Source organism: Brachypodium distachyon, chromosome 3 (assembly GCF_000005505.3).
Source record: "Brachypodium distachyon strain Bd21 chromosome 3, Brachypodium_distachyon_v3.0, whole genome shotgun sequence".
In the NCBI taxonomy this organism is placed as follows: domain Eukaryota; kingdom Viridiplantae; phylum Streptophyta; class Magnoliopsida; order Poales; family Poaceae; genus Brachypodium; species Brachypodium distachyon.
This window is the reverse complement of record NC_016133.3, coordinates 37,675,483-37,743,581: the sequence shown is the minus strand read 5'-3', so window position 1 is coordinate 37,743,581 and position 68,099 is coordinate 37,675,483. Positions and strand designations below refer to the sequence as shown.

The 68,099-nt window shown below is 48.4% G+C and overlaps 9 protein-coding genes across 14 annotated transcripts; 4 read left to right on the top strand and 5 right to left on the bottom strand.

Moving 5' to 3' along the window:
• Positions 1-3,355: 3,355 nt before the first annotated feature.
• LOC112271684 (probable poly(ADP-ribose) glycohydrolase 2) lies at positions 3,356-4,507 on the bottom strand. The gene is made up of 2 exons (XM_024461438.1): positions 4,391-4,507; positions 3,356-4,204 (listed from the first exon to the last, which is right to left on the bottom strand). Exons 1-2 carry the CDS (start codon positions 4,505-4,507, stop codon positions 3,563-3,565), a joined length of 759 nt encoding a protein of 252 aa, XP_024317206.1. The 3' UTR covers positions 3,356-3,562.
• Positions 4,508-11,301: 6,794 nt separating this feature from the next.
• LOC100838501 lies at positions 11,302-13,951 on the top strand. The gene has a single exon (XM_003574424.4). It carries the CDS (start codon positions 11,452-11,454, stop codon positions 13,708-13,710), a length of 2,259 nt encoding a protein of 752 aa, XP_003574472.1. The 5' UTR covers positions 11,302-11,451; the 3' UTR covers positions 13,711-13,951.
• Positions 13,952-14,798: 847 nt separating this feature from the next.
• On the bottom strand, positions 14,799-17,545 carry LOC100846313. The gene has a single exon (XM_014900154.2). It carries the CDS (start codon positions 17,352-17,354, stop codon positions 15,102-15,104), a length of 2,253 nt encoding a protein of 750 aa, XP_014755640.1. The 5' UTR covers positions 17,355-17,545; the 3' UTR covers positions 14,799-15,101.
• Positions 17,546-23,244: 5,699 nt separating this feature from the next.
• LOC100846008 (uncharacterized protein sll0103) lies at positions 23,245-25,272 on the top strand. The gene is made up of 2 exons (XM_010236814.3): positions 23,245-23,434; positions 23,559-25,272. The coding sequence occupies exons 1-2, from the start codon at positions 23,389-23,391 to the stop codon at positions 25,085-25,087; spliced, it is 1,575 nt and encodes a 524-aa protein (XP_010235116.1). The 5' UTR covers positions 23,245-23,388; the 3' UTR covers positions 25,088-25,272.
• Positions 25,273-25,803: 531 nt separating this feature from the next.
• Positions 25,804-28,440, top strand: LOC100838203 (MKI67 FHA domain-interacting nucleolar phosphoprotein). The gene is made up of 9 exons (XM_003574423.4): positions 25,804-25,958; positions 26,066-26,196; positions 26,292-26,409; positions 26,500-26,555; positions 26,641-26,688; positions 26,776-26,873; positions 27,625-27,694; positions 27,765-27,875; positions 28,182-28,440. Exons 2-9 carry the CDS (start codon positions 26,107-26,109, stop codon positions 28,230-28,232), a joined length of 642 nt encoding a protein of 213 aa, XP_003574471.1. The 5' UTR covers positions 25,804-25,958; positions 26,066-26,106; the 3' UTR covers positions 28,233-28,440.
• A 5,554-nt stretch (positions 28,441-33,994) lies between these two features.
• LOC104583710 lies at positions 33,995-36,214 on the bottom strand. The gene has a single exon (XM_010236813.3). The coding sequence runs from the start codon at positions 35,661-35,663 to the stop codon at positions 34,257-34,259; it is 1,407 nt and encodes a 468-aa protein (XP_010235115.1). The 5' UTR covers positions 35,664-36,214; the 3' UTR covers positions 33,995-34,256.
• Positions 36,215-37,502: 1,288 nt separating this feature from the next.
• LOC100837904 (uncharacterized methyltransferase At1g78140, chloroplastic) lies at positions 37,503-41,589 on the top strand. 4 transcript variants are annotated; one of them, XM_014901571.2, is made up of 9 exons: positions 37,503-37,807; positions 38,000-38,094; positions 38,180-38,320; positions 38,726-38,807; positions 39,190-39,380; positions 39,565-39,676; positions 40,064-40,171; positions 40,403-40,558; positions 41,358-41,589. In XM_014901571.2, the coding sequence occupies exons 1-8, from the start codon at positions 37,592-37,594 to the stop codon at positions 40,541-40,543; spliced, it is 1,086 nt and encodes a 361-aa protein (XP_014757057.1). In that variant the 5' UTR covers positions 37,503-37,591; the 3' UTR covers positions 40,544-40,558; positions 41,358-41,589. The 4 variants fall into 4 exon arrangements, with proteins under 4 accessions (XP_014757057.1, XP_014757056.1, XP_003574470.1 ...); XM_014901570.2 differs by having other exon boundaries at positions 41,350-41,589; XM_003574422.4 differs by lacking the exon at positions 41,358-41,589 and adding an exon at positions 40,661-40,852.
• A 2,559-nt stretch (positions 41,590-44,148) lies between these two features.
• LOC104584211 lies at positions 44,149-46,116 on the bottom strand. 3 transcript variants are annotated; one of them, XR_002965347.1, is made up of 6 exons: positions 45,956-46,116; positions 45,776-45,853; positions 45,441-45,606; positions 45,190-45,357; positions 45,047-45,100; positions 44,149-44,959 (listed from the first exon to the last, which is right to left on the bottom strand). XR_002965347.1 is itself a non-coding variant. In XM_024462043.1 (6 exons), the coding sequence occupies exons 4-6, from the start codon at positions 45,059-45,061 to the stop codon at positions 44,201-44,203; spliced, it is 528 nt and encodes a 175-aa protein (XP_024317811.1). In that variant the 5' UTR covers positions 45,062-45,357; positions 45,441-45,606; positions 45,776-45,853; positions 45,956-46,116; the 3' UTR covers positions 44,149-44,200. The 3 variants fall into 3 exon arrangements, 2 of the variants coding, with proteins under 2 accessions (XP_024317811.1, XP_024317812.1); XM_024462043.1 differs by having other exon boundaries at positions 44,149-44,590; positions 44,837-44,959; positions 45,047-45,357; XM_024462044.1 differs by lacking the exons at positions 45,776-45,853; positions 45,956-46,116 and having other exon boundaries at positions 44,149-44,590; positions 44,837-44,959; positions 45,441-45,664.
• Positions 46,117-46,900: 784 nt separating this feature from the next.
• Positions 46,901-47,791, bottom strand: LOC100837592 (probable glutathione S-transferase GSTF1). Its single transcript, XM_003574421.3, has 3 exons — positions 47,645-47,791; positions 47,444-47,492; positions 46,901-47,349 (listed from the first exon to the last, which is right to left on the bottom strand). Exons 1-3 carry the CDS (start codon positions 47,789-47,791, stop codon positions 46,901-46,903), a joined length of 645 nt encoding a protein of 214 aa, XP_003574469.1.
• Positions 47,792-68,099: the final 20,308 nt, after the last annotated feature.

The following is a 68,099-nucleotide window of genomic DNA, read 5'->3' as shown; positions in this document are numbered from 1 at the left end:
TGTAGATCGTGCGCCGGTGACAACAAAAGAGCTCCAGTGGCGGTGAATGACCACCGCCACGGGTGGTAGAGCACCGGTGGCGGTGCTGGTCGTGCGAGTGCTTTCACCGCCACCGGTGTTCTACTAGCAGTGGCGGTGGTTGATCACCACCACTGGTATTCGTTTTGAATTCCTCCAACGACGTCCAGTGACGGTGAATTTTTTGGACCAGCTGTACCGCCACTGGAGCTCGTGCGCCAGTAACCCATTCTGGATGTAGTGTTTATGTAATTATCAAGGTGCATTTTACATGCATAGGTTGATTTTTAATCTAATGGTCGACGAGATTATTTTGTACCCTGATACACATGCACCTACCGGGTACTACATGTGGTTCCGACACTACTGTAGCAGCGGCAAGGAATAAAGTGGCGAGGGGCAGGGTTTAGTGACACCTGGCAGCTAGCCGAGTGGCCCAAGGAAGTCCAGGAAGAGCAACGTACGCGGGGGAGGGGGGCACACCTCATTTTAATTTGTTTACCGTTCCGCATAATTTTTTATGTATTGTAACAAACTGAAATCTCGAGATGGCTGGTGCTCTAGCTAGATACCTTGCGTTTTATAGTACAGAAATTACGTAATATTATACAGAGCCAAAGACGGAGACTCGATTCTTAGCTAGCTCTCTATGCGCTCTGGCTTAATTATCCGGCCGGTGATCACGTGTGCATAATTGCATACAGTATGACAATCTAGAGTGGCTCTATCAAGTTTATTTTCCGGACCGAATTTGTTGGATGCAACAAGAGCGGCTCTATCTAGATCTTGTTTCTTCGGGGGACTGTATCCGTATTGGTTGGACACAACAAGATCGCGCGGCTCTATCCATACGGTATTGGCTGATGGGTACTCCGTACATGATAATTAAGTTTTGCCGAAGTGATCGTGCAGCACGGCACGTACTACAAATTTAGCCGAAGCGCCGGGTCTGGCGGCAAGGTGCACGTGTGTGTGCGTCAGTGTGAACCATCAAGACGAGACACAGCACACGCATATCACGATATCAACATATATGGCTGTTACCAGCCATCAAAGGCGATCCGCACGTCCGCCTTACATGTCCTATCGATACTATCCTATCGTAATTGTACAGGACCATGCATGCACCATCGATGGGCCAGCCTGCCTGCAAGATCTATCCAATCAATATGGTCCATATATACACCTGGTCATGGTTCCCCATATGGCCATATCGATCAGTATCTCCGAGAGTGTGCTTCACGTGGACGAGTAATGCCAGGTTCATCATAACAAGCTGACATGAGACTTGAGAGAGAGATGCGCAGGTGCGTCGACACAATATTAACTGGTGGAGCATGTGCTCCCTCCGTCTCATAATACGAGACACGTACACATATCTAGTTTTTAATTTGATTAATTAAATATGAATGTTTCTTAACAAAAAAGTACATCATTCGATTTGTTATCGAATTTTTTTTAATGACATAATTTTTTAATTTTTTAATTATATTTAGTTTAATGATATAAAAATTTCATTGAAACATAATTAAAAAAATCACATCCTGAAAAAAGAGGTAGAGTGAGCACATCAATTTTAAAAAACAAAAGGACCTAATTAAAAATGGTCAGATTCTTTAGTCACTTCTATTGAGCATGGCTATGTGTGGGAGCACCCTATGGTCGGTAGAACTAGATATCTTCTCCAACATGTGCGACCAATTAAATCCTGCAAGTCCAAGACCCCACCTGTAACGCGATGCTTAATTATACTAGCTGGCGCTTGGGATGAAATTTCCATATATACATCCTATCAGCGTGGACACAAATCCCAGGTTACGGATGGCATGACAGATTCACATGTGGGCAGATAATGGAGCAATCACGCGCGTAGAACTATACCCTGCTTAACTTTGGCTAGATCATAATCAAATATGATGTGACAAAATACACACAAAGAGGAAAAAATTAGTTAACCACACAGAAAAATAGCCAAACTTTGGTTAGAAAAGCTGGATTATCATAATCCACCTTAATGTGCCAAAAACACAACCTAACTGTGATGAGTCTAAAGAAAACCACTCGTGATGGTGGCATGGCGCATATATTCATCTAGTCATTCCGAACCTCACAATATTCTCTCTCTTTCACTTCCTTTTGTCGACTTTGTTCGGCTTTGCTGCCTAACTTTGTCTGGTTTTAATAATATACGGCTATGTGCATCAGTTGATGCAGAGTCCGGGATTATCATTCTTTTTGAAAAGAAGAGATGGCGGGTTCTCCACAGAAGCCCAATTCGATCCCACGGGTTTTATTGTAATTCTTGTGTATTATATCTACACTTAATTTGCTTTAGAAATGACTAGTCCAGTGTCCGTGCGTTGCCACGGTCTCTTAAACATAGACGCCCTACATAAACAAAGTGATCATGAAAACTTCTTGCTAGTTATTATTATGCCCTAATGATTGCATTTCGAAGTATAAAGTAAAGTCAAGATGTTTCCAATGCCTAGATCATCGAACAACCGGTTTGATCGGTAACTATAATATGTACAAAAAACAAAACCGACAGTTTCTTCAAAACAATTTGCCTAATTATTAGATCTCCAAAGTAGGTGGAAGGGGCAACCCGATCATGTATTATACGAATTGCACTGCCTTGTTGGTAAATTAAGTGGAGAAAATATTAAATACCTGCTTAGAAAGCTCCCCTGCCAACACATTTTGGGTTTGTCAAACAACATACGGAGTAGCTTTTCAGTGCACTAAAAATTTCTTACTTAGGAGAGGCCATCCAGATGTCACTTCTGTAGATTAATTTGCTAATCACTCAAAACAACCCCAAACACAAAGAGTAGTCAGCCTGTCACCTTCCTTATCTCAGGGGAGAAATAGAACACACGTGAAACACTGTACTACAAATGACATACATTGCATCAATCTGAACTACCTCCCAGTGTCCATGACGACACGCATGCATTAGTGCAATCTTCATTCATCCATCCATCCATCCAAATAAATGAAACTGTTAGCCAAATGTTTCAACTCAGATAAAGATTGTAGAAAGAAACAAAATGTAACCCATATTCTTCCTATGGGTTATGGTCCAGCACCGAGGAAGAACACTACGAAAGCATATAAAAAGAACTCTAAAAAGAACTCAACGTTTGGTTATCATATCTCCAGAAGATAATAGATCAGCAAAAGAATTAAATCATCAGTTCTTAAATTAGTTTTTCTTGAAACATGACATGAGAGTTACACTCGTTGGATTTCTAACCCATGAAATGATACAAGCTTAGTTTACTCCAGTAAATGAGATTTTTAAGGCAATAGCCACTGCTTTTCACTGATAACCTACACCAAATATAGCACTTCATACTTCATTAGATCGGTCTACATCAATTTATTTGAACAACTCAAGCCTTGGTATGATGTACCGCGAACCTACCAGAATATATGCAGTATGGTGAACAACCGAGAAGATTAAAACAAGCGCAAGAGCTATAGCCAAACAATAAAACCTGCCAGCACAAATCGCCTTCTTCTTCCTCCTTCTGTGGTCTCATGCCTTCTTCTCCCCACGCCCGTCACCTTCTGTGCCCGCCACACGCGATGGCCACCAGGTGGTCGAAAGCGGAGCTGTGGGCGCCACACCGGAGCTCGTAGACGGCCGCACCGGCCAAAATCGATGGCGGAGGGAGCCGATGGCAGCGACATCGGGGGCGCGATTGGGGGCCTCGCCGGCCCGATTCAGCATAGTAATGGGCTCGTGGGCGCCACCGGAGGCGCCTGGCTCTGACCGGCCGTGGGAAACCAGATTGAAAAGCGTGCAGGCGAGCAGCGTGGCAGCGAGCTCTTGCCCAAGGAGCACGAGTCCCATGTCCTGCGGTCCCAGGAGGCGGAGCCCGAGCGCCCGGTCTCCACCACCTCTGGCGCTGGTGTATGGGTCCTTGAGCAGAGCGGGGAGGGGGAAGAGGAGACGGGCGAGGCGGGGGAGCACGTCGGAGAACCAGTCCCGCGCGTGGATCCGCGATAGGCGGTCGTCAAAGAAGAGTGCTAAGCCCTCGACGGCGTGGGCGGGGAGCACCGGGAGGGAGAGGGCTTGCCGGAGGTCGTGGAACGCGTCGGCGAGGACGTCACCGGAGGTGATGCGGCTTACGTCGAGGCCCAACGCCAGCGCCTTCAGTTCCTGCGCCGCCGCCGGCTAGAAGAGGGCTCCGCCCTAGAGCACAACCGGGAGCAGCGGCAGGATCGCCCATCGGGGAGGAGAGGTAGATGGGAAGGGAGAATTGGGGCAGGGGACAGGGGAAGGAGTTCCGACTGTTTTTATTTTATTTTGATCGGGGTTCGAGGGAGGGTGAATCGAGCGAAGAAAGAGAAGAGGAACGACCTGCGACGTACCAAAACCAACGACGAAAACATTACTCCCTTTATTATTAGGGATACCAGTCCTCTCCATTGAAACTTTCCGGATGACGGGCTGTTTGGTTGCTACCCTGAGCATCATGCGTGACAAAATCGAGTGCCTCAGGTGAGCTTGAGATGCTTTGCTTTTTTGCCTGATCAGGCAACCCTTGTTTGGTTTGTGACTAGTGTGCTAAAACATATTAAATAGAAGAAAAAAGGTACAATCTGACATCGTACGGAACTTTCAAAGCTGCTGCCCATTTGCTTCTTAAATTAAATGGGATTAGCATTCCAGACAGCCAAGGCTTTCTTCAGGCCTCCAAATTCCTGGGCCTGAGCCAGGCTAACCACGCTGCCCGAGGACGGAAACCAAACACAGCTCAGGCAAGTGTTAGGGAGGCTTCCGTTTCCGGCCAGACAAATATCTTTCGGGACACCAACAAAACAGGCCCGACATCCGTATTGGTTGGACGCAACGAGATGCAGCGGCTCTATCCATACGGTATTGGTTGGGTGTACATGATAAGTTTTTAGGTCAATTTGGCCGAACTGATCGTCGTGCAGCACGTCACGTACTACAAATCCAGCCGAATCGCCGGGTCTGGCGGCAAGGTGCACGTGCGTGCGTCTGTGTGAACCATCGAGACGAGACACAGCTAGCACACGCATATCACGATTCTCGATAGCAGCATATATATATGGCTGTGACCAACCATCACAGGCGATCTGCACGTCCGCCTTACATGTCCCATCCTATCGTACGTATCGTAATTGTACAGGACCGTGCATGCATCGTCGTCATCGATGGGCCAGCCTGCCTGTCAATATGGTCCATATAGACAGTACTGGTCCTGGTCGTTCCCCATATGGAGTATCCCCGAGTGTGCTTCACGTGGACGAGTAATGCCACGTTCATCCTAACAAGCTGGCATGATCAGACGTGAGAGAGACCTGTGCAGGTGCGACAAAAAAAAACATGTACTTAAGCTAAGATAACGCATACTGCAACTTAAGTACTGCTCCCTCCGTCCTCATTAATTAGTGCCGGGTTTTTTTCAAAGAAATTCCTGCAAATTGGACCGCAGATTTATTTTAGAAATTTACAAGGGTTTTTTTTAAAAAAGGCGGCACCAATTAATTAGGAGGCAGATGGAGTAACTTAGACAAGAGTTGTCTGGGTTTAATTGCACCAATCTATATGAATGGTATTAAGGCCACTCCCACTTAGATGCTTTCTCTTAGCCCACAATAAAAGATAAGAAGTCATATCCCCAATGCATTGTCTTTTAAGGTGATATTTATAGTAGCAATTATTTAATAGCTTTGTGAGAGAGAATTAATGAATTTGTGTTGGTTTGTGTGAAGAGACGGTCGCTAGCATAAGAGACAGTTTCATCATTAAGAAGGTGCCATGTCAGCAAAATGCCTAAAATGACGTGCTAAGAGACTAGCATTGGGAGTGGCCTAAGGAACGGAGGAAGCTATAATGTTGCTCCCTCCTCCAAACTACCCTAGATCGGCACGAACTCCTCCCTCGCCGCCGAGCAAAGCCTACGCTGCGATGGCAGCGGTGGGGCCCTGTCTAGCGAGTGTGTTTAGTGTTGCTCGGCGAGGCGACCTGGATCTCCATGGAGGCGGCGTTTCCCTGGTCGCGGCGTGCCGTTCCGGCGGCTGGCGGCGGTCCTCGGCCCGTGATGCGTGTGGGCGGCAGTGGTCACCTGGATGTGGGTCGTCCCGGTGGCTGGCAGCGGCACTTTCCCTCGTGGGCAGGGCGTCCGCTTGGCTGGCTCGGCTAGGGGCGGCCTGAGGTGGCCTGAAACGGCTTGCCTTGGTCACTGGCCGGCTGCGTGTCGTCCCCCGTCGGCTGGCAGCAGCGTCCCTCGCGTTGGCGGGCATAAGCAGCGGCCCGGCTGGCTTCTTTGTAGGTGCGGTAGCCGGTGGGCTTTCTTCCTCTTTGACAGATCTGGTAGTCGCATCCTTCATCGGCCAAGCGGGATTAGTTGCTGCCGGTTTGTATCGGGGAAACCCTTAGTTAGCTGGTCTGACCACGACGGAGCCGACGTCCTTGGATGTCTCGTCCCTTCATTGAGGCATTGTCGAGGTACTCCACACTACCCCCGCTTTAGATTCTCGGGTGAAAACTCAAAGTCCTCATACTGGACGGTGGTGGTGCTAATGGCGTCGCTCCCCCCTTGGGGGCGCCGTTGGGGGAACACTAGAACTACATGTGTTGGGGTCTTGGTCGGTGGGCAGCAGCTAGGCGCATGCTCGTCCGTGGTTCCGGCTTGCCTCGTCGATGCCAGGTTTGACAAGTTCAATGCTTTGATCACCTTCCTGAAGATGAGTTACCGGAAGACGATGGCTGCAGATACTAGAGCGGGCGCATACGGCACATGCTGAGAATTTGCTTGACCGGTTGTGCCTTCGTGTACTCTCCGGATTTGATTGTTGGACGGTGGTGTGCGGTCAGGATTATAGGTATAGCTTGTTGGTTTTGGGTTGACTGATCGATGTATTCATCTTGTTCGATTTATTAAATAAATCAATAATTTTATTAGTTGCGTGCATCAATTTTTATCCAGTGGCCGGAGATTTTCTATCTCCTTTTCGGAAAAAAAAAGAACGGAGGAAGTGGAAGGACGAATAAGTTTGTGCTAAACTCGGATTTTGAGCAGATGATTACTTGATTCATGCATCCACATGCATGTTGACATCCACAGCGTACGAATTAATTAACTTTTAGAAATCGACACGCTAATAAACAAAAGGGTATTTTCACTCTGTTGAACGTGAGACACCGTAGAAATCGACACGCTAATAAACAAAGGATTTTCACCCTGTTGAACATGAGACAGTGAGACACCTTAGTCGAAAATGTAAAAGGCATATGCACGTTGTCGCCAGCTGCAGCTCCTCATCCACACCAGTATTTTTCCGGCAACTAACGAATAAATTAATTAGCAGATGTTGCCCGACTACCATATCTTCTCATAATCCACGTTGGCAAAAAGAAAAATCTAGGAAGACGACTTTGATAATGACCATATCGTCGATAGACCGCTCGCTGGATAATATATTGGGTGCATTTCGCGTCCTACATCTGCGAGAAGATATATAGCGCTACGTGCTGCTACACAGTGACGTGCCGCTGCACAATCTAGATCGTACAAGCATATGGCAGTTTTGTATTTAGCCCCTTAAGTTTTTTGGAAATGAACCCGCATTCCACTTATCTCTCTAGTCATTTATTCATTTACACCATCGAGCTTTGTAAAAATCATCCCGCATTTTATTGATTTCATTGATATCTCGTCTCATTCATATTTTCATCAACATAGAGTCACCCCATTGATATATCTTTGAATTTCCATTGAAAGACCAAAAATCACACCCATGCAAATGAGGAAGAGTGCGCGTTGATTTCAAAAAACTTTTGGTCCTAATTAAAAAGTTGTCGTGTCTATTGGATTGATATTGGATGGTGCAGATTGCTCTTGAGCATGGCACTGTGTGAAAGCACCCTATATATGCCCCAGTAGCACCGGATATCTTCTCCTACATTTGCGACCAAATCAATCATGCAAGTCCCACCTCTAGTGTGATGCTTAATTATACTACCAGGCGCTTGGGACGAAATTTCCACCCATCCTATCAGCGTGGACACAAATCTCATGTTACAGATGGCATAGAAGCTTCACATGTGGGCCGACAACGGAGCAATCACACACGTCAGGTCTATATTGTGATAAACTTATTTTATAACCTAATGTGAAAAATACACAAATAAACAGAAAAAGTTAGTTGGCCAAACGAACAAATAATCAAAATTTGGTTGAAAGAATAATCCGCCCTAATGCAAAACGCAGCTTAACCGTGACGAGTCTAAAAAAACCAACCATGGTGACGACGCGGGCGCCTATATTCATCTAGGCATTTTCGAATCTCACAATATTCTCTCTTTAAATGAAAACGCATTCTGCATTGGAGATGGCGAGTTCTCCAAAGAAGCTCTACTCGATCCCGCGGGTTTTTGTAAATTTTGTGTATTATATATACACCTCATTTGCTTTAAAAAGATAGCAGTACTCATAAAAATAGGCGCCGCCGGTCCATTGAAGCTTCCCGGGTGACACCCAACATGGTTTGCATAATTAAGCATGCCCGTGTCGCTGATTAATAAATTGTTCGTCCATCCTATAATAATATAAAGCATATAAGTTTTTGTTAACCCAGTTCTTTGACCAATAGTCACTACCAAAAAAACTCCACCAGTGGCGGTTCAAAAATGGGGTTAGTGGCGGGGGGCTGACCCGTCACTAACTCGGCGCCAGTAGTGAGTTTGACCTCCAGTGTCGGGTTTCAGGACCGCCACTGGTGGTGGGAGGGTACAAGTGGCGGTTCAATTACCCGCCAATGGTGAGAGAGGGGGATCAGTGAGGGGGGGGGGGGAGTAGGGGGGAGGGGGGAGGGGAGAGCATCGGTGGTGAGAGAGGGGGACGGGGGAGCTCCCGAGAGAGAGGCGGGCGGCCGGAAGAGCGAGGGGAGAGAGATCAATGGGCGCTCTTGCCGCCTTCGGCTGCCTTGCGCCATGGCCAAAAATTGAAGAAGAAGGAAAAAGAGGAAGAAGATAGAGGCAGAGAAAGAGAGAATTAAGCTCACTACCTGTTTGCCAGTGGTGAGGGAGAGTCGCAGCTGGTCTTAGATACACGCGAGTTCAACTAGCTGAGCCCTCTCACTCTTCTCGATACGGAGAGAAGCTACTAGTGGCTGTTTTCAGGACGAACTACCACTGGTAGCTGTTGGGGGAATCCCCGAACAACACTGCTGGCGGCTAGAAGGGACCACCACTGGCGGTCGAGCACCAGTGGCGGACACGCTTTTGAAATGAGAAGGACCGCCACTGGTGGTGCGCGGGGATGCCCTTGGACGGCCTCCAGTGGCGGTGATGTCTTCTGCCTGACTGAACCGCCACTGAAGGGATTTCTCCGAAGGGGTATTCTAGCGTAGTGAGTTAATGCTTGATAATATATGGTTTACATGACACGAAATTGGTATCTTTAGATTGGTTATCAAAAGTACTTACCCATATAGTTGTGGTTTCATATCTTACAAAGAACATAGTAATAGGGTAAATTTTTTTTGTCAAATTCTTATCTTAACTAAAGCTTATATGCTTGATTTATATCGTGGAACGGATGGAGCATAATTAAGTTCAAGGATGAATAAGGTTTTACCAAACTTGGAGGCCGTGCAAATGGTTCATTGGTTGTTAGGGCATCTCCAATGGTGGTTGATATTAAAAAAATTCTCTTCCTTTTTTAATATGTTTTTTTATTCATATCTTTTTCTTGATGGTCTCACATGTCATCTTCTTTTCTGTCTTGGTATCCGTGTAGTACCTGTTACTTTTTCAAGTAACCACTATTTAGATGTGGTTTTCATCTCTCCTCCCGGCCCATTGGCCATTTTTTTCTTGGTACCCGTGTAGTACCTCTCGTTGAAAATGCTCTTAGTATGTAGTAGCATGGTTACTTGGTCCATGTGGTATGTGGCAGCTACCTCGTACGAACTAATTAACTCTTTGATATATCGAGGATAATTAAAAACTACTCTATTTCAACGTGAGGCATCACTTTTTACCTGATATTAAAATCCCGGCGGGAAAACCCCCAGCTGCACAGCCATCTCTCCGTGAGATGAATGTTTTATAGAACACAAGCTTAACAAAAATAGGTGAGTCACTACAAAAACTACAATTTGTGGAAGTCGTTGAATCAATATGCACCCTCTTGTATCGCGAACATGTTTGAACGCTGGCTTAATGAAATGGAAAAATCTCTTAAATCGCTTATATTTGTTGGTTCTTGTGCGATTTGTTGGTCCATTTGAAATTGTCATAATGATTTGGTGTTTAACAAAAAAATGTTTTCAATTTCTTACAGGTTATTTTTGGGACAACACACTGGCTCCGTACCTGTTCCCTACTGCTTCCGATGGTGGTCAGGAAGTCTATGGAATTTGGGTGCAGCCATGAGGAGATGGTAGCACAGAAATTTTATAGCCAATTTGGGTGGCGCGCATGGTTTAGACTTGAGGCTGGTTGATTCCTTGGTCTCTTGTTTTCTTTTTGAGATGTAACTTTGGATGATGTTATTGTGCTGAACTTTAATAATATGATGGTTGTGTGCATTGATTGATGCAGAGGCTGGGAGGTTTCCCTCTTTTTGAAAAAAAAATGCACCCAGGCTAGAAATACACCGAGGCCATTTCGGCTAGTAATGATCGGTGGGAAACTGGGATAAATGTTGCCACTTTCAGCGTGCCCTGAAATTTCATTGAATTACTTTGTTTTGTTTTTCAAACGATTTACTCATGCGGTATTCTGCTACAATTGTTTTGCAGAAATGTACAGAGGCATCTATGTTTCGGCACACCCTCAGTTGCAGATGACGAAAAATGAGGGAGATTACTGGGCTAACTGTGCCAACTCCATCATCTCAAGTTGGGCCCTCTCAGTTTAACACTAACCACCTCTCATGTCTAGTGTTGCAAATGAGATGTGTGCTTGGTGTTGATGGCACATATCTCACGTCTGTGCTTCTCCAGACTTTAGACACGCGACATAAATTTTGTTTGTCTAAAAAAGTCTTCAAGCTGTACAACTCGGAAAACCTACTTCTGAGGTTTTAAACTCAAGCTCTATTGAACTTACATGAAAATTTCTTTATTTGGAGTTTAAATTGCCAAAATTCCGCAGGATTAAGAAAAAAAAACTGATTCTACTAGAACACTTGAAACAAGACCGGGACGAATCAACTACCCAATCAATTACTCCAGTTCTCGGAGATTAATTGTGGATTAGGGGGGCGGAGGGGAGCACGTAGTACTTGGGTAGACACACTATAAATCTGTCATCTTTCTGTGCTGATTTTCATCCACAGGACAAGAGCTAGCTAGCAGCCCTTGCACAACAGCACAAGTACGTAGTAGTAATCTGAACTCAGTTGCAGCTAATTAGGAGTGGTCGATCAATCGAGACTAATAATGGCAGGGGAGAGCCGCGGCAACATCGCCTTCTTCGCGACATACCGGCCGCCGGTGCCGCTGGACATCTTCTCCAGCCCCGTCCCGCCGTCCTCTTCCCGCGACGAGGTCCACCTCACCGACGGCGTCTCCTACAACTACGACTGCCGCCCCATCCCGGCGTCCGCGCTCAAGGCCCTCCTGAGGCGCCCCAAGCTGGCGGCCGACGGCGGCGCCACGGAGGCGGACGTGGACGCCGGCCGCGTGTCCGGGCTCGTCTTCGTCTCCGAAAGAGACGGCGGCCTCGAGACGCTCCGCATCGCCCTGCGCTTCGACAAGGATAACAAAACCAAGGTGTTCTCCCTGGCCGACGTCTTCGGCTCCGGCGACTTCAGCGGCACGCGGCTGGAGGACAGCGGCTGCTTCGGCGGCGGGTACAAGGTCGGGTCCCGCACCGTGGACCATTCGCTCATCTACGTGTCCACCAAGGAGCCCGTGAAGGACCGCCGCTCCCCGTGGACCGTGGTGTACAAGACCAACCTCAGGACCGGCAAAACAGAGCGCCTGACCCCGAAAGGCGCCTACGACCTGAGCCCGGCCGTGTCGCCGTCGGGGAAGAAGGTGGCCGTGGCGTCTTTCCGGGCGGAGGGGTGGCAGGGCGAGATCGAGAACCTCAAGACGGACATCTTCGTGATGAACGTGGAGAAGCCGCCGCTGGGGCGCAAGCTGCTGGTGAAGGACGGCGGCTGGCCGTCGTGGGGCAGCGAGAACTTCGTCTTCTTCCACCGCGGGTCCGACAAGACGCTCCCCTCGGGCATGATCGAGACGTCGTGGGCCGTGTTCCGTCTCGACGTCGCCACGGGGGAGACCGTCCGGGTCACGCCGGAGGGGCTCGACGCGTTTACTCCTGCGGCCATCAGCGAGACCAAGGTGGCCGTGGCCACCATCCGGCAGAAATCAAAGTTCAGCGACGTCCGCGTGGAGGCGCAGTATCGGCACATCGAGATCTTCGACGTCGCCGCCGGGGCGCCCGTGCAGCAGATCACGCAGAAGACGAGGCCCAAGGGCGACCACTACAACCCCTTCGTGCTTGACGGCGGCGCCCGCGTCGGGTACCACCGCGTGAGGAGCGACCTCCTGAAGCCCGGCGACGACGTGCCCCGGAACTTTCACAAGCTGGAGTCTCCATTGAAAGACGTGGGCCTCTTCCGCGTGTCCGGCGTGTTCCCGACCATCTCCAAGGACGGCTCCAAGCTGGCGTTCGTGGACAACGAGTTCAAGGCCGTGTGGGTGGCCGACTCCCAAGGCCTGCGCATCGTGCACGTGACCAAGGGACCCGACAGCATCTTCTCCACGATGTGGAACCAGAACCCCGACAAGGACGTCCTCTACGTCTGCAAGGGCCCTTCCTTCAACGCCGGCAAGCCGCTGGAGATCCACGCCATCCCCAACGTCTCCAGCGGCGACGGGCATAGCCGGCAGCTCACCAAGGGCAAATTCAACAACGCGTTCCCGTCCAGCAGCCCCGACGGAACCCGCTTCGTGTTCCGGTCGACGAGGGACCACGCCAAGAGCGAGAAGAAGCACAAGAACCTGTACATCATGGAGGACCAGGAGTTCGGCGAGTACGGGTACGACACCGTGGTCCCCAAGGTGACGCGGCTGACCGACGGGGAATGGACGGACACGCACTGCCAGTGGTCGCCCAGCGGAGACTGGATCGTGTTCTCGTCCACACGTGACAAGCCAGCCACGGCGGCGCCGACGGACCACGGGCTGGACCCGGGATACTTCGCCGTGTTCATGGTGAAGGCGAGCGACCCGACGGTGGTGATCCGGGTGGTGGGGAGTGGCGACGACCTGAGCGGGCACGTGAACCACCCTGTGTTCAGCCCGGACGGCCGGACCATCGCCGTCACGGCCGACCTGGCCGCCGTGTCGGCCGACCCCATCTCGCTGCCGCTCTTCCTGCACTCGGTGCGGCCCTACGGTGACATCTTCGCCGTCGACATCGACGACATCCTCCGGCTCGGCGACGACGTGGAGAAGCTCAAGAAGATCAAGGACCTGAAGAAGAAGTTCCACCGCATCACACACAGCCGCTACGAGTACTCCACGCCGGAGTGGACCATGTTCTCCACGGACGACCCCAACGCGCAGTGGAACGTGCTCGTCAAGAAGGACACCGCCTACAGGCCGACGTGCCCCTACGCTTACCCGGACGGCGGCGAGAGCTGGCACATGACCGGGCACCTCTGCATCCCGAAGAGGTGCTGTTAGTGCCCCCTCATCTTCATGTCCATCAATCCGTGCTGGAGTAATTAATTTTAGTTAAATGAGCGCGCGCCTAGAAGATCGGTGAAATCTTCCGTTTCATCGTCGTCGTGGATGTGCGCGTGGTTGCTTTTCAGCTCCATCGATTTGATCCGCGTTTCATAAGGTTCCTCAGTCCCGTGTTTCTTAAGCTATTGTTACGATTTTATATTAACGAAATAAAACAAAGTATATCTTATTGAACAAATTAACTTAAAAAGACAAGACATATAATTTAGACACCGCGAGTGCTTCGGTGCTTTCGAGAAAAAAAAGTGCACAAATCCCAAAGCAATGACGTTAATTAGGGACTGGTAAATTAGGGCCTAGATCCAGCGCGTATCCAGAGTCCCGATCCAATCCCGACCCTTTCTTTGCCACTGTTCGATGGATATTTGTCACAATATTTTGACAAAACGATAGAAATAAAAACCGATATTGACCTTAATGAAGCACGGGACGCTCTTTCAAGAATCATAGCACTACATTGTTCTAGTTAGAAGGCAATAGCAGTAGTCAACAAATAGATGAGCCTGCAGATGCCTCGTAACGCAAGTACGAGCGTGGTCATTTCCTTTAATTACCAAGATAATGATTTTGGCTACAATACAGACCGGCCATGCATGCATGGGTCTACAGATCAGCAACTACATGCATAAAGTTTGTTTAACAGACGGTGGCAGCGTATAGATATTCACGGATTGACCGGGCAGTTCAAATCACGTACGTCAAGCTATGCGTACTGAAACTGAACAGCTCCTGAGATTTAGAGGTTAAACGTTCAGCCATTGGCCATGCATGACGCTTATCTTTATCTCTCAACGGGTAACATACACGTCGGGATGGTAGTATATGCATTCAAATTTAGTCAAAATTGAGACGTATTTTTTTAGACGGAGGAAGTACATGGTTCTTTCGCTAAAAATTCTAAAAAAAAGTTCTTTCACTAAAAAAAATACTTACTATGATCCATATTACTTGTTGCAGTGTATCTAGACACATTTCATTGTGTAAGTACACGTGTATGTATCTAGATAAATCTGGGACAAGTAACATTTATCGAAGAGAGTAATACAAGTGGTTTTTATGTCTTGTCTTCTTAAGTTTGTCCAACAGAGTGTACTCTGTTTATTTCATTAATAAAATCGGACCAACAGCTTAAAAACAGAGGATTGAGGAAACCTTATGAAATGCGGATCAAATCGATGGAGCTGAAAAGCAACCACGCGACATCCACGACGAAGATGAAATAGAAGATTCTATCGATCTTCTAGGCACGCGCTTATTTAATTAATTAGCAGAGACGAGACGGGCGACCATGGATGGATTCATGGACATGCAGATGATCGGAGGCGGCGCTAGCAGCACCTCTTTGGGATGCAGAGGTGTCCGGTCATGTGCCAGCTCTCGCCGCCGTCCGGGTACGCGTAGGGGCAGGCCGGCGTGTACGCGGCGTCCTTCTTGACGAGCACGTTCCACTGCGCGTTGGGGTCGTCCGTGGCGAACATGGTCCACTCCGGCGTGGAGTACTCGTAGCGGCTGTGCGTGATCCGGTGAAACTTCCTCCTCAGGTCCTTGATCTTCTTGAGCTTCTCCGCGTCGTCCCCGAGCCGGAGGATGTCGTCGATGTCCACGGCGAAGATGTCGCCGTAGGGCCTTACCGAGTGCAGGAAGAGCGGCAGCGAGATGGGGTCGGCCGACACGGCGGCCAGGTCGGACGTCACGGCGATGCTCCTGCCGTTCGGGCTGAACACCGGGTGGTTCACGTGGCCGCTGAGGTCGTCGCCGCTGCCCACGACCCTGATCACCACGGCCGGGTCGCTCGCCTTCACCATGAACACCGCGAAGTATCCCGGGTCCAGCCCGTGGTCCAGCGGCGCCGCCGTGGGCGGCTTGTCCCGCGTGGAGGAGAAGACGATCCAGTCCCCGCTGGGCGACCACTGGCAGTGCGTGTCCGTCCACTCCCCGTCCGTCAGCCGCGTCACTTTGCCGCCTTCCCCGTACTCCCCCACCTCCTGGTCCTCCATGATGTACAGGTTCTTGTGCTTCCTCTCGCTCTTGGCGTGGTCCCTCGTGGACCGGAACACGAACCGGGTCCCGTCGGGGCTGCTGGACGGGAACGCGTTGTTGAACTTGCCCTTGGTGAGCAGCCGCCGCTGCCTGGCGCCGCTGGACACGTTGGGGATGGCGCAGATCTCCAGCGGCTTGCCGGCGTTGAAGGAAGGGCCCATGCACACGTACAGCACGTCCTTGTCCGGGTTCTGGTTCCACATCGTCGAGAAGATGCTGTCGGGCCCCTTGGTCTCGTACACGATCCGCAGGCCCTGGGCGTCCGCCACCCACACGGCCTTGAACTCGTTGTCCACGAAGGCTAGCTTGGAGCCGTCCTTGGAGATGGTCGGGAACACGCCGGACACGCGGAAGAGGCCCACGTCTTTTAACGGGGACTCCAGCTTGTGGAAGTTCCGGGGCACGTCGTCGCCGGGCTTCAGGAGGTCGCTCCTCACGCGGTGGTACCCGACGCGGGCGCCGCCGTCGAGAACGAAGGGGTTGTAGTGGTCGCCCTTGGGCCTCGTCTTCTGCGTGATCTGCTGCGCCTGCGCCCCGCCAGCGGCAACGTCGAAGATCTCGATGTGCCTGTACTGCGCCTCCACGCGGACGTCGCTGAACTTTGATTTCTGCCGGATGGTGGCCACGGCCACCTTGGTCTCGCTGATGGCCGCAGGAGTAAACGCGTCGAGCCCCTCCGGCGTGACCCGGACGGTCTCCCCCGTGGCGACGTCGAGACGGAACACGGCCCACGACGTCTCGATCATGCCCGAGGGGAGCGTCTTGTCGGACCCGCGGTGGAAGAAGACGAAGTTCTCGCTGCCCCACGACGGCCAGCCGCCGTCCTTCACCAGCAGCTTGCGCCCCAGCGGCGGCTTCTCCACGTTCATCACGAAGATGTCCGTCTTGAGGTTCTCGATCTCGCCCTGCCACCCCTCCGCCCGGAAAGACGCCACGGCCACCTTCTTCCCCGACGGCGACACGGCCGGGCTCAGGTCGTAGGCGCCTTTCGGGGTCAGGCGCTCTGTTTTGCCGGTCCTGAGGTTGGTCTTGTACACCACGGTCCACGGGGAGCGGCGGTCCTTCACGGGCTCCTTGGTGGACACGTAGATGAGCGAATGGTCCACGGTGCGGGACCCGACCTTGTACCCGCCGCCGAAGCAGCCGCTGTCCTCCAGCCGCGTGCCGCTGAAGTCGCCGGAGCCGAAGACGTCGGCCAGGGAGAACACCTTGGTTTTGTTATCCTTGTCGAAGCGCAGGGCGATGCGGAGCGTCTCGAGGCCGCCGTCTCTTTCGGAGACGAAGACGAGCCCGGACACGCGGCCGGCGTCCACGTCCGCCTCCGTGGCGCCGCCGTCGGCCGCCAGCTTGGGGCGCCTCAGGAGGGCCTTGAGCGCGGACGCCGGGATGGGGCGGCAGTCGTAGTTGTAGGAGACGCCGTCGGTGAGGTGGACCTCGTCGCGGGAAGAGGACGGCGGGACGGGGCTGGAGAAGATGTCCAGCGGCACCGGCGGCCGGTACGTCGCGAAGAAGGCGATGTTGCCGCGGCTCTCCCCTGCCATTATTAGTCTCGATTGATCGACCACTCCTAATTAGCTGCAACTGAGTTCAGATTACTACTACGTACTTGTGCTGTTGTGCAAGGGCTGCTAGCTAGCTCTTGTCCTTTGGTTGAAAATCAGCACAGAAAGATGACAGATTTATAGTGCGTTGTGTTGTGTGTGCCAATTGCATGCTTCTCTCTGCCCCAAAAATCCGCAATATTAATCGCCGAGAATTGGAGTAACTGATTCATTCCGGTCTTGTTTGAAGTGTTCTACTCCTACTAGAATCAGATTTTTCTTAATTGTGCGGAATTTTGGCAATTTCAACTCTAAATAAAGAAAATTTGATGCAAGTTCAAGAGAACTTGAGTTTAAAGCCTCAGAATACTCCAGGTTTTTCGAGTAACAAAATTTATGTCACGCGTCTAAAGTCTCGAGGAGCATAGACGTGAGACCATGTTGGATGTCACCCAAAGTTTCAATGGACCGGCGGCAGCTGTTTACGAGCACTCGTCTTGGAGCACCGGCCATCCACTTCAGTAAGTTGAGCTTCTTGCAAAAGGAGTACTTCCTATATTTGGGTATGTAAATCTCTTATTGAAATCTGTGTCATGCTTTGATCGACGATGATCAAATTATATTTAGTACATGTATTTGTGTCGCAATAATCTTATATTATCAATATCATTTTTATTAAAATTTGTCATAAAATATTGCATGTGCATATAAACCCAAACGGTTTGGAGCGATTACATTTGAATCGACCTTTAAGGAGAGAGAATATCGCAACTCGTTGGGAAATTGCTAGATGAATATAAAGCGTCGCGTCGCGTCGCCATCACGGCTAGTTGTTGCACGCGTGTGATTGCTCCGTGGGTCGGCTCACATGTGAAGCGGCGAAACCATCCGTGACATGGGATTTTGTGTCCACGCTGACAGGTCGGGTGGGAATTTTATCCCGAGTGCCTACCATAATCAAGCATCGCGCTGTCAAAAAACAAGGATCGCGCTGAAGGCGCTTAGACTTGCAGGATTGATTGGTTGGTCTGAACTAACACAAAGCTTGAGCAAATGAGCAGGTAGCAGACCTGGGCGGATCGACCATACGGACAGATACGATCAAACTCGTGTTCTTAGCTTTCATTTTTTAGGCACCGACACCCGCAGTACACGAACTTGAGGCTTGCAAGCAATTTCATACAAAAACTTGAAAAATGGGGCCAACTGGTCCAAAACATGTATTGCGGGTTCACTTTTGGTCAGATGAGCTCCGGTGCCGGCACGTGTCGTGCCAGTCTGGCAAAGTCGAGGGCCGAGGTCTCGGTAATTTTTACAGAAAAACCCTTGTTTCCCTACGCTCTTGTGAACCCCCCCGCACATGATCTTCTTTTACTTTCTTTCTTGAATTTCTCGCGGCCTAACCCTAAATCCATGAATCCCCGACACGTTGAGGTATAGGACAGTGAGGGAGAGGGCGGCAACATGGCCGACATTGGTGAGCCTGTGTCGAGCCGACAGGGTGTTGTCACGGCGGATATATGAAGAGGTACGAACTGGAATGGAAAATAGGAAAAAAACAGGGACATTTTTCCAAAATTTCATCTGCCTTGCATTGACTAGGGATGAGAAAGAAATTGTACTTCGATTGTAAGGGCTAAAATGAAGAAATGAGAACCGCCTAAACAACCAACGTGGCAGCCATCGTAGCTAATTCGGCCTAATCTAGGCATTAATCATCTGCCTAGACAAGTTTTGGACCACTTGACCACAGTTTTCAAGTTCTTGTATAAAATTGCTCACGCGCTTCAAGTTTATGTACCGCGGGTGTTATTACCTTCTTTTTTTTGCTTTCTTGCCCGTGCGGATTATGAGAAGATAAAACAATGGTTACCTGATAGAGTCCACCGTCACGAATTAACTGACGTTATACAAATCCACGTCGGTTAATTTGGCATTGAAAAGTCTGCGACGATCCTGCAACATATGCTATATGCTAATTAAGCTATTCGTTGGTTGCTGGAAAGTACAAACGTTGATAAGGAGCTGCAGCTGGCAACGACGCGCATATATGTCTTCACATTTTCGAATTTAGAGTACAGTGTCTCATCATCTGCTTTCGTTTATTGTCTTGTCGCTGTCTAAAGGTTGGAGTAGTAATTGGTTGGTACACGGTCAATGTCAACATGTGGCATGCATGCATAGGGTAACCATACTCGTCCTGCTTGATTATAATCTTTTTGCGACGTACTGCTTGATTATATTTATTAAAAGGGGAGTCGATATAGAAATAATTATTTGTCCGTCAACAATCATTGCGTTCGATGAAGATTACTTCATCGTTGTACTGTTAGTGTCTAGACTGGATTGGTGGTGGATTCAGAATTGTTAAAAACTATGGCTAAACTAGGCTAAGTATGGAAGTCTAGGGCTAATCCATTTGTTAATTAGGTTATTTTGCCAAATCACCATTATAATATACATGTATTAGCTGGCTCGCACCTAGAGCTGGAGCCCCAGTTGTCCTAGGTGTGATTCCGCCTCTATATCTACTACTTAGAAATTTTCCAGTCGTCTAAAAATTCGGCCTGGCATAAAATGTAGCACATTATCCTAGTTAAGAGGTCGGTAACTAAAGTTATTGCCATAATTTTGTTGTGTACATTATCATGAAAGAAAAACCAAATAGGTAAGTAGGTAACCCAGCATTAATCATCGGCCAAGGACCCAAACAAAAGTAATGTAATACTCATACCTTATCCTGATTACTCCCTGCGCGACAAATAATTGACGCCTGGTTGATATAAAATGCATAGTGTAGGTGTTGGTCATGGGCATGAGTTTTTTTTTTTTTTTTGCATGAGCTAGCAGATGTAGTTACATGTATACATGGGCTAGGTGAATTATTGTCATGCCATCTCAAGATCATCTTGGGGACACGCGTAGCCCCTTTATCAGATTAAAAAAAAAACAAATGTTAAGGCCAAAGGATGGAGTCAGATTATATTTATCAAACAAGCGCGCAGTGCACGTTGCAGATAATTAAGGTCATGGGCTTAGTTAAAAAAAAAAGATAAGGTCATGGGCTCATGGCTATATATTGGCTAGGTATTGTCATACCGTCACAGGATCTATTTTCTCGTGCACGTACAGGATCTAATGAGACACGCGTAACCCCTTTAGATAAGAAAATGTTTAAGGCCAGAGAGGATGGAGCCATATTACATTTTATGAAAACAAGGGCGCAGTACACGTTGCAGATAAGGTCATGGGCTCATGCATGGCTGCCTAGGGAATCAACAAGATATGCAATGCATGGTTCTTCGCTGAGTTAACAGATGACTTACTTTCAATCTTGCTTAAGTTGCTTATCTTCTTAAGAATTAACTGCAGCCATGAATACATGCATGTGTTTCCACTCACTTGGCCTACATCATATTGTCCCAGAGGAACTTAATACACGTACTCGATCGAGCAGTTGGAGTGTATTGAGTCATTCTCATGTCAACTTGTGAGGATGAACCAACGTGGCGTTAGTCGTCCACGTGAAGCACACTCGGGTAGTTGGGGAGAGGACCTGGCTATCAATGGACACGTATTGATATTCGATAGATCTTGCCGGCCGGCTGGCCGATCGATTACGACGGTGCATGCTGCATGCATGGTCCTGTACAATAGGACAGGATTGGACATGTACGGCGGACGTGCAGATCGCCTTAATTTGATGCATGGTTTGGTCACACCCATAAACGACGCTGCAGATATGCATGTGACGTGTCTCGTCTCGACGATGGTTCACATTGACGTAAATGTGAGATCCGTGCGTACAGGCACGTGCTGCACGAGCAGCTAGATCGGATCGTGTACGGATGTACCCAACCAATACGTACGGATGGAGCCGCTCAACCAATACGGACATCCCACACCCGGAGGAAAAATCGGGATAGAACCGCTCCGGTTGCATCCAACCAATACGGATACAGCCCACACATGGAGGAAAAATCGGGATAGAACCGCTCCAGCTTCCTGCATGTATCAAGTATCCAACGACCAATACGATCGAATACGACAGCCCTTTTGGAGAAAAAATAGGAATAGAGCCGCGCTAGTTTGCGGTATCAAGTATCCAACCAATGCGATTATTGAATACATCCCCCCAAGGAAAAATCGGAATAGAGCCGTTCTTGTTGCATCCAACCAATACGGGCCGGAACATAATCTTGATAGAGCCGCTGTAGCTAAAGATTATGCATACGCGATCACCGGCGGATAAAATAATCTCATTGACAATTATATTAAAAATCAACCTATGCAGCACCTTAATTCATGTAAAATGCACATTAGTTACACAAAGTGTGCTTCGTTTTCTTTAACCAATCATTGCTTTGACAAAAAAAAACTCTGTTAGCACGTGACTTATGTAATACACTAATCATGACGATGAGTAGGTATTTTCAACAAGAATATAATGCGCTCTATGTTTCAACCATATATAGAAACTAGGAGTAGTATTCAATGGGTAAGATTCAGATTACAAGCCAGAAGCGATCATGTCATACATCACAAAGTCGACAACTAGGCTCAACAAGTCATCTCTAAGACTTTTTACGGAACTTAAAAAAAAATAGTGCGAGATTGAAACCCACAATGGGGTTTTTAGTACTGGTATCTCCAATTGACTAAATGTCCAAATGGTACTCCTGCATTGACATAATTGCATTCTCTGGGTGCCACGTCCTAAGAAATCAACAAAATTTTGGACCTTTCTAATCAGACAGTAGAATGGATGCAACAAATGCGGGAAAATTTCGAGCCTTCTAATTATGTAAGCAGGGAACTCTTCTAAGAATTCTTTTTCTTCTGATACTAGTATTTTTTTTTACCGAGTAAAGTACCTCTTTATTCATTCGATATAAGGATTACATCGTGCAAGAGAAGAGGTACATTCAGGAGGATTTTCTAGCCAAACCTGAGGAGGAGAGTATCTAGCTAATTGCGCTAATTCATGAGCCACCTTGTTAGCCTCGCGGGGGCAGTGGACAAAAGAGATTCTGAGACAATCAGAAGCTAGATAAAAACAATCATCATAGACCGCAACACCAAGACCCGCAGATCTACCTCCTTGATTCATGGCCTCAATCACTTTCATACTATCTGAATTAACGACAAGACGATTGCATCCAGCCGTATGCGCCAGTTCCAAGCCCAGTCGGAGAGCCTAACTTCGGCCACCAAAACTGTGGGACAACAAGTGATCTGCTGATTAGCAGCTGCCACAAATTCACTCTTATGGTTATGAAGAATAGCACCAATAGCCCCATTGAGAGTTTCCGGGTCCAGCGACGCATCAACGTTTAACTTTATAATATCCAAAGGGGGTTTCTCCAATCCATGGCGCCTGATGGCCGCCTTCTTCCCTCTGGCACGGGCAAAGTTTTCAGCAGCGACCCGTATAGACATCGCCGACCGCTCAGGAAGCTGTACAGGTTCACCACGAACACACTGTCGTCGCTCCCACCACAGGTACCAGGTAGCAGTAGCTATAAGTTCCGCCGCACTAGTATATAGTATTATTCTAAAGAGAAAATTCCCTACATGACACTTTTAAGAGAGCCAAATCCCTTCTATATATTTTTGGCGGGTAGTTCCTTCTATATATGAGAACTCGTATTTTTTTGGTTCGACCACCGACGATGGTTTATTATAGTTTGATCTCAGGCTTCCTAAAAAAAAAGAAAAAATTGATCTCAGGCAGTGGTAAGTTGAATATCGATTAAAGAAAGTGCTTATTGATCTCGAACAAATTCAAACATTCTTCAATAGTACTCCAGCTCGCAAGCTTAGAAGAGTTGCAGATGAAATTAAATTAAATTCGCAAGAATTTAGTACTATTGCAAGCGCGCATTATGTTCTGCTATGTCTATATAACAGAGGATGCAGGAGCTAGCTAGGCTCCCACACATCGACTAGCCATCAGGGTCCGAGAGGAAACTAGCAAAGGTGTAGAAGAAGAACATTAATCAGTAACCGGCAGCTTAATTCCTTTCTCGCAATCATGTCCTTCAACGACGACGAGCCGATCGTTGCTCCTCCGAATGCAGGTGCAGGTTCATCAATTCGTATTAACGCAATCGAATCCTGTAATTCGCATCCTGCTTGGCTTGGTAGCCAGGAGTTTGGCTCATGATGAGATCTTGTGTTTCAATGGTTTTGTTGGAATTGCAGGGTCACGGCCGACGCCGATCGTGGCCGGGAGGGTGCAGCTGGTGAGCAAGAACAACAGGGAGGCGCCGCTGGAGAAGAACACCCAGAAGGCGATGCTGGAGCTGACGGGCGGCGACTCGACGGCCGACCGGTCCGGGCTGGACCTGGTGGCGGTCCTCGACGTGAGCGGCAGCATGCAGGGGGAGAAGATCGACAAGATGAAGACGGCGATGCAGTTCGTGGTGAAGAAGCTGAGCCCCATCGACCGCCTCTCCATCGTCACCTTCTCCGACGCCGCATCCAGGCTCTGCCCGCTGCGCCAGATCACCGACGCGTCCAAGGCGGACCTCCAGGGGATCGTCGAGGGCCTCAATCCCGGCGGCAACACCAACATCACCGACGGCCTGAACACCGGGCTCAAGGTGCTCGCCGACCGCAGGGTCAGCAGCGGCCGCGTGGTGGGCGTCATGCTCATGTCCGACGGCCAGCAGAACCGGGGCGGGGACGCCGCCCAGGTCGCCATCGCCGGCAACGTGCCCGTGTACACCTTCGGCTTCGGCTCCGACTACGACCCGACGGTGCTCAACGCGGTGGCCAAGAACAGCATGGGGGGAACCTTCTCCGTTGTGGACGACGTGGGCGCGCTGAGCATGGCGTTCTCGCAGTGCCTGGCCGGGCTGCTGACCGTGGTGGTGCAGGACCTCAAGCTGACGGTGACGCGCGTGGATGGCGAGTCGGAGATCCAGAAGGTGACCGCGGGGAACTACCCGCAGGCGCAGGACAACGAGGCCGGGTCCGTGACCGTCAGCTTCGGCGACCTCTACAGCAAGGAAGTCCGCAAGGTGATCGTGGACCTGCTGCTCCCGGACATCGAGAGCGACCGCGGCGCCGACATCCTCGAGGTCACCTACTCGTACAAGACCAACGGGAAGCTGTTCGACGCGCCGCCCGCCACGCTGACCGTGCGCCGCACGGGCAGCACGGGCGCGGGCGATTCCTCGCCCGCGGACGACCCGCCGGTGGTGGTGCAGACGGAGATGGCGCGGCTGAAGACGGCGACGATGATCACGGAGGCGCGCGCCATGGCGGACGGCGACAAGCTGGGGGACGCCAGGGACAAGCTGGTGGAGGCGCAGAACGGGCTGGAGGACGTGCTGGAGCAGTCGAACCCGGTGGTGGAGATGCTCAGGACGGAGCTGCAGCAGCTGCTCAAGCTCTTCCGGACGCAGGAGGTGTACAACAAGCAAGGGCGGCCGTACGCCATGTCGTCCGAGACCTCGCACGCCAGGCAGAGGTTCGCGGCCAGGGGCGACATCGAGAGCATGAGGATGTTCGCCACGCCGCGCATGGACAAGTACCTGGAGCAGGCCAAGAAGTTCGACGAGAACCCCGCGGAGCCGGTGCCGTCCGCGGACGACGACGTCAAGGAGGAGATCGCCGCCAACCCGCTCGCGCCCATTGCAGGCCCCATCGCGTTCTACATCCAGGCCGCCATCCAGGCGCTGCAGGCTATAGAGAAGATCATCACCAACGGATCCAAGCCCGTCTGATACGATCTCGCTCGTTCTGGTTTACATCTCAGCGGCTCCCGTCTCGTCTCTCGCACGCGGTTGTAGTTCAAGTTTCATCTCTGAATAATCTACGGTCTCCTTGATGATCTTGCGGTTGAATAAGATGTGTTGTTGATGTCGTGCGACACCATCTCGTATTTAAATAAGAATTTCCTAATCTGTCACTCGGGTGATTACTGTTCTGTGACTCACTTTTTTGCACGTACCGACGTACGGTCGGATCGGTCTGCCGAGTCGTGTTACCCTGCCACGAGGCGCGAACCTGACGCGCAACGCAAGTCGTGAGGCTGTTTTTTTTTTAGAGAAAAGGCTTAAGACACGGCTGTTACAAACTGATCATAGTTTTTTGACGGGGAAAACTGATCATAGTTTGATGTTGGATTACAAAATCATTGCTATGTTCGTTCAATTACAAGGTGCATTCGCGACTCACAGTGCAAAACCAACAAGTTGTGCGATAAAGTTTCGGCAGAATCTAAGTTGTTTAACTAGCTTGTTTCAGTATAGCAGAGAACATCATATAAGATTCATTTCTGTCAATTTCGAAATGCGCCATCGACATGCTCCAGTGACAATTTTTTTTTACTTACCGAAATTTAACTCAGGTACAGAGACAGTTGTGGGCTTGGCCCAGAGTCGAAGAAATAACTATAGACGGCCTGCCGAAAGCGGTCGAAGAAACGGTAGAGTGCGCATATGACTTAATGGGCCAGGCCCGAAACTTGCATCTGCAATCCATCAAAAAGACACCCCACGCCCAGGGCAAAACCCTCTCCTCTTCCGTCCTCCCCTCACCTTGGCGGCTCCTCGTCCGCCGCCTATCACCTCTGCAGCTCCTCGCCATAGCCAGGTACCGACGGTTCATCAAACCCTCCCTCCGATTTGCCACGTTCCCTTCCGCCTCGAAGATTTCCCTGCGCTGGTTTTGATTCTCCCTTTTGGAACGGTGTCTCGTAGGGTTCTTCAAGAGTTTCAGAACTAGATAGAGGTTGGGCGAGATGGGGTTGAGGGACAAGAAGAGGAACCAGAGGCGCGTGCTCTCGCGGCGCTCGGCCGGTCCCCGTTCCGGCGAGGGGAAGGATTTCCTGGTGCGTGCTTCCCTGCGAATCGAATCGAACCCTACAAAACTACACAGGTTTTTTTTTAATGGTAATCCTTGATATCGTCTTGTGATTCGTTGCAGCCGTTGGAGGGGAAAGAGAAGAAGATCCGGGAGAAGCAGCCCGAGGAGCCCGAGAACACGGCCACCGTCCTCTATATCGGGCACATCCCCCATGGTTTCTATGAGGACCAGATGCAAGGTCTGTCTCTTTGGGTACGGCTTAGAGAACTGCAGGGGATGCGAGTCGGTTTGTGCGCTAATATCTGCGTTGGTTTTGTTGTCGTTACAGGTTTCTTTCAGCAGTTTGGGGCTGTTAAGAGGGTCAGAATTGCCCGGAACCGCAAGGTATCCTATACTGCATTACATCGTTGACATGGTTTTGTGAGTGAGTTCTGTAAGCCTCTAACTTGCTGTTTGGTGATATATTTAGACAGGAAAGTCGAAGCATTATGGATTCATTGAGTTTGAGAACCCTGATGTAAGCATGTGCTTTGGGATATATTGGTGGCACTCTGTTTTATGTCTTCCATATGCTTACAATTTGTGCACATTCTTGGTCTATCAGGTGGCGAAGATTGTAGCTGATGAGATGAATAACTATCTATTGTTTGAGCACACCCTACAAATTGCCCTTGTTCCGCCGGAGAAAGTTCATGCCAAATTGTAATCACTCTGCAACTATGCTGCCTATTCAATTGAAGTACTTGGTTCTGTTTGTGTTGTGTTCCTCTTTAGACAGGAAATGTGACTGTAGTTTTCACCACTAAATGAGGTCAATTTGATTTATAGTCGAGCAAATGCTGTTTATGTTGTGTTCCTCTTTTATGGAATATTCTTTATAGTTATATGCTTCCCCTATAGGCTATAGACACTCATTTAAAATTACCCAGGATACTTGTTTTTGCAGCTGTTTGCACACCATTTCATTTGTTCCACTATATATGAATAAGTCTGTCAGAAATATATATGAATAGGCACAGTGAGCAATATAGGCATAGGGTAATAGGAGTCAAACACGAATGCCCAAAACAAAATCCATGACGAAGGTTTGATTATGATGATAAGAATAGGCAAGGCAATAATAGAATGTTGTCAGAGTAATATGAACATGCTTTATGCTATGTGTATATGATCTACTGAATCAATAAGTGCACGAATCTAGTATGGTTGCTACTTTGTAACCTGTTAGTACTAGCGAAGTAATTGTGTTTGATGTGCTTCATGTAATTCGGTTGGTTCTTACACCCTTGTACTTGCTCATTGTGGAGCTTGTAATAGTCAATACAGCACTACAGTTTTGTTTCGATGTACTGTGTACTGTACTGATATAGCTGTACATGGTTGTTTTTCTCGCCTTTTGATAAAAAATAGCAAAATTCTTATGGTCTATGATTTTCACTTGTGTCACTTCTAGATGGAAAGGGGTGCGGAAGGGATTTGTACCAGTTGACCGGGTAGGAATTGAAAGGAGGAGGCTTAATAAGGTATGTGTTGCTCGCTAAAATTGTGACAGGAAATCTGGCGCTGTAAACTAATAATCTGCGTTGTTACCAGGATAAAACAGTGGGAGAGCACAAGAAGATGCTTGAAGGAATAGTAAAACGGGATGAGAAGCGTCGCAAAAGAATCAAGGCTGCCGGTATCGACTATGAGTGTCCAGCCCTTGTAAGTAACACCCAATGCTGTTCATTGATTTAATAAATTTATCTTGCTTGATTTGATCTGAAATAGTTATGCTCTGCAGATTACATCTGTGCTACTGTATAATGTGTGTAGATAATTGATTATTATAACACTGCTGTCTATTCTTATTTACATGTGCTCACCAGAATCAGATAGTTTAAACCCTAACAACCTTGGATGACAGTCAAGCCACCAAGCAATTGTTTATTGCAGGCTTACTTTTCTTGATCATAATTTTTGCTGCACTTGAAGAGCAGCCTGGTTGCTAATGTTTTCTTGCTTGTACAGATCGGGAGTGTTCAGCCTTCAGCTAAGAGGATCAAGTTTGATGAGGATTAGCTCTATATGGAGGCAGATGCATTTTATCCAGTGGGAGTGACGGGACTGTTGTGTTAAATAGAACTTTTCTTTTTTTCAGTGAGGACGAGATGGCAATTTCGTGTACTTCGGTTTTGTATGGCATCTTTAGTCGGTGTTGTATCAGTGGCATGACTGGTTTATCCTCTATATCTAAGTAGAGACAACCCACTACCTGATTTTCCAGTTTTCTTGTGCATCCACGTCACCACTTTTTGGCTCCACTGTTTGCACAACTGACCTTGTGCGTGCGTCTCTTACTCCTTTGTTCTCCCCTCATGGAAGCCCATCTCCCACCCCAATCCCTTCCTGGCCCATTCCCACCACCTGCGGTGCCCAGCCCAGCTTGAGTCCCTCGAGCAACCGACCGTCGGTTCATTCCAGAAACCTCTGTTCGTTTCCCGTGGTCTTCTCAAATCCCTTCAAATCAATGTTTGTTGCAAGATTGACACTGGAAAATTAATTTTAGTCGTTATACGAACCGATATAGGCCATCAGTCATTTGTTTCCTCTCTTCAATCCGCATGTTCGTTTCCCCTAATCTTCTCAAATCCCTTCAAATCAATGTTTCTTGCAAGATTGACACCGGCAAATTAATTTCCGTCGTTATACGAACCGATTCTCTCTTCAATCCGCATTTACAACTATCGCGTCCCTAATGCCGGCCGTCAACACCCAACTCTCGATCTCCCTCTGCGGTCTATAATATCAACTTGTGATCGCGTCATCTCGTGCCTTTTACCATCCTCTCTCAAAGCCTTCTCCTAATTTCAATTGATACCTCTCCTAATTTCAATTGATAGCAAGACCCGAACTCGTGCAAAGTTGTAAAGGAGACGGAACGGGAATCACACCGGGGCACATGCGAGGTTGAGGAGAGCGGAGGAGGGCCGCTGACGAGGAGATGCAGCGGCTGGCAGTTGGAGGATGGGTCTCAGAGCGAAATCGAGAGGTCCAGTGCCTCCGTCCGGCTGCTGTGATCCCTCCACTTGACGTGCTGTCACCCGCGCCGACGCCATGCGGACTTGCTGGTGCAATGAGTGGATGCAGTTGATTGGGTGTGCATGTAGGTAGTGCTAGCGTTGCTTCCCGACCGCCGCCTCTGGTGAGAAACGGTGGGTGCAAGTAAGTATTTCTTTTCTAAAGTCTTTAATTATAGTATAAAGTTGATTTTAATTTGCTTCATTCAAACAATTTTTGGAGGATTTTGGAGTATGATTTTTGACCAGAAGATGGATAAAGTCATAAAAAAATATTAAGCTTGATTGATAACATCCTCATTTTCATGCATTAGTCTCTTGATCATATACAATTTTTTTGTCCAGACATGCAAACGAGGACCGTAGGTGTATACTCCCACCTTCTATTCATCCACAATGAGAGGCTTGCAACATGCATAATGAGGCAATCCAAAAACCAAGTGATAGTATAAAACAACCGAAGGTCATCAAAATATATGTTTTTAATAAATAAACATATATTTTGATGAATTATATTTAGCATTTTATTTACCATGTGTTTCTTTATTTATACCTTGCTACAATATCCTGCAGCGCGGGGTATTATCTAGTTTTAGAAATGAAGCATGCAGAGGTGATGGAAGACAATAGATATTTTCAACTTTGATCTGTCAATGCTGCCTTGATTCGCGTATATGAAAAATCAAAACTTTCGTACGTTTTTATACATGACTGGAGTCGCAGACGTAAGCATCGAAGTAAGCCGAACTCCACGGCTCGTGCTGGTTTCGACGCTCCTCAGCATCACCGGCTGCTTGGGATTGTGTGGATTTTGGTGCTAGACCGCTATTTTTTTTTAGAGGAACAAGCCAAGCTTTATTATATCACAATGTTTACATGGATGTAATTTCCTGCTGGAGGAGAAACCAGCCACACGGAACGGCCTGGTCCCATCGATGTGGCCAAGCGAGCTAATCTATGTGTCTCCCCGTTTGTTTCGCGTCGTTCATGACCGAACATGGTCTCGTGAAATTGAATCTCCTAGTAGCAATGCCTCTGATAATGGTAGCATGTTGACTGAAAGAGTGATTCTCGTTGATCTCCTTGATGATAGTAAGACAATCCGAAGCAAACATCATGCGTTGTGAGTTCACATCCATCGCTAGAGAAAGCGCTTCATCACACGCACGGGCTTCAAGAGCAGCTAGATCGGAGAGGCCGTCCACAACCACAGCACTCGCACCAACAAAAGCCCAAGTTCATCTCCGCATACAGCAGCCAAAGCTCCCTACGGTTGCCCCCTAGCCACAATAGCATCAAAACCCTTGATCTTATGACAATTTTCCGATGGTGGAATCCACATAGGCGAATGAGTTTTCGTCCCACCCGTGGAGACATGAGTCAGTCCCGACCTTAAACCAAACTCCTCCAAGTATTTGCATATAAAAGCATGGGTAGACAGAGGGCTTTGGAATTTCTCTTCGTGGATTGCCCGCCTCCTTGCCAACCAAATAGCCCACAACATCAGTAAGACGGTGATGAAATCCTTCTGACTCAAAGTGCGGCAAAGAGATAACAGTCACACCTTTGGATCATCGATCGGGTCACCAAACAGTGGAAGAGCAATGTCATCATCCCTCATCGCTCACACACACTTCGCCATATTACAGCCGAGAAGGGAGTGTCTCCAAGAATCGGTAGCGGCATTACACAACACACACAAGAGATGTGGCCATATGGCGACGCGACCTCTCCTGATGGAACCTTCACACCCCACAGCTTCTTCCAATCTTTCTCCTGTCCTTCAACATTTGAGCCTTCCGACGCACTCTCAAGCCACGCAGAGCGCCTGTGCTTCGTCTCAGCAAGGCAGAGCAAGCATTCTGTAAGCCGAGCGAACATTAATCAGACCCGACTTCTCGTAATGCTAGACCGCTATAGGGAAGGGAGAAACGCGCCCGTGACGTGAGTCCATGGAAGAGTGGTAGTGCCTGTCGAGGTCGAAGCGGAAGGCTGTGCCATTACGGCCTATGGTCCGAAGAGACACGAGGAAACGACGGGCTGGCACCCCTCGTGTCGCCCTGCGGCTTTGGCGGCCCGACTCGTCATCGGGACAAAAGAAATGAAGAATTTGGGCCCGTCTTAAATTCGACCCTGCTACTACGAAGTAAGTGGCGGAGTACTATTCTAATTTCCGCAGAACAATATGCGTGTCGTTTAGTTTCCCCGTGCCCCCCAAAGCAGCCAGTCGTACAAGCATGGGGCATCCCAAGCACAACAACTGTAGCAGAAACACTAGCTTGTGGCTCTGCGCAAAGGGCCAGCATCCAAACGCATCGCACCGGGTGCCCCCGCACAGTGTACAGACAGCCGCCGCCGCGTAACATCAAAACGCTGAGGCCGTCTTGCTGTTAGTTGGAGTTACTAAATGCAGAGAGTGTCGGTGGTTCGGTCTGCCCGCGCCCACCCGGAAAGCTAGCAAAACCGCGTGGACCGCCGGCCGGCACGTCCAGAGACCCGGAAGACGACGTCCAGAGACCCGGAAGACGACGTCCGGAGCCGGCAGCCCGATCGATGCACCAGCAGCGCCTGTGACCCAGCACCCTTGTCCCCTTCCGCGCGCGTCGACAGCCGATGATCTCTGGTTCTCTACTCTATCTCTAGCCATCGCCACGACGATCGACCATCCTGACGCACGAGATCGTCATGATTTATCATGCTCTCCCGTTCGCCGGTTAGCCTCACGGTCAGGGCGCGCGCAGGGACAGCAAAACGCGAGTGCCGTGCCGCTTTCACGCCTTCAGGATGGCTCCTCTAATCATCATTCGATCCGGGTGGTCCGTTGCCCCCTCTTCCTTCAGTGCTCACTGCTCCGGGATGGTTAAAGGAAAGTTCATGACAATGTGGTGCGTTTGGTTTACCACGACACGAGGTGCCAGTTGACACGGGTAATCGAGCGAGCACTCTGCACAAGTTCATGCAGGCAGGCAGGTCATAGTGGAGTGGGTAGGTAGGGAGCAAACAGAATTGGCATGTTAGTGGTGACATTTTCTCTCTTTGCTTTTTCACTCCTTAAAACGGGTCGTCGCCCCCTCAAAAACGACGTCCAGTGAGCACATATACTGCTGCGCACTGCTGTTGACTCGATGTTTCGAAGATGTTAATTTAGTTGCAAGTGGGAGGAGCAAATGTTCCATAGCCCAACATCTCCTTTACAACAAAAGCTAGCGTATCCAGCTTCCACTTCCATCTTTCAGCAAGTCTTAGTTAATGTGGCCCGCGTAGTACTAACTTCTATCCCGAAGCTGATTTTTAGACGGATCAATAAAAATAGTCGAAGGTAAGCTGTAGCATGTTGTTGGTTAAGGACTATGGTTCGAGCCAGGGGACCATGCGGCGCGAGCCAAAACCGATCGCATGCGGCCATGCCATTCCATGCCAAGGAAGAAAGGCGACCCTGGGCCAACCCATTTATGGCTCTCCAGTCCCGGGTCAATAATTTAGAGGTAGTAGTACAACGATGGTTATGAGAGCATTATTGCTTGCTTAATGCTGCAAATCTTGTGGATCAGTGGATGCCCCTCTCACCACCAGTGCTGCTAGGATGAGTACTAAGGATTTGAAGCGGTAATTAATCGGGGTCACGGGGAGCAAGTGCAGCAAATGCGACCCACCTAACCGGAATTCTGGCGAGGTACAACTTGGATCCATGGACAGCCAGGCATGGAGGCTGACATTGCTCCTGTTCCCGTGGCCGGTGGGTCAATGCCAAGAATTGGTAGGCAACTGTCTTGCCTTTCGTCCACACGGCGAAGTTCAGTTCGGCCACCGTTCCGTAGCAGTAGCACTGCAGCCGTACCTATCCGTTTCGATCAGTTTGATATGCTTACTTTTCGTGTTCTCTTTCAAAAACCGACCACAGATCTAAAAAGAGAAGGAAGAAGAATGTTAACTTCAGAATGCAGATATGGGGTTCCGGTATATTACGAATCTTCTTTATTTAGCCAAAAGCAGCGATCCAGTTTGGAAGTTCTATTTAAATTGGAACGCGGGGATTCGAAAGATCCACAGAACAACATGCTGATCAGGGTTTTCGTGGGACTTTGCGAAAGCAGACCCTTTTCCAGTCGGGAGGAATGATCCTTCCTCTTTACTGTAGTATCATACTCCCGCGAACAGCTCAGCTCGTTCCCACAATCATCAATCCCCATCCATATTTATTCCCTTTCTCCGTTATATACTTTCCTAAAAAATTATTCGCCGAACTCTCCCATAAAATCAGTGATACTTCCTCTGTTCATGATTCTTTTCAAGATATTACTACATGTGTCCGGACGTTTTTTAGAAATAAAGACATTTATTTTTGGACAAATTTAAGAAAAGAATTATGAAACGAAGGGAATACTAAATTAAGTTTGAGTATATTGATGATTGATATATGTGAAATTAAAAAGGGGATGCACAACATAAACGCCTCCATTGAAATCACATTCCAACATGCATTGTCACGGCCTCAGCCTCTATTGAAATCACATTCCAACATGCATTGTCACGGCCTCAAGGAAAGATCTTTTTCAACTCCATCCTCCATAATTTAGTACTCCCTTTGATGTACCTATGTGTAAAAATCGTCTAAATACATGTAATATTTCGATAAGTAATTTCGGTCGGACGGAGTAGTTAAAAATTATGAACCGAGAAAGTACATGTATCTAGACGTTTTTTAGGCATAGATATATTCATATTTGGACATTATTTGAGTCACTTAATATGGATCAGAGGGAGTAGTAATAAATTGACTAACTTAATGCATATTTGCTGCATTATGCCATTAATTATCCTCTGTACCCAACCAATACAAATTGAGAAAAAAAACATGATGTCGAAAAAGGAAAACAATTAAATAGCTTTCTCCTCTTGTTTTCATTGATCTTCGATTTGTTTCCCCCCTCCCTGCTGAACCCGCACCCTTCTTACACCCAAGACCTTTGGCTTCGGCTATATTGTAAAGTTTGCTGATAAGCCCCTACAGTTCCCCTGTCTCAGCTCAGCTCTTCTTCCACTCCTCGGCGGCGCCGTCGCCGCCGGCAAGGTAGGCTTTCTTCCTCTTCTCGGCGCGAGCGCACGCGCAGATGATGACGAAGCAGGCAGCGTAGACGGCGTACACTCGCCAGTTCGCCCTTGGGGCCTCGCCGGCGGCGGCGCGGTGGAACACGGCGGCGTAGTAGTGCAGGCCGACGGCCAGGCCCACAACCATCTGGGCCAGGCCGAGCGCCTTGGTGGCGTCCCCATTGGTGTCCGCCTCGGGCGAGGCGGCCCCGGAGAAGACGGCCACGAGGTCCACCATCTGGAGCACGAGGTAGCCCATGAAGCCCAGCGACTGGGCCGACTGCGTCCAGGCGTAGGCGGCCGGCGAGGTCGCGTGGAAGAAGCGCAGCGGCTCCAGCCCCGTGGCGGCGGCCAGCAGCGCGAGCGTGGCGAAGTAGATGGCCAGGTACGCCTGCGAGAGCAGCAGCGCGCGGTGGAGCAGCGGCAGGTAAGGCCCCATGCGCCGCACAAGCGCCGTCAGCATGAACAGGGGCAGCAGGAGGAGGGCTACCGATGCCGCGGACGCAGCCGCAGCCGCCCACCGGCCGCCCAGGATCGGCCGCACGCCGCCCGCGATCCCCGCGTTGGCCGCCGACATGTACGCCTTGGAGGTGTGCGAGAGCCGCGCCAGGTCCGGCATGAGCGTCTCGTGGAGCCGCGCGGGGAGGCCCCGGAACTCGGACATGAGGTCCTCTGTCCCGTCCGCCTCATCCGCGAACACCACGTCCTCTTCCACCCCCGCGGACTCCTTGCTCACGGTCGTGTTCGTCGCCTTCGCGCTCGCCTTCCCGTCGGCGGCGGCTAGCACCGGCGTCTTCTTGGTCGATTTGGCCGGCTTCTTGCTGCTACTAGCATCCACGGTCGAATTGGACGGTTTCTTGGCCTTGGGGGCGCCGCCCTCAGATTTCACCTGCTTGGACGCCTTAGCAGCACCCGTCTTCGGCTGCACCTTGGTGGACTTGGCAGCAGAATCGGTGGCCTTGGACTTGGCGGTGGCCGCCTTGTCCACCTTCGGGACCTTGGGCTTGGCAACGGCCAAATCCCCACCCGCTTTGGCGCTCGTCTTCTTTGTCGGCTTCGCTGCGGCGGCCGGCTCCGATTTCTTGCCTTTGGCAACAACCTTGGTCTGGTTCTTGCCGTCGGGGACAAGCTTCTTCTTGGCCTTACCCCCGGCGGCGGTGGTCTTGGGCGCCTTGACTGGCTCGTCCCCGTCGTCGGCGTCGGACGCGAGGAGCGCCTTGCGGCCGGCGGAGGCCTTGGGCTTGGGCTTCGCGGCCGGCGCGGCCGACGAGCAGAGCGCAATGTGGGAGCAGAGGAGCGCGAGGAGCAGGAGCAGCAGCAGTGGCCTCGGCGACCAAGCCGCCATTTTTTTTGGGGGGCAGTCGCGGAAGATCTGGCCGGGGTTTCGGTTATTGAGATACGGCAAGGCAAATGGGGAGCAGCGGCGGCGGTCGTAGTTAATGGGATACTGGATCCCCTCCCCGGAAGAGTGAGGAAGGGTTAAGGTATTTTTGGGCGTTTTATATATAGAAACCCCCCGGTGGAAACTGGAAACGGCAGCGAGGACGAGGACGAAGAGAGAAAAGCTGTGACCCGTGGCCGTGCCGGGGTGAAGAGAGTGTGGGAGTGGGGATCGAACCGCCCACCACGGTCCACGGCTTTGGCACCGGAAGAAGGAGACGGTGACGCTGGAGGTTTGGCACAAGCCGGTACAAGGTCACATGACCACGTAGTGCGTCTTCTCCAAATCGTGGAGACAAACGTCAGAGGGCTTTCAAATTATATCGCCTAGCCTGTCACAAAGCTTTTTTCCTCCGTAGAGGGAGCAATTGTTCAGGTTCTCAGGATTTTCCAACTTTGATAGTCACTTTACTCTTTTCTTTCTCTCTCTTCCAAATTGTCGTCTCTGCCCGGTGGTAGAACTCGTCGAATGAAATCAAATGTGTGGAAATAAAGTAGTAACTGTATACTAATAAAATAGCAATACAATTTTTTTATTGATATACTAATGATATATTAATGAAAATTTTAATGTATGCCAACAAAATAGTTTTTTCAAAATAATATCATCCAGTTTATATGAAGTTGGAAGGAGCAAGTACAAATGTTGCGTCCTTTGTCTCTTCCCTTTAGACTCCAGGAGCTTCTCCAAATTTGGTTTTCAAAATCCACATATGAACAACCCTTAGGAAACAAACATTACTATACCGTTAAAGGATGCACATTTCACCTCGTTGATACACTTGTTCTAACCAGCGGGAGGGTAGGAGGGAAGGGGCTTCAGTCTCGTTTCCATCTTGTATATCCACCTTGTTTTTCTTCCAGGGGTTTGGTTAAGTGATATCTAATAAACTGGATATGTGCTTCTTCTTTTTTTCCTTCGGTGTACCTTTGCTTCTTGGTAGGACCGTAGGAGGTGCTCGAGAAGGGCTCATGTCATGTGTTACTCTCCCTTACCCATCTTCTCTTCCCTTTGAGGGGTTAATAAGAAAAAAAAACTCACCCTCAAAGAGACAAATCCGGGTCACATCACGCGCTCCTTGTATTACAATATCACGGAAGAGACTGTTGTACTCATAAATATTTGATGGTGCATAAACTTTTCTTAGATCTATGGCATTTCATTCTTTGCTCCTGGTCTGTTGCGAGCAAAACAAGAGATAGTGCGGTGGGATGCTGTTGTCAGCAAGGGATGTTACCAACCAAAATCGTTATCTCCAGTAATCGCCCACCTGTTTGCTGTATTACGCTGCCAGATTAGACATCTTCAACGTAGCGTCCGCATTTTGGTATGGTTTTGTAACTTTTCATTGTCTTTTCCCCCCTTCGTGGGGCACCTGTACCTCTTTCATCTTTTTGGCTAACTATAAGCAAAAACATTTTTAATTCCTCGTTTCTAAATCTCAATATTATGAGACTTTTTCGGGGAAAATGGCCGGCTTCTCTCTCCTTTAGTTATCTCATTCAGTCAAAAAAATGCTGACGTGTGAAAGGCCTTACAAATAGCCAAGTGGATGCTAGTAATAGAATTGTTGTATGTTGCGTCCATGACAAGTGGGTCCACAAGCCACATTTAATCCTTTTTCCTTGTTGAATTAACTCGATCTTGTGCACGAAAAATCACATTTCATCATTTTTTCAGAACCTACTCATCGTATGGCCACTGTGCGCCCACCTGCCCACGTATCGCATGGCAACTCACACGGCCTTCGTGGGAGCACGCCACGCCGCACACCCGCTCCCCCTCTCGGATTTTTCAGTTTTGCCTCCTCTTTAGCACCTTCGGACTCCCCGATGGCGGCAACCCGAAGCGCGGCCATCTCTGCCGCCACGATCGTTGCGCTACGCGGCTTCCGCGGGCGCCGTCTGCCACCCTGCCTCGCGTTACCTGCGCGAGAGGCATCAGGAGGAGGCGCCACCTCAACCTCTAAGAAGATTCTCCCGCGCTCTGCTCTGCGTGCCAGCGCCTCCCAAGCCTTCACCGCCGGCGTGCCCGACGAGGCTGTTGCGGTGAGTACTCGCGCATTCCGTCGAGCAGGTTGCGCTCCCTGGATTACACAGCCTGCCCCACGCGGCCACGCGTCCCCTGGAGAGTTTGAGACGTGCAGTTTGTTGCGAATTTTCTTACTGGGAATCGTGATCGAATTCGATAGGGAAATGCAAGAGAACAATGGATGATCACTTACTTGGTTACTCGTGCAGGAACCTTTGGTGGAAGCGGAGCCGGTGGCCGAGCTGGGCAAACTGGCCTGCCCAATCTGCTACTACCCGCTCGTAAGCTCGCTCGATCAGTCCGCGTAAGTTGTCCTGCCATTTGTGCATCATCAGCATCATCAGCGTGCTAATCGGTGCACTGCCCCCGTTCTGTTTGTTCCCTTTCAGGCCGTCAAAATCCGATTCTAGCCTTGAATGTCCTACTTGCAAGAAAGTTTACTCCGACGAGGATGGTTACTGGGATCTGACGGTGGCAGTTGGTTCTACCGAGTACTCTGAGTCCATGCCGGCAGCAACTGAGCTTTTTAGGTAAAATGTGTTGCATTCTCATTTGAAATTAGTTAAAATCCATGCTGTTAGATGGGCACAGGGCATTATTAGAGGAAATTGGCATGCTGCAATTTGATACTCCTTCCGATCCTAAATTTTTGTCGTTGTTTTAATTCAAATATGTACTAAAACAACAACGAGAATTTAGGATCGAAGGGAGTACTGTAATGTCTCCTGAATTATGGTCATCGTGTAGTCAAGTCAGTTCTTTGAGAATAATAACGATTGTATATATACCAATTAACTGCTGAAAGCATGCCTTAGGAGTTAGGAGTTAGGCCTAAATAATGTGTTTCTTAATTGGTCTTTTTTTACGAAACAACACATCGTGTTATTTATTAATTAGTTATATCAACTGTTTCTCATGAATGATTATTCGAACAGGACCCAACTGGTATCATTTCTTTATGAGAGAGGATGGCGCCAAAATTTCATATGGGGTGGTTTCCCAGGCCTAGAGAGAGAGGTCATGTCGCTCAACTATTCTTGCTGTGTCCATGAGTATTGTGTTCTATTATGTTTCATGAAATAACTATCCACAATCACCACTTTATACTATATAAATGAGAGAAAAATCGGTACTTAAAGAGCTCTGTGTTAATCAATACTGTTGTGTGGTTTAGTAAGGTACCACCAAATATTGTGAAAGATATGATCATAGTATATGTATATGTATATAGACCCTTAGGGTAGGCTGCAACCTGGTTTGTTAGATATTGGAACTATTTAGCTTGTGCTGAACCTGGGCTCTAGGCATATCCAATTTGCTTATGGATATATTCAAGCATTTGTTTTTTGCTTATGATTATATTTACAACTTCCTGAAGAACATTACAATGCAACTGCAGTTCGAGATGGCTAAAACTTATTTGAAGCCAACAACTGGAGGGATTATAGTTGATGCAAGTTGTGGAAGTGGCTTATTTTCAAGATTATTTGTTACAAGTGAAATTTATTCTCTTGTTGTCGCACTAGATTTCTCAGAGAACATGTTGAAGCAGTGCAAAGAATTCATCAAGCAAGAAAACATTTCAGATGAGTATGGTTTGCAGTTATCCCTGTCTTCAAGTTTCTTGCTGTAACTCTGCCGTCGGCTCATAATTTATGGTCTGAGTGATAATTTATCTCCTTTGCAACTGTACTTAGATTTGACTTTTTCCTGTGATTATTTTCTTGTTCTAATGTTGACGCAGTACTCCAATTTTACATTTCTGTTGTTTCAGGAGGTTAGCACTGGTGAGAGCTGATATATCGAGACTCCCATTTGTGAATGGTTCAATTGATGTTGTGCATGCAGGTGCTGCACTTCATTGTTGGCCATCCCCAGCTTGTGCTGTAAGGGTTCTGTTTGAAATGCAAATTTATTTCTACAAAAATACTCTTCTTGCATCATTTTTTTTAATATTGCAGAGATCAATGTGCTTTTCAGCCTAATGTGTTCCTTGATTATCTGTTTGTATAGTTCGTACCGACTTGGTTACTACACATTCTTTCTCTTGTATAGTTCTATTAATAGAGATCAAGTATTCACTTTGAAGAGATATTATAGCACATTTTATCGCCTTCCTATATATACTACAAGTAACTTTGCAGCAACAATCTTCCGTAATCATATACTTCCCGTTGATTTTACAACAGGGAGACCTATCTTTATGCTTAGTCTCTCATGCCCTATCTACGGATATAAGGTAAAAGTTCTAATTTATCATTGTCCTTTTGTAGGTTGCAGAAATTAGTCGAGTCCTTCGCCCTGGTGGTATTTTTGTCGCTTCTACTTTCGTAGCAGATGTCCTTCCACCAGTTGTCCCTTTGTTGAGGATCGGACGTTCGGTAATCTCTATTCCTAGTCATCCACGAATAATGCTCTTTCTAGCGATGGTACATATAAATTTGCTTCACAACCATGATAACTATTTAAAATTGACTGATTTTTTTAAATATTCAGCACCTCTGAATTAGTAGATGAAGATTAAGCTTTGGAGAATCTGGTACTTCTATCTGCAGTTTCACTTGCATTGACTCTGTTTTCTCTAAAACCTATCTGTTTAAACTATTTTGCAGTACATTGGTCAACTCACTGGCAATAATACCTTCTTATCAGAAGCAGAGCTTGAAGATCTTTGCAAGGCATGCGGGCTGGTTGATTTCACATTTGTCAGAAATGGATTCTATATTATATTCTCTGCTACTAAAACAAACTAGTTAAATAACTATAGGGTAAGCTGTAACTCCATCGCACAATTGCGTATATTTTACATCGGTTCTTAATTGAATGAATGAATTGTACTTTACTTTAAATATTTTATTTTGTTGTCACAGGTGTTTGTATGCATGTCCTTTAGTTTTGCTTAAGGGTAGTCTGATGTGTATATACTGATACATAAGTTTTACTTGATCAACCCAATTGTGAGATTGATCATATCAATTCATTGTGTAAAGCAAGAGAGGTCTTTAAACCTGTATGTGAGAAATATGAAATGAAATGTCTGTATATCCTGGTCACTAGCTCCATTATGTTTAAATCAATTTGCTTTTGAATTGAGAATCAAAATTACGAATGATTTTAACCGTTGTGTTTCTGAAAGTATTTTTTTCATTTGGTCAAAGTTTGGGGGATGGGGGCACCGCCCCCCCCACCCCCCCCTTTTGAGCTGCTAATCTTGTGAATCCTTTGGAATTAAGTTTTTTTTTGCGAACATGGAATTGACTATTTGCAATGGCTAAATAAGAATAAAATTTGACATGCAACACTTACAAATTCATATTCCGCATTCTAGTACTTCAAATTAATTGACTACAATTGAGCTTCATCATTCGATTTTCATGTTCTAGGATACATATTATACCATAAATTATGTTTCACTGACCGTGTCTTAAAATGTTTGGAGGTGCTATAAGTTTTTTTTCTATAGGGATGGCCCGGTGCCGGGTTTAATTCAGTGGGTTTCCTGATAATGTTGGACTCCGATACTCTATTTTCCTTGTTTGTTCTGAACAGTTTATTTCAGTCATGCAGGTAATGGAAAATGGGGTGTCCCGGTTTGAAAAAAGGAAACTTCTAACCTTCATTACAGCACAAGACCCAAGAAACTTCTGACCTTCCTTACATAACATATTTCGCAAATTTTATTAATTCTGTATGTCATAAAATCTCAATGAATCGGTCTAAGGATTTCTTTGTGTGTATACACTGGACGCTTAGATGACATTTTCCAGATTTACTAGCAATCAAAAATCAGTGTGTATAACTGGACGCTTACGCTTCAATGTAAGCATGATCTCAAATTCTCAAATAGCATTACATTTTCAATCCAATATCAACTTATTGCAGCAGAATTTGATCCCTTTCTTTCAAATTAGTATATGCAGTTTTTCAATAATTTGAGGCGCACCTCGGCGGGAATCACCTAGTTGAACTTGAACGCGAGACTGTCCTAGGCTATCATATACGAAAAGCAGGGTACGGGGTTCTAGAGAGAGATCACCACATTGATCCCTATCATCTGGATTATTCCGACCATTAGATCTTATATTAAACACTAAAACATCAAACTTGTTTAAGGCCCAAGCACAAAGAAACAGTTCCTGGTAAGCAAATATTTGTTTCTTCAAATACCCGGTAATATTGCCATTCCTTGCAAAAATTAAAGATTATGACGAGAAGCACCACATTGATACAAGTCATCCAAAACTAATTAGGCCATTAAATCTTATATTCAATGGCCAAGATTTAACGAGAGGATATATTTGATGAGCTAGTAAAAACAGAATTTGTGTTTCATGGTAAGACAATATCTTTTTTTTTATGTTACAAACATAACATGCTCCTGTAGGTGATCAATATGTTACGAAAAAAAGCCGCCCGGTTGCAGCTCGTGAGGGGCAGAGCCAGTGCTTCCGAGTCTCCCGTGCTTGTCCCTCCACCATCATAATTAATCATGGTTGATACTGATATATACATGTTCCTATTTCTTTTTTCTTGCAACATTGAGGATCAACATGATATCTTACATGCATTTTTATTTAGAACTGAACTATATGTGGTGATTGCTGCAAGAGCTACTTATAGGTATGCAGGGACGGAGCCAGAGATTTGACATGAGGGGAGCGAAATTAGAGTCTTCACCTATTTTAAAGTGATTTGTAATGAGCTGATTAGTAACTATTAACTAAAATGAAATTTCTTAGGGGGGAGCCTCCCGGCGCCCCCCTTGATCCGTCCCCGGTATGCATTCTCTAATCCTATATTTTTTTTGTTTATTAACTACATAACACTTTACTGTACTGTTCAGTCAATGGGGGATGTGCCATTGCTTAAGAAATCATATCTTTTGTCTCGATACGAAATCATATTTGATCTGCCAACATGCTTGTTTATTGTGGTGTGGTCCTATTTTATGGCTTGTTCCTCTTCCCATTGGTAAAGTACTTTATTTTAGTGACCTGTGAGGCTAAATATACTAACTAGACAACCTTTCATATGCATGGCTGACATAAACATTGTGCACAAAATAAAATTCAGATCTTTTGCTCTGCTGCAAACTGTATATTTGTACCTCTTTGCACCAACATAACATTCTTGTGTAATTATTTACAATCTGTCTTTGTTTCCTTTCCCCCATACAGTGACCGAAGGTTATTGATGCAAATGGGTGGTTCTGTGGTTTCTCCTTTCTACTCCCTCCGATTCTAAATTGTTGTCGAAATATTACATGTATCTAAACGTTTCTTAAAAATAGATACATCCATATTTGGACAAATTTGAATCAAGAATTTAGAATCAGAGGAAGTACTGAAGTTCATTCTTTGTGACTCGTGCCATCGTCTAATTAAAACTGACGGCTTGTTTGCCAACGATGTTATGTAGAGATGCAGTTTACCGTGAAATACGAGAGATGGTATTCATATGCAAAGCACTAAATACTCAACAAAACTGACCTAATAGCCATCTATTATGCTGATGCTTATTTATAACGGGTCTAGGTGACATTGCATGAGCTAAGAGCATCTTTAGCAGTAGCCCCTAAAACATGGCCCTTAAATGTTGTTTAGGTGCTACCCATAAAATTTTTCAGCCCTTACTTTAACACAAACTTCAGCATTGCCCCTTAAATTGCAGCCCCTACTTACTTTGTCTTCTACACTTGCTAGTGGGACCCACTTGTCAGTGGGTCATTTTTCCTTTCTTCCTCCCCTCATTCTTCGTTTGTCTCCACCTAATGCTGCTGAGCTCGCGGAGTGAGGAGATGGGAGCACCGGCGGTGGGAGGATGAGATGGCCGACGCTGGGGAGGAGATGGGGGCGCCGCCAGTGGGAGGAGGAGATGGGGCACCGGCGGTGGGAGGAGATGGGGGCACCGCCAACGGGAGGAAGAGATGGGCGGAGTGGAGGGACTGGGCTGCACGGCGGAGCAGCAGCCCGGGCAAAGCGGCGGTGGGCGAGCACGGGCTGCGCGAGTTAAGCCGAGGACGGGGCTGCGAGAGGGACGGAAGCCAAAGGCGACGGCGTGGACCGCCGGCGGGGGACGAGTCGGAGCGGCCCGAGGAGATGCCGGCGGTGAAGGCTCCGGCTAGCAGAGGGGAGCAGCGCACGACGGCGAGCCAGAACTGCGGAGAAGAGGGTTGAGGCGGCGGCGGCGGTGGGCGAGGGTGCAGGCAGCATCGTAGGGCAGAAGAGAAGGGCGTGGGCTGACGTGGCAAGGGATAGGGGCTGCCTTGGGAGCCCCTGGGAATGAGTGCTGGGAGGAGAAATTTAGAGGCCTTCCTACTTTAGAAGTCCAATTAGGAACCGTGTTGAAGAGAGTTTTTTGGTCTCGGCCCCTAAAAACTAAATAGGGGTTCTATTGAAGATGCTCTAATATTACATTGCTCTCTTCTTTTTTTTCACAAAATTATGCCTGCTCCTAGACGCCTCCAGGACCACCGAACACGAAGGTGAATCCCTGAGGGCCGTCTTCTGAAGCTGAAGTGACGATCGCATCGTAGATGCTTGAATCGACGTACTTGGCCACCGTATAGTTGATAGTCTTGAGCCCCTCATCACAACCCAGGTGAACTTGGCAGCGGCGTTGGTGTCAGCAGCCAGGATGCCGTTGCCCATTGGGGAGCTCTTCCCCTCCCCCGGGGTGGAGTACATGGTCCCTTCCATCTGGATCTGGGTGCTGCCGTCCATGCCGTTGACTATGGCCCCGGGGAAGTAGCCGACCATCTCACCGTTCAGGTAGACATTCCAGTTCCTGATCTGGAAATCCTGAAAAACACATAAACATACTATTTCAGCAACACTTGCTACATCCTTTGTTCTGTTTGCATCCTTCCAATTATACAATTAGTTGTATCTATTAAATTTTCCTCCACTCTCTCAATGATTCCATCTCCAACTTGTCACATCCAATAGGATGACAGATATATATATATGGTAAATAGATATAAAAAAACGGAGAGTGATAACGAAGATGAAGTTGTTCAGGCTGATGTGATGAATGTCATGGATTACTATGAGAATCTTTAAAGTAATTTTCCCCACTGGAAGAGCCATTCCAGGAGTGGTAGCTTGGCTCGTGACCACAAAGCCTGGGCATTCATAGTTCAGGCAGCCGGTTTTTTGGTAGTCATCGGCCTGTATCAAAGGAGATTCTATTGTAAATGCATTAGAAAAAGTTGGCCCCTAAGGTGGAAATCTGCCTTAGAAAGTTAGAATACGCACCGTCCAGTAAACCATGAAACGAGGTTGGTTGTCGCCTTCATGTTGAGAATCGATCTGTTCGGTTGAACAGAAATATATTAGTGTGAGATATGTCTTCACAGGAACTGCATATTCAGTCTGGCTTGTCAATTGTCAAAACTTACATGCCATCCAGCTTGCACGACGGTGGCGCTGCTAGGACTCTCATCCACAACAAGAATCTGAGCCGTGGATTTCTGGCCAGGAGGAACAACTAGAGGATACACGTCGATATCAGCCTTCACGTCAACGAACAAGGAGCCTTTCTCGCTGTCAAACAGCACCTGGGCGAACTAGGGGGGAGACATCTCCGTGTTCAGGTAAATTTTGGAATCAATCGATCAAAGAAAGATAAACGATGGAAACTCCGACTTACATGCTGTCCTTCGATTGTATTCCGTCTGTGGCTTCATCACCTGAGAAGATGCGCGCCACCTTACAAGATCTTCCTTCAGAGTTCTTCGTATCGGAACAGTTCCATAAGGGCAACTTTCTCCTGAAGTTGTGGGTAGACCAGTTCCGGCACTTGAGTTTGGCGGAATCTGGTAATTCACGTTTGTCAGAAAATCTCTAAACAGTTCGCGCATGCCAGAGCAATTAAGAACGGGTTAATTAGAATAATTTAACTGTTTCTTTTTATCTAATAATTGATCAAAGCAAAAAAACAAACTTTGACAGAGAAGACAGAAAGTGCAAATGCTTATGTATCACCTGAAGCTTGTGGTTTTTAAGGAGCGGATGATCGAATGCAGGCTGCTTGTGTATGTCAAAAACTACACCATAATTATCCTACAATGTTATTCGATACAGAAAAAGTCAGATCTGCAGCGTCCCATGTAGAATCTTGAGACTTGAGAATGAAATATTTCTTCAGATGGAATGACTGATTACCTTGAAGGATTTAACATAGGGCTTGTTAAGCATCTAGAGCTCTGCCTCCAATGTGAAGTCATCTTCTGAGAGCGCAGAATTTCTTGCCCGGGCACCGGTGAAGAACAGAAAACAAAGGAGTAGCAACATCATCAAGAAGAATGAGTACCTTTCCGTTCCGTCTTGACTCTCTGACTGAAAAGGTGAAAATCACAAAATTCTACCCACATATATAATGCCAAAGCACCGACCCTGTCAAATCACTCAATTATGTCTGCATAAAATAAGGCAGGTATTTTACCAACACTTACGGGATATTCAAGAAGATACTCAGACGATGGCTATTATTAATTTATTTTCATTCCTTTAACGGAGGAATGGCTAATTGAGTATTCCATTTTGTCTCCTGCCTCACGATATGGATGATTCTAGAGAATTCCATTTTGACTTCGCTGACACACATTACGCAATTTAACATACTCCTTTGGTTCATATTAATTGTCTCAAATTTGTTCAAATATTGATGTATTTATACATAATCGCCTCACCACCTAAATGCGTAGGCTTGTAGGATCATAAAGCACCATATTTAAGTTTGATAACCCACATCAGCACTTTTCGAAATTGAGGACGGAATTGCACCATCAACTCAAGTTTAGTGACTAAACATGGTTTTTACTCTGTCCTGGCCTTCCCCTTGATGCTCAAATGGAAACAGGGGGGGTATCTTTCCCATGGGGGAAGATCACCGACGGAACCCATGTATATGTGTTGTGCATAGCTCAATTTCTCTTGGTGCATATTAGATCGCTAAGGAATTTAGGCTAATTAGGCCCCATGCTTTGACTCGTTGGTGTAGTAACCATGAGATCCATTTTATTATTATGATAAGAAAGTAGAAATTATTCCAATACATCGTTTCAACAACAGGATCTCAAATAAAACACCAGGGACACCGCTGATTCTCTAAGCGGTTGCCTTCATCATCTCCACAACCTTCTTAACAGTCGGCCTAGCCAATATGTCATCTATCCAAACCTTCACATGAGGGTAGTTATCCAGCAGTGAGGCATGTGGGGTGGCTAACAAGTAATATGCAGTTGGAAAATGGCTCAGATCAGCCAGGCTGATGAAATCTCCAGCTAAGTACTTGAACATAGATAAGCGAGCCTCGTACACTTCAAATGTTTTCTTCAGTTTCTCCACATTTTCTTCAACAACATTGTCATCAGTTTCTCCACCGAGGTACATGGGAACTATCAGGCATTGGTGGATAATCACAGCCATGGGCCTGTCAAATTGGTGGGATTCCACATCTAACCACATATCGACCATGGCCGAGTCAGAAAGTTCGCCTTCCTTCACAAGTTCAGATTGGTTCTTGCGAAGAATGTACTTTGATATTGCGCGTGATTCTGTCATTAGAATGAACATACAGAATGGATGAATAACAAGGGGACAAAAAGTTAAAACAAGACTACATAATGGGAAAAGAAATGGTTGTCTCACCAAACAAAATTAAATCACCATCCTGAAATGACGGGACTTGACCAAATGGCTGTAAGGAAACACAATGATATTACAATCGGCAATATATACATCTGGTTTGTGATTTCATTTCTCAATAAATGCAAACAGATGTGCAACAAAGGGAAATATTGTATCCACTCAAGATATTTTTTAAGGAGAATGAAGTTGTGAATGACTTACATTGCGTGCCGTGTGTTCCATGCTCTTGTGCTCAGCAATGGAAAAGTTAATGGGAACAACCTCATACTGGGCCCCGACCTCCTCCAAACAGACTAGAACGCGTGCTACGTTGGTTGACATTGGCAGCCCATACACCTTCATCGCCATCTCCTTGAGGAATCCGACCACTTGGAGTGGGAGCAAAGGAAAAATGGAATGCGAATACTGGACGGCTTTCAAGTGTCGATAGATGAGGACATGGTGCCCCTTTTATAGCACCAGAAAGATAGAAGAGGAACAAATTAGTATGTTTAGGGAGTTATTACTAGGTGCATCAGAAGTATATCTACAAGGTTTTGCGCTTCGGAAATAAATTAAAGTGAGCGTTATGCGCGGGATATGCGGAAAATATTTTTTTTGTATGGGAACGTAAATGTTACCGAAGATAGCTCCTGGAAAGGTTGAGAAAAGATGGTAACATATGTAAGGGAAAGACTAAACTAGCCATCCTTTTCGCCAATAATGTATTTGGTATTGCGCTGGATTCTCATAATCATGTTTACTTTAACCGCTTTAGCATATTTTATTGTATGACTAACCAACTTTTGCATATTTTATTGTATGGATAATCAACTTTTTCCTGATTTCGTGTACATCTTCTATCAGATTAGCAACTGCAAACTGACCATCCAAAAGCAAGGCTGGATTTTGGGCAATGATTCTTACTATAGACAAATACGAAGCGTTATCAATCTGGAAAGGCAACGTTGCCACAATTTCTTCCGAAAAAACAGGTAAAAAGTTAGTAACTTATCTTTACTTTTATGAAGATTGCAACTAACACTTTGCGTGTTGATTTGGCAAAAACTATTGAGACGAGAATGAATATGGTTTTTTTGGTTTGAGACAATTAAATACTAGCTTTTTTGTGTGCTTCCCTCTTGTAGTAAGCCGATCGAGCATATGATTCTTTTATTGATTGAAATCATTAACTTTTCCTCACGTTGAAATCGTCACAAAGTAATTTGAAGAAGTGCTTGAGAAGCTCATGGATATATTCTATGGTGGCTTCTCCAATAGTTCGAGCCAAAGCTTCATTTCATTGTTTCTATAAGGCATTTCTTTTTCTTCACTTTATCATTGAAAGAGAGATCCCTCAAGTACAAGTAATTTATGACAAACTTTCTTTCCCATGGTTCGGGTGGGCATGGATATGGATGGCAGGACATGAGTTAAGATCCCTCAGCTAAGGGCTAGACCGGACGTTTAACTGTCTGATGACGAGTGGCACAGAAATCAACCTGAGAAGGATTCTGCTATGTAAAAAGTGTTTATATAAACGAATTGTTTAACGCCAAGATGCCAATAGCAATGATGGATAAAGCAACTCCCACGAGTAGGGCTCGAAAAGCTAGGGACTCTCCTGGCAAAGAATCTGAACGATCTGAGTTCTTTTCTGAGAAAGAAGAAGATGCAAGGCATGGATGTTGGAGATATGCCCTAAAGGCAATCATGTGATGATGTTATTTCCTATGTATTCATGAGTTATTGTTATTGTCCTTGAACATCATCACTGATATGTATCAATAAATACGTGATTTGTTTGTGAGACTATATATTTTATGATGTTGTTCTAATGGTCCCCGGTCATTGAGGTTATGCGGACACATAACCTAGACTAGCAATGTGAATCAGTATGATGACTATGTTTCACAAGTCATAGGGCAAGGTGTTGCCGACTGATAGCATGGACTCGACAATGAGATTGTTGAGTCGGACAGACCCGCACTAAGACACAACGAGATGATTGTCATTTGTTAGTCTCAAGTACGATGTATATGCCAGTCCTAGATCTGAGGTCATCGCATGAGCTTGGGATGTGAATCGGCCTACTTAGGGGTTGCCAAACGCTACTCCGTAACTGGGTGGTTATAAAGGTAGCTTTCGGTTTTGCTGAGAAGCATGCTGCGAGTCATGGTTGATCAAGATGGGATTTGCCCCTCCTGTTCGGAGAGATATCTCTGGGCCCTCTCGAGTGATCAGATTCTAAAAGCACGGCCATGCGACTTGGGTTAAGTGTTAACCCGTTCGGGAATCTGTATCACAAGAACGAGAAGAGAGTTGAGCTATCCACAAGGATGACAAGCACTTGCCTTGAGCTCGACACACATATCGTGAGGCAAAAAGAATGTTGCATATGACACATTGTATGGTTCGTCAATATACCTTATGGTTACTCGGGAGTTGGCATGTGCTGCTAGGCGCCGCTACCAACTATCGACTTGAGTCGGTGCCAGTGGACGAGTAAGGTGTTACTTAGACCCGCAGTCCGAGCTCGTAGTCGTGTCCGTCTGACCGTGAACCTGTAGGGTCGCACGCTTAAGGGGATGGGACCGAATTGGATCGAATCCAACTCGTATCGGGCTTAGACTCCTAACGGGCCTCAAGTGTTGAAGCCCACCAGGGAGGTCTATATAAGTGGAGGAGGCGTACCCGGTTAGGGTTACACCAGTGCAGATGCGAGTTAGACTCGGCCATCACACCTCCACGTCCAAAGCCTTGCGATCGGATCTAGCAGTCCGCCACACGGAGTTTCTCCCTGTACGTGTGGATACCTCGGAGGCGCTGCACCTGCGGTGCTTGGACAAACTGTTCGTGGGATCGGCGAGGAGGAGCAGGCTGTTCGACTACTCGGCATCAACGTGCTACATCGACTCTACTTCCGCTACGGGTCTGCGCATCTAGTGGTAATCTCGTGATCCATTATCTACAGCATTGATCCGGGCGGAAGCGGTAGAAATTTTTATTTTGTGCTAGCGTAGCATACCGCGTTCTCCAACAGTGGTATCAGAGCCGATGCTGTCTGTTTTGGATTCGGAACGTGCATAAGTGTTATGCGGTTAGTAGTAGATGTGATCTATTGCTATCTTGGTGGTCGATCTAAGTGTTAGATCAGTTTTGTACTCAATCGATTGGATCGATTGTACTCGGGGATCATGGATATTCGATTCTGATAATCGTGATGTAGAAGGTCGTGACACAACATACTCCTACCGGTCGGATTTCTGCCATCGGAGTAGACAGTGAAACATAAATCCGGATACGATTCACGAGATCAATGCGATTGATCAAATCGGAATAGAAATCCATGAAGGAAATTTCGGATCGGGACCGCCGTGCTATCTATTCGTAGCACCTTAGTTGTCGTTGCGAGTTCACATCAATTCGGTAGAATAGGTTTCTACGCTTAACTTGTTTTTGCAGGATTGATGTGAATAGTATGGCTCATATGTGTGTGATGCATGTGTGTAATATTTGCATGACATGCGTGTCATGAGTTTGTCAGCCAGGCTGGAGCCAGGGTGCTGTCTTTATAATTGTATAACGACCTGCGTGTCGACATTTGATGTCATTCTCCATGTAAATTCTTTGCTAGATACTAGGTGTAGTCATTTAGTATGAATTGGAGGACGTGAGCACCATGGCGGCTTGATGAACAGGTTCATGGAAATGGAGATCACCATGAAGAACAAAGCCATACTATTTCACATGTTAATTTGATTATCTGTGATGGTTATTGCTTTGTTTACTCCTATGCATGTTATTGTGTTAGAGTAGAATGATCCCTCAAAGAATGTCAAGTTTATTTACCTCCCCAATAGCTGCAACACCACAAGACAAGTACATTTGGTGATGGGCTCATGAAATTGGGGTATCACCATTTTTCCTTGTCGTTGGTGATGTTCGTGTCGGACACTTACATGCGAAGCTTTGGTTAACTTGAAAGGGCTATCAAAACGGTTTTGGGCCTTGGGGTGAAAGGAGTCGGAGCCGGGGCAAGTGTTGCCTACCGACTAACAAGAGTCGTATAGAGATACGATTGGCAAGAGTTGCCTACCGAGTGATTCAATCGGCTAGCAGTGATGCTAAAGCTCACTAGACGATTGGTTGATCTTGGATCTTGAATCACTAATGATCAATGGAGGGATGTTGATTTTAGTGAGAGTATATTTCTATTAAAGTGTTTAATATGAATTACTCTTCATGAATACTTGTCTTAGTGTTTTTGCATTTTCTGTTGTAGATCAATGACACCACCTCAATTATCCAGTTTTGCTTTGAGATCCGTCCTTGAGAAAGATAAACTAAATGGAACTAACTTCACCAACTGGTATCGGAACCTGAGAATCGTTCTCAAGCACGATAAGAAAGAACAGTCATAGAGAACCCACTTTCAGAGGAGCTGGCTGATAATGCCACTGCTGCTGTTAGAAACGCCTATCAACGCTCATGTGATGAGTTGATTGAGATCAGCTGTCTGATGCTAGCCTATATGGAGCCCGAACTGCAGCAGCAGTTTGAGAATGTTGAGGCTTTCGATATGATCGAGACTCTCAAAGGCATGTTTCAGACTCAGGCTAGGACCGGAAGATTTAATATCTGGAGGTCCTTCCTGGAGACTAAGCTGAAAGAAGGCGAACCCTTGAGCTCGCATGTAATCAAGTTGGTTGGTTACACGCAAAGCTTGGAGAAGCTGGGCTTTCCGCTGAGCCAAGAGTTGGCCACGGATACAATTCTGGCATCTTTTCCGCCGAGCTATGCGCAGTTCGTTCAGAACTACCATATGCATGGCATGGAAAAGAAAGTCACTGAATTGCATGGGATGCTTAAAACAGCAGAGGAGGATATCAAGAAAAATACCAAGCAAGTGTTGCTGGTACAAGGAAAGCCAAAGTTCAAGAAGAATTCTTGGGCTAAGAAGAAGGCAAAGAAGGGAAAGGCAAAGGATGTGATCCCGACCCCTGCCCCTGCTGCGCCTAAGGTTGGACCGGACTCAGAGACCGTGTGCTTTTTCTGCAAAGGCACCGGTCATTGGAAGAGGAACTGCATCAAGTACCAGGCCCACGTGGCAAAGAAGGGTGGAAGTGTGACTTCTACTTCAGGTACGGTTGTTGTATGTGTTATAAACATTTATCTTGCTGATGCACCTAACAACTCTTGGGTATTGGATACCGGATCGGTTATTCACATTTGCAACTCGATGCAGGGGCTGGCAAGGACTAGGAGCGTCGCAAGTGGAGAGGTTGACATAAGGGTTGGCAATAAAGCAAGAGTTGCAGCGTTGGCCGTCGGGACTATGCAACTTCATTTACCTTCTGGATTTGTTATGGAATTAAATAATTGTTATTATGTTCCTGCTTTAAGTCGAAACATTATATCTGTCTCAAAGTTGTTGAGCCATGGTTATGAATTCAATATTAAGGGCAATGGTTGTTCTTTTTATTTGAAGGATATGTTTTACGGCTTTGCACCTGTTACGAACGGGTTATTCACCCTTAATCTTGAAGGAGAATCTGTCTATAACATTAATGTCAAGAGGCGCAAGCCTAACGATCTGAATCAAACCTATTTTTGGCAATATCGTTTGGGTCACATAAGTGACAAACACATGAAGAAGCTCCATGGAGATGGACTCTTAACTTCGTTTGATTATGAATCATTTGAGACATGCGAGTCTTGTCTACTAGGCAAGATGACCAAGTCGCCTTTTGTAAAGAGTTGTGAGAGGGCGACCGACTTGTTGGAACTCATACATACTGATGTGTGTGGACCAATGAGCACGACAGCTAGAGGAGGTTATCAATACTTCATAACATTCACTGATGATTTGAGTAGATATGGATATGTCTACTTAATGAAACATAAGTCAGAAACCTTTGAAAAGTTTAAGGAGTTCCAGAATGAAGTAGAGAACCAACGTGGCAAGAAAATAAAGCTACTACGATCTGATCGTGGAGGCGAGTACTTGAGTCACGAGTTCGACGATCATCTGAAGAGTTGCGGAATTGTTCCACAGCTCACACCGCCGGGTACACCATAGAGAAACGGTGTGTTGGAAAGGAGGAACCGGACCTTGTTGGACATGGTTCGGTCGATGATGAGTCAGTCAGATCTTCCCTTGTCATTTTGGGGTTATGCTCTAGAAACCGCAACGTTCACACTAAACAGAGTACCATCAAAGTCCGTAGATAAGACACCATATGAGATATGGACTGGAAAGCGTCCCAGTTTGTCTTTTCTAAAGATTTGGGGTTGTGATGTATTTGTCAAACGACTTCAGTCAGACAAGCTCACTCCCAAATCAGACAAGTGCATATTCGTGGGATATCCAAGGGAAACCTTAGGATATTACTTCTACAACCGGGCAGAGGGCAAAGTGTTTGTCGCTCGAAACGGTGTCTTCCTTGAGAAAGAGTTTCTCAGTCGGGAGGCAAGTGGGAGGTCAGTGCAACTCGAAGAAGTTCGAGATGAGCCAGTAGGTCATAACTCGACAGGTGATGTCCGAGTGACTGAGCTAGTCGTCGTACCCACGGCCAATACAACACCATATCCACGAAGGTCGGAAAGACCGCGTAATGTACGCAATGTGTTGTTGTTAGACAATGATGAGCCGACTAATTATGCAGAAGCGATGGTGGGTCCAGAGTCCGAGTTATGGCTTGAGGCCATGAGATCTGAATTAAAGTCCGTAGATGAAAACTGAGTTTGGAACTTGGTAGATCCGCCAGAGGGTGTAAAAACCATCGAGTGCAAATGGATATTTAAAAGGAAAACTGATATGGATGGAAATGTTCAAATCCATAAAGCTCGACTTGGCGCAAAGGGTTTTCGACAAGTTCAAGGAGTTGACTACGATGAGACTTTCTCGCCGGTAGCGATGCTTAAATCAGTTCAGATCATTCTAGCTATTGCTGCATATTTCGATTACGAGATATGACAAATGGATGTCAAAACGGCTTTCCTTAACGGAAATTTAACCGAGGACGTGTATATGATACAGCCCGAGGGTTTTGTCGATCCAAAGAATGCTGGAAAAATATGCAAACTTCAGAAATCCATGTATGGATTGAAGCAAGCATCTCGGAGCTGGAACATTCGTTTTGATGAAGTAGTCAAAGGGTTTGGCTTCATAAAAAATGAAGAAGAACCTTGTGTATACAAGATGTTTAGTGCAAACTCAGTCGTATTTCTAATCTTATATGTGGATGACATATTATTGATTGGAAATGACATTCCGATGCTAGAAGCCACCAAGGACTCATTGAAGAAAAGTTTTTCAATGAAGGACTTGGGAGAAGCGGCTTATATTTTGGGAATAAGGATCTATAGAGATAGATCAAGGAGGCTTATTGGTTTAAGCCAGAGTACATATGTTGACAAAGTGTTGAAGAGGTTCAACATGAATGAGGCAAAGAAAGGGTTCTTGCCCATGTCGCATGATATAAGTCTAAGCAAGACTCAGAGTCCTTCGACTTCTGATGACCGAAGTCGGATGCCTGCGATTCCGTATGCTTCGGCGGTTGGATCCATCATGTACGCCATGTTATGTACTCGACCGGATGTTTCCTATGCTCTAAGTGTTACGAGCAGGTATCAGGCTGACCTCGGTGAGAGTCACTGGACAACGGTGAAGAATATCCTTAAGTACTTGAGAAGGACTAAGGATATGTTTTTGGTTTACGGTGGTGAGGATGAGCTCGTTGTAAAGGGTTACACCAATGCTAGTTTCCAAACAGACAAGGACGATTATCGATCACAATCTGGATACATGTTCGTCTTGAACGGAGGTGCGGTGAGCTGGAAGAGCTCTAAGCAAGAAACGGTGGCCGACTCTACAACAGAAGCTGAGTATATCGCGGCTTCGAAAGCCGCGAAAGAAGGCGTTTGGATCAGAAAGTTTGTTTCTGAGCTTGGAGTGGTTCAGGGCGCGTCCAATCCCATGGACCTCTATTGTGACAACAGTGGTGCTATCGTACAAGCCAAAGAACCACGGCATCACCAAAAATCCAAACACATTGTTCGTGGGATCAGCGAGGAGGAGCAGGCTGTTCGATTACTCGGCAGCAACGCGCTACATCGACTCTACTTCTGCTACGGGTCTGCGCGTCTAGTGGTAATCTCGTGATCCATTATCTACAGCATTGATCCGGAAGGAAGCGGTAGAATTTTTTTATTTTGTGCTAGCGTAGCATACCGCGTTCCCCAACAATGGATCCAAGCCTGAAGGCGACGTGGAGTGTTATTATTATCGTTAGTCCAGAGAATGGGAGGCACTCTCTTCTTGCGAAATGCAATTATGAAATCTTTAATCTAGATGATTCTGGTTGAAGGGGACGATGCAGCCTAGCGGTTACGAACTTTTTGTTCGATTCAAAGGATTTCCACTTGAGTAAAGCTATGGTGGGAAATAACTACCAATTAGGCAATGCGCGTCTCTATTTCTTGAATTCTCTTGTCTAGGCAACCCGAAAGCGTTGTTTAACAAAGACAAGTCTGAATTTGAAATGCAATCCAGCAGATAAAATAAACTTAAGTAACCACCAGTTGAAACTGAGCGAGGATGCCTCTCCTAATGGAAGTTACGGGCTCAAACAATACCTAATGGTAGGCAACTTTGCTACCCGAGCATCTCTTTCTTATTAAGAACGACATAAATGTTGATTTTCTACTCTCGGGAGTAGGTAAGGGGGACTATGCCCAATAAAATACGGACTACGGTAGGCATGAAATGAAACTTCTTATCTTAGGTGTGGCTGTGTATGAACTTCGGGACTCAACTAATGAGTTCGAGGAATTGGGGAGCGCAGGTATGCACCGAGTGGTGGTGAAATGAGGGGATCTTCCTCTGTAACAATTTATATACGCTCCATTTCAGCTTCTTTTGGTACATCTAGAACAAAGGCGTGGCTAAGCTCTTCAATCCATGTTTCTTGGGCATGCTAGTAAAGCAATTATGATTCGAAGCTCGGCTCGAAAGCCATGTGAAGAAGTGCCTTGGTCTAGTTCTTTGATCCATTGTAAAATGTTTCTCCTTGAGGGCAAACAAAGAGGAAAGTCTTTACTCAGTTTGCCGGATCGGAAAAAGAAGTGATAAATGCAAGCTCGAGCTCAAGAAAAGATAGGTTTGGTGGACATCACAAGGTATGGATTCAAGAAATTGCTAGGTTTGCTACATGGGAAGTAACCAAAAGAATGAAAAGAGAGCTCATTTCAGTGGATTGGAGAGGGAGATCAGAAAAAGTGTCAAATCCAATAGAACAGAGAACGATGGCCCAAACAGAACAGCTTACTTCCTCTATCCGAGTTGGCAATCAATATCAAGATCAGAGCGCGAGAGCAATGAAACAACAAGTCCTCCATCCCTTCACCCGAACGCTGGCCAAAGAAAGGAGAAGACTAAGCTGCTCAATAGGGTCTCGAGTACGACTATAGTACCAAAGCAATTACCACGGGTGGATATTCAATAGAAATCCTACTTGAGTAGGTCAAACAGCGGGGATCTCTCAGTTCCAGTGGCTGGATCTCAGAATCGCGTAGATGGGTTGAAGTAATGGGCAAACGCACCTAAGTTAGAGATTTCAACTACTACCGTAGTGATGGGGTTCCTGTTTACCTAAGTAGGCCTAGTTCTTTCTATAATGAGCATTCGTGTCCGGGGACTTTGATCCAACTTCAGCCGATGGGGAAACGGCAAGGGATGCACCGGTATCTGGACACGTGATGGACCCAGTAGTAAATATTCCTTTGTGGAAGGCTTTGGTTATACCTGGGTGGCAAAGCAAAGTTTCTGGTTGGGTAGGTGTCTAGAACAACCCTCTGCAAGGAAGCACGCCCGTATCAATCCTTTAATCATGGATAACTTTTTCTAGAAATAGGAGTGACAGTCGGGTCAGACGAAATAAAATCTGTTGCGGTGAGCCGGGCTATGACCCTAGGCCCCGTGCCTACTTATACATTTAATAAAGAAGTTATTCGCGACCGAGCGGAAGCTCTGTATCTGCCATGTCCTATTTACCGCCTCTGTCTGTTAGGCCAAGGCTCTCTGCTTCAATAAGAAAAGTAACAAACGCCTTGGGCTATTACATTTGCTGGGTACTCCTCTTTCTTTTGTTACCACCTTTACTACTCGTAAGTCACGGGCCTTCTCCCTGAGCTGGGCTATCCTACGCTTTTGAACAAAGTTGTTAATGAAGGGTCGATGTGAAGATAAAGGCATGGTCAATTTACTCTTTTGGGTTCTCGGAACCACCGGGCTTAACGCCCCAAATAGGGACTTTGTCCGCGGGACCTGCTGCGCTGCCTGCTGCGTGGCTTGCTCGCGCACTCTTGACCGCGTGTTGCTGCTGCTGCGTGGTTGCACACTGCACGAATGCAGTTTTTTTTTGCTAAGCATAATTGAAGGTGAAAAAAGACCGATAGCTGAAAAAAAGAGACCAAGTTGATTTTTGAAAATTAAAATGGTTCATAGCTCAAATCGTCAGACTCATTCGCAATCTGTTTTTAACATTGAAATCATATCGACAAGAGCTTCAAATCTAGATCCCATTCATGTAAGTTTCGATCAAAACTGTCACCACACGATGTGGTTGTGGGTGGTAAATTTTGACCGAAGTGCATATACATAGTTATTTGTTCGTTACGGGTGGCAATTTGTGTTAATTAGAGGATGACAATTTGCACATTAGGGTGGCAATTTGTATTCCTTAGTTTTGTCAATTTGTGTTCGTCAGGGGCGACAACAAGACATGGTTTTTGCGGGATTGTTTTGAATGGAGGTAGTAACTCGATTTGGAGTGGATGGTATGCAAGATACCTTGTGGGAGTTAGATTATGACCGAAACATGGTGGACATGGTTATTTGTGTTCATTAGGGATGATAATTTGTGTTCATTAGATATGGCAATTTTGCGGTTGGTAGATTTTAACCGAAGCATATTCTTTTGACATGGCTCTTTGTGTTCATTGGAGATGTCAATATGTATTTATTATGAGAGGCAATTTGTGGGTGGTAGATTCATGACGATTTTTTTACATGGTTATTTTTGTTTATTAAGGGTGGCAATTTCCAGGTGGTATATTTTCACCAAAAATATTTTTTAAAACATGGTTATTTGTGTTCATTAAGATGACAATTTGTATTTATTAGGGCCGGTAACTTAGGGGTGGTGGATTTTTGAACTTTTTTTTGACATGGTTATTTGTGTTCGTTAAGGATAACAATTTGTATTCATTAGGAGTGGCAATTTTCATATGGTAGATTTTTCACTGATTTTTTTGACATGGTTATTTGTGTCCATGCGGTGTGACAATATGTATTCATTAGGGGTGGCAATTTAAATTATATGTGCTGGATTGGAGGAGATGGAGATAAAGTGGTGGGTGATAGATTTTGACCGAAATGAATGGGCATGGTTATTGGTGTTAATTAGGGTGACAATTTGCAGCCATTAGAGGGGCCGGCAATTTGTGTTCATTGGACGTGAAAGTTTATGTTCATTATGGGAGACATGGTTTGCGTGGTAACTCTTAGGTTTACTCCAGATTTGGTTCGAGGATATTGATCACAAATATTTTGTGAATTTTTTAAAGTTTTTCAAGTCTCTTCCGATCAATCTCATGAAGTGAAGTCTCATTGTACGTACCATGCCGTGTCACTATTGTTACGCTAGGAATCTCAAAAATGGTATCACTGTTGGTTCTGCTTGGAATCAGACGAAAGAATAGACTGACATAATACTTTTTTTTGAGCAAAGTCGGGAGGGGAGGCCCCTACCTAAATTTTCGTAAAAAAGAACCAAATAGGCTCAAACAGTACATGATAAAAAGAAGAATACAGATGGTGGGGTGGGTGGGTGGGTGGGGGTGGGGGAGAAGAAACAGAGAATGCAAAAATACATGAAAAGAGAATTGCAATACGATTAGTCAGGCCAATCCTCAATCCACCTAAGAGCAGCCTGCTTCTTCCTGCGCTTCAGGCGATAAGACCATATCTTCAAGGTCTGCAAACAGTTTTTGATTACAGTCGCAACAGGGAACAATGCGATCATCAAACACCTTCCGGTTACGAGCTAACCAAATGTTCCAAAGAATAACAATAAGTACGGTCTCTAAGGCCTCAACTTTATCCGCTGCAACCTGAGATCTTCAGTAAACAAGTCACAAACCTGCAAGATCCCAATGGTGTTAATGCCCATCGTTTGAAAAATGAGGTTGGACCTTGGACACTCCACCGCAAGATGAATAGGAGATTCACTTGAATTGCAACCAAAGGGACAACTATCATCGTTTAGGATTTTTTGCTTTCTCAAGACCGTCCGAACCTTAATTCTTCCTTTCACCCAAAGCCAAGCAAAGATTTTATTTTTGTTCGGAGCCAAACAATTCCAGACCGCACTCGAACCTTGATCCACAACACCTCCGAAGTTTTCCAAAAGGTATAATGCTCGAACAGAGAAGGTACTCGAGTGTCCCATACGCCAAAACCTGGAGTCATTCTCATCCTCCATCGGTACCCAGCCCGTAATCATCTCAAGAACATCGACCAGTTCTGCACAAGCACGGTCTGAGGTGAGGTGCCTCGATGGAATTTCCCACTGCCCATCCTTAAAACATTCAGCCACCGAAATGTTTTGTCTGATTGCGTGCGAGAAGAGAGCAGGAAAGCGATCAGCAAGAGTTAAACCTCGTATCCAACTGTCAAACCAAAAAGAAGTGGTCTTCCCATGTCGTCGCACGGGGCTCCCACACCGGGGATGCGCGGGCACCTCCTTTTAGGGTTTGGCAGTGGGCTACGGGTATCGTTCCGGCGATCGCCGGCGGGGCCAATGCGAGGCCTAAGAATGCAACAAAAAACGCATGCACACTCTTTTTGTCTAGGTTCGGGCCACCTTGCGGTGTAAAACCCTACGTTCTACTTGTCTGAGCTTGTATTACTGTGAAATCAGCTGTTTTACAGGTTGTCGGGGGGAGCCCCCGGGTGGTCTCTTTTTGGCTAAGTGTTCTTTGCTACTTCAGGCTACTGCCAGTGTTGTACTATGAGTTGGCTCAGCAATCGAACCAACGAACCAACCAAGAAAAATCCAACTCTTTGACCGACGGCTATCTCAGCAGCAGTTGCCGAGGCCACGGCGACGGCCCCCGACGTCGCGGCGGCCCCCGCAGTGCCCCGGGCCGCGGCAACCTCATGGGCACCCACGGCTCCGCCCGCTCGGGGGTCTTCCGGGGCTTCGCGCTCCGGCGCAACCCCCTGAAGGCCGATTCGTCGGCAAGCGCCGGCAAGAGAGGAAGGGTCGACTCCCCGCCTGCCACGCCGAGCAAGAAGGCGCGCACGGACGACGGCAACGCTGCCGACCCGGCCGGCACAGGGGCCAGCGGCGCCGCCATCGCACCTGCCGGCGACCCAGCCCCAACGGAGGTGGCGCCGGCAACAGGTACAGCTCCTTCCTGCTTCCTGCCTCCTTTTCTGCATTTTCATTTGTCAGCTACTCATGTAACCGTACCTTCTCTTTCCGTAGGCGACACTCCGCCCGCAGCAAGCCTCCTGGAGACCCCTACCGGGACGGAGGAGGAGGGAAAGGCTCCCCCTGCAAGCCCAACGGCCCTGCAAGGTAACCATCCCGAGCCCCCTTGTCCGCCTCCAAGCAACTTTTTTAGTTTCCCACTTCTCACATTTCTCGCTGCTGCAGGCCCAAGCGCACCCGCACTGGAAGCGGGTGCTATTGTGGTTGACCTCGACTCCGACGTCGAGGTTATAGGGACGGCGGAGGGGCCAGAAGCAGCCCCCACGCCAAGCCCTGCTGCGCCGGCCGCAGCGGCAGCGGCGACTATTGCCGCCACCGGGACGGTGTCCGGCGACGCGCCAGCGGCCGTAGGCGCCGCCGGTGTGGGTTCTTCTGCTGCCCAACAGGGGGCGGCCCCTGCCGGGGGCGCGGCAACCTCACCAGCCCCGTAGTCCCCGGGCGCGGGTGAGGGGGAGGTTGCCGAGGAGGAGCGACAGGACGCTCCGCCGCAAGAGGATGACCCCCCGCCCAGCTATATGGTAGCGGCGGGGGCTTCGTCGTCGGCGGCCGCTTCCTTCGACACCGACCTCGGCACCTTTGCCGGGGTGGCTTGGAATCCCATCACCTAGGATCCGAGCGTCTTCGGCCAAGGGCACCGGCTCCTTGACGCCATCAAGGACCAGCAACTGGCCTTCATCACCTCCTTCAACGAGGTGAGAGAGCACCGCGCGACCACCAAGAGCCAGCTTGGCGAGCTGCGGCAAGCCGTGGAGAAGGAGCGGCAAGAACTCTCCCGGCTACGGGAGGAGACGCGCCTCGCCAGGGAGGAGGCGCGCCTTGCCCAGGAAGCTTTGGAGAATGCGGACACACCGGTCGTCCCGGAAGAAGAGCTCTACCGGCGACTGGAGACTCATCGCGCCGAGCTCCAAGGGGCTCTGAACTCGCTGGTGGCGGCTCAAGCGGAAGCCAAGAAGGAGCACGCCGAGGTGCTCGCTACAGCCCAGGCTCGGATCGACAAGAAGAGTGATCTGATCGCCAACTATCTCGGTGAGATTTAGGGCCTGCGCGTCAAGCTGGAGGTGCAGGTCAAGGCCACCGAAAGCGCGGTGGACGCGGCGGCCCGGCATGAGATCTAGCTCGGCGCCGCCAAGGACAGAGCGGCCCGGCTCGAGACCGAGCTGGCCACTGTCCGGGAGAAGCTCGCCAAGGCCGACGAGGACAACGCGGCCCAAGCCGCGGAGCTCGCGTCGCTGGCGAGCCGCCTCTGGAAGGCCAAGAAGGCCACGCTCAACGCCCAGCTCCACCACGGCACGTTGATCGGGCAACGGCAGCTGAAGACCAAGAAGCTGCTCCATATCGCCCAGGCGCTGCGCGATCTGCTGCCTAGGTTCGAGCTGCAGGCCGCGGAGGTGGACGGCACGGATGTCTCAACACTGATCCCGTTCTTCTCCGACCTGGTGGAGAAGTTCGGGGTGCTCGACGTCTGGATCGCCAAGTTTGGCGCCAACGAGGTTGCCAACTGCGCCCGGGAGGTTGTCGGGACGATCCTTCCGAGGGTACACCTCCGGGACCCGGAGTTTCCCTTCGAGATGCTGCTGGACGCCTGGTCGGACAACGAGGACGAGCCCACCCACACTCAGGCGGTGAGTGGGTTCGTCGACGAGGTGGTCGAGCGGAAGCAGCGGATGCCGGACCCCGAGCCGTCCTCGGAGCCCCTGGCGGAAGATGCCGGCAACTAGTCGCCGCAGCCTCTTGCCATTTCTTTGCTGTTTCCTTGCTTTGTTTTCGTTCCTGCAAGCATGGCGCTCGGCGCCGTTTGAACAACTACAGTTTCATTAGTTCGTGTAATCGTTCGCTACTTAGTTAATCAAGCTCTTTAGTTCTGCTTAATCCTTGTCCCTTGTTCCCGGGGCTACCTCGCGGGGTGGATCCCTTCGCCCTTGTGTGTTGTGCTTTGTGTTTCCGGAGACTCGCGTGCCTCACTCTTGACCTGACCAGGGACCCAGGACGGACCCATAGTGCCGACCTGGGGTCAAGCGGCAGTGGCGAGCCACTCCGCTTGTGGGGTAACTACTCCAAGCCATGCCCTCCCGGGACGGACTCGGAAGCCGCACAGGGAGCACACTCCCCCCGCAAGCGTCCTTCTAACACCCCGGCTACACGCAGGTTTTGGGGCCACACTTAGCGAGGCAGTGTTCAGTTACGTTCAGTTCTTAAAGAGTTTACCGTTCAGGTTCAAGCACTTAGCTTTTTGTTCGGTCTCGTGCTCGGCACGCTTGCCAGAGGTGTGCGCCTAGCACGTCTCCCTTGAGAGAGCCTGCTGGAGGGACGCGGTAGGGACGCCGTGGCAGGATCGCCACCGGCGACAAGCGCCGATGACGATGCTACCACCGCGCCTCCACAATAACCCTCGCCTTTTAAAAAGCCCTTGCTTTCGGAGGAACCTGTTCCGAGGGGTGCAGCAGGGACGTCGTGACTTCCTCGTCACCACCGGCAAACGCGGGTGGCGAAGACATCACGGCGTCCCCGCAGCAGCCCTCGCTGCTTGGGGAAAATCTGCCTGAGGGACGCAGCAGGGACGCTGTGGTGGGCCGGAGCAAACTGCGGACGCCGGCACCGGCGCCATCACAGTGTCCTCGCGACGACCCTCGCCTCTGGAGGCGTCCTCTGGAGGGGCGCACCCGTCAGCGCTGAGCACTGATGGAATTCACCACCACAGTGTCTCTGCAGCAACCCTTGCCCCGGAGCCGCTCGCTAGAGGAGGTGTGGCAGGGGCACGGCGGCAGTGCACCCGCCAGCGCCGAGCGCTGGTGGGATGCACCCCCACCGTGTCTCTGCGGCACCCCTCGAAGTGGGCTCGGTGGAGGGATGCGGCAAGGGCGTGACGGCGGTGCACCCGTCGGCGCTGGGCGCTGATGGGATGCACCACCATCGCGCCTCTGCGGCACCGCCCGCCCTCTTAGCCTCTTGGCTGTGCTCTGAGCTGTTCCATGGCCAGGACGCTCTTTTTATAGGCGCGGAAGGGGGGGGGGTTTGCCACCACACACGCTGAGTCAACGTAGCATACGTGGCACCCCGCCCCTTGGAGTGTGGTACGGCCTTCGCCACTCCGCATGCCAAGCTGTTGCGGCACACGTGGCGGCTTCCTCCTGAATCAGGGGCCTCAAAGTGCGGCGAGTCCCTCGTGGTGCGGTCGCTCCGCACCACAAGGCGTTGCTACACGCCGCGACCCGTGGGCAGTCCACGGGCATTACAGTGCACAAGATTCCACCTTTACCCTGCACATTAGATTCTTACTAAGCCCGAGATGCTGCAAATTGTTTTCGAAATTCCCGAAAAACACATAAAGCAGTATGGACAACTCTCCTACCTCCCAGCCCCCGGGCACAGAAGGGTCGATACCAAACTTGGCTGTGAGCACTTTTATTTCCCAGACACAGCGACTGCGTGATGCACGTTGCGGGAAGCCCGACAACTGCACGCCCTGATGCGCGTGGTGGGAAGCCCGGCAACTGCACGCCAAGATGCACGTCGCGGGAAGCCCGGCAACTGCATGCCCCGTGCCGGAGTGATTCGGCAACGGGTTTTACGTTTTCGAGGCTCCGGCAGCCCCATGCTCACAACCAAGTATGGAAAGAGACTTCTGTGCACCTAGAGCAGGAGACAGAAGTGAAAGGAACATGCAGATAAAATAAGGCAATTAAATATTCAGGAAACAACACTTATCTTTATTCACAATAACTAGTGGTTTACACGCGGGGGCTGCCCGGCTACACTAGTTCGAGAGGTATGCATTGGTGGCATCACCTGAGGGTCGGGCTCCGCCGCTTCACGGGTAGAACTTGCGCAAGTGCTCAATATTCCAGCTATTTTGCACCGGCAAGCCTTCTTCGGTTTCCAGCCGGACAGCCCTCGGTCTGGTCACCTGCACTACCTGGAAGGGCCCCTCCCATTTCGGAGTCAACTTGTTCCCGGCCTTTGTTCCTTGTATCCGGCGCAGGACAAGGTCTCCGTTCTCGAGCCCCCGGGGACGGACTCGTCTGTCGTGATAATGACGGAGTCCCTGCTGGTAGCGCGTGGCTCGCACAGCAGCCCGGCATCGAAGCTCTTCGATGAAGTTCAGATCGTCAACCCTTTGCTCGTGTTGGCAGGAGTTGTCGTACGCGCGTACCCGGGGAGATCCGTGCTTGAGCTCGAGGGGCAGCACCGCTTCTGCCCCGTAGACAAGGGCGAAAGGAGTTTCGCCCGTTGCCCGGCTAGGTGTGGTCCTGATTGACCACAGCACGGGCTGGAGTTCTTCGACCTAGTGTTTCCCGTGGCTTTTGAGCTTGTCAAAGATTCTCGTCTTGAGCCCCCGCAGAACATCCGCGTTGGCTCGCTCCACCTGTCCGTTACTCCTTGGGTGAGCAACAGACGCGAAGTGTATCCTGGTGCCCATGCCCTCGCAGTAGGCCTGGAACGCCGTGCTCGTGAATTGCGTGTCGTTGTCGGTGATGATGCCGTTAGGCACACCAAACCGGCACACAATGCTCTTGAAGAAATTGATGGCCGCCTGGGCGGTCACCTTTCGCACCGGTTCCACTTCCACCCACCTGGAAAATTTATCGATCGCCACGAGCAAGTACTCGTAGCCGCCGACCGCTCTCGGCACCTTGCCAACGATGTCCAGCCCCCAGACCGCGAATGGCCACGAGGACGGGATGACCTGCAGGGCTTGTGCCGGCTGGTTGCTTTTCTTTGAGTGGAACTGGCACGCCTCACACATCTTCACCAGCTGCTCCGCGTCGGCCAGGGCCGTGGGCCAGTAAAAACCGTGCTGAAACGCCTTGCCGGTCAGCGCCCGGGAGGCCACATGGTGGGAGCATATGCCTCGACGTATATCCTCCAACAGTGTGCGCCCTTCGTCTTGCAGCACTCAGATGAGCTTGACTCCATTTGCACGCCTGCGGTAGAGGTTCCCGTCCACCACGGCGTACATTTTGGCTTGCCGGGCCACTCGCTCCACGGCGACGTCGTCTTCCGGGAGGGCCTCTCCCTTCAGATAGCGGGCGATTTCCACCGCCCAGGGAGGGGTCTCCCTACCAACAGATGCCGCTACGTCAGCGGCATGGACCCCTACTGTTGCGGGGTTTCCTTCGAGGCAGAACCCCGACACCACCGTGATGCGGTGCGCCTGAAAGTAGTGGCGCAGCTTCCGGCACGCGAGCAGAATCCCCAGGAGAAGCTTCTGCACCTGCGGGTACCTGTACGAGCGTCGCGCAGCACCGTGCTGACAAAGTACATTGGGTGCTGCACGAGCCACTTGCGCAGTGCTGAAGTTGCCGGCTCGGGGGTGGTCCCCGGGTCCGAGGCGGTTGCCGGGGGCCGCTCAGCCCCCTGCCCCGCAGCCTCAGTCCCCGGAACGTCTTCCTCCCTCTCGGCAACCAGCACCGAGCAGACCACCTCGTCAGTCGCTGTTAGGTAGAGTAGCAGTGGCTCGCCCGGCTTGGTGGCGACAAGGACGGGCGGCGACTTCAGGTATTGTTTGAGTTCCCGGAACGCCGCCTCGGCCTCGGGGGTCCAGTCAACCGGATCCTTCTTCTTCATTACCTTGAAGAAAGGCAGGGCGCGCTCGCCGAGCCTTGAGATAAAGCGGCCCAGTGCAGCAATGCAACCGTTGAGGCGCTGTACATCCTTCACCTTGCGGGGAGCCTCCATCTTCTCGATAGCTTCTATCTTCTGTGGGTTGGTTTGTATCCCCCTATGTGAAACCAAGAAACCCAGAAACTAGCCCGAATCTACACCAAAGGTGCACTTCTCAGGGTTCAGCTTGAGTTTGATCCTGCGGAGGTTATCAAACGTCTCCCGCGGGTCATCAATCAACGAGTCGCCGCGCTTCGACTTGATGACGATGTCGTCCAAGTAGGCCTCCATGTTCCGGCCTAGCTGGGGCCCCAAACACTCGCGCAACGCGCGCTGGAATGTTGAGCCTGCGTTTTTCAACCCGAAAGGCATGCACGTGTAACAGTAATAGCCAACCGGGGTGATAAACGCCGTTTTCTCCTCGTCTTCAACCGCCATCTTAATTTGATGGTAGCCGGAAAAAGCATCCAAAAAGCTCAGCAAGTCACAACCAGCGGTGGAGTCAACTATTTGATCGATGCGGGGTACAAGGAAAGGATCCTTGGGACATGCACAGTTTAGATCAGTAAAATCTACACACATGCGAAGCTTATTCTCCGCCTTGGGCACTACTACAGGGTTAGCTAATCAAGTTGGGTACAGAACTTCCCTGATTGCCCCGGCAGCCTTGAGCTTGTCCACCTCTTGCTTGATGAAATCTTTGCGCTCCTGCGCTTGCCGTTGAATCTTCTGCTTGACGGGGCGGGCGTCCGGACGCACCACGAGTCGATGCTCAATCACCTCCCTAGGGACTCTAGGAAGGTCTGATGGCTACCAAGCGAACACATTAGCATTCTCCCGGAGGAAAGTAACGAGGGCGCTTTCCTATTCGACAGTAAGGTTCGCACCGACGGTGACGGTGCGCTCCTTGTTGCCGGCTTGGAGGGGCAGCTTCTTCACCTTGGTGGCCTCCTCCTGGAGCTTCTGGCCCTTGCCGGGGCACAAGCTCGAGCCTGCGCTTCCGCCGGCAAGCTCTTGCAGGGCAACGCGGGCCTTTTTCGTTGCCGGGCCATCGCCCGGCGAGCCTTCGTCTCCGGCAACGTCCTTGTCACCGGCGTCAGCTGCGGTGGCGGCCCTGACGACCTCACCAATGCACCAGGCCGCGTCCTTGAGGTCGCACCTGATGGAGAGGACTCCGTATACGGACGGCATCTTCATCACGCCGTAGGCGCAATGCGTCGCCGCCATGAACCATATCAGCGCTGGCCGACCAAGGATCCCGTTGTAGGGCAACGGGGTGTGCGCCACGTCGAACACTATGTGCTCAGTCCTTAACGCTTCTCAGGGGGCGCATGATCCCGGGTTCACTCCCCGGAACGGGTCAGTGGGTTTCAGCTGCTCCACCGGCAACTGGAGTTTCTCCACCAACCTGGCGGACAGGAGGTTTAGCCCCGCTTCATTGTCCACCAGCACCTTGGTCACCGTCATGTTGCTGATGATCAGTGAGACCACAAAGGGTATGACCCCCGAACCTA

Excerpts from the sequence above, each read along its gene's own strand:
- LOC104584211 (XM_024462043.1), bottom strand. Across the intron at positions 44,591-44,836 it reads TTACTTTAAAGATTCTCATA|GATTTCCAGATCAGGAACTG; the intron begins GTAATCCATGAC and ends TGTGTTTTTCAG.
- LOC100837904 (XM_014901571.2), top strand. The coding sequence starts at position 37,592 with ATGGCGGCAACCCGAAGCGCGGCCATCTCTGCCGCCACGATCGTTGCG. Across the intron at positions 38,095-38,179 it reads AGCTCGCTCGATCAGTCCGC|GCCGTCAAAATCCGATTCTA; the intron begins GTAAGTTGTCCT and ends GTTCCCTTTCAG. Across the intron at positions 39,677-40,063 it reads GGCCATCCCCAGCTTGTGCT|GTTGCAGAAATTAGTCGAGT; the intron begins GTAAGGGTTCTG and ends GTCCTTTTGTAG.
- LOC112271684 (XM_024461438.1), bottom strand. The coding sequence starts at position 4,507 with ATGATGCTCAGGGTAGCAACCAAACAGCCCGTCATCCGGAAAGTTTCA. Across the intron at positions 4,205-4,390 it reads TTGGTTTTGGTACGTCGCAG|CCGGCGGCGGCGCAGGAACT; the intron begins GTCGTTCCTCTT and ends GCCCTCTTCTAG.
- LOC100846008 (XM_010236814.3), top strand. The coding sequence starts at position 23,389 with ATGTCCTTCAACGACGACGAGCCGATCGTTGCTCCTCCGAATGCAG. Across the intron at positions 23,435-23,558 it reads CGTTGCTCCTCCGAATGCAG|GGTCACGGCCGACGCCGATC; the intron begins GTGCAGGTTCAT and ends TTGGAATTGCAG.
- LOC104583710 (XM_010236813.3), bottom strand. The coding sequence starts at position 35,663 with ATGGCGGCTTGGTCGCCGAGGCCACTGCTGCTGCTCCTGCTCCTCGCG.
- LOC100838501 (XM_003574424.4), top strand. The coding sequence starts at position 11,452 with ATGGCAGGGGAGAGCCGCGGCAACATCGCCTTCTTCGCGACATACCGG.
- LOC100846313 (XM_014900154.2), bottom strand. The coding sequence starts at position 17,354 with ATGGCAGGGGAGAGCCGCGGCAACATCGCCTTCTTCGCGACGTACCGG.
- LOC100837592 (XM_003574421.3), bottom strand. The coding sequence starts at position 47,791 with ATGGCGATGAAGGTGTATGGGCTGCCAATGTCAACCAACGTAGCACGC. Across the intron at positions 47,493-47,644 it reads TGGAACACACGGCACGCAAT|CCATTTGGTCAAGTCCCGTC; the intron begins GTAAGTCATTCA and ends GTTTCCTTACAG. Across the intron at positions 47,350-47,443 it reads TGGTGATTTAATTTTGTTTG|AATCACGCGCAATATCAAAG; the intron begins GTGAGACAACCA and ends TTCTAATGACAG.
- LOC100838203 (XM_003574423.4), top strand. The coding sequence starts at position 26,107 with ATGGGGTTGAGGGACAAGAAGAGGAACCAGAGGCGCGTGCTCTCGCGG. Across the intron at positions 26,197-26,291 it reads GCGAGGGGAAGGATTTCCTG|CCGTTGGAGGGGAAAGAGAA; the intron begins GTGCGTGCTTCC and ends GATTCGTTGCAG. Across the intron at positions 26,874-27,624 it reads GAGAAAGTTCATGCCAAATT|ATGGAAAGGGGTGCGGAAGG; the intron begins GTAATCACTCTG and ends TGTCACTTCTAG.